This window comes from Nomascus leucogenys, unplaced genomic scaffold, assembly GCF_006542625.1.
Source record: "Nomascus leucogenys isolate Asia unplaced genomic scaffold, Asia_NLE_v1 000656F_137354_qpd_obj, whole genome shotgun sequence".
NCBI lineage: Eukaryota > Metazoa > Chordata > Mammalia > Primates > Hylobatidae > Nomascus > Nomascus leucogenys.
This window is the reverse complement of record NW_022097253.1, coordinates 1-72,089: the sequence shown is the minus strand read 5'-3', so window position 1 is coordinate 72,089 and position 72,089 is coordinate 1. Positions and strand designations below refer to the sequence as shown.

Genomic DNA, 72,089 nt, shown 5'->3' with positions numbered 1-72,089 from the left:
ACACAACGTACGTTATTCAGGTGATGCATAACCTAAAATCTCTGGCTTCACCACTACACTATGCATGTATCAAAATTATACATGTACCCCATACATTTACAGAAATAAAACATAACCTCTAATATATACCCACATATTAAACTTGTTGAGAGTATGATTTTAAAAAATTTAGTGTCATAAAATAATCTGTACTCAATATGTATTATTATTGTTTAACTTTGAAAGGATTCTAATTTAAGAATTTGCTATATTAGTGACACAAGTTTTGCTATGATAAGGACATGAAATGTAATTTCCCTCTCTGTGACAATTGTATGTCACAGCTTATCCAACCATGTATGTGAGATATTGGCCTCAACTACTGGACTCCAAAACATATATAAACCCAAGACTTTGAGAGACACTTTGAGAGCTTAGGCTCTGGCAGCGCTACTCTCTGGCAGCCTCAACTGACAGCTTAGGCTGTAGCAGGGCTACTGACAGCCTTCAATACATTCTCCCAAGCCTCATTCACCAACATCAGCACCACTCCTGTGTCTCATGACCTTGCCTCTGAACATGAACTTATGCTGTGCTGGTCAAATTATCCCTCCTGAAAACTTCTGATAGAAAGATATGCCTCAAACTTCAATTAGACTTTACATCCAGAGGCCTACTTCCATTTTAATTGATCAACTGGATTTGCATAATTGAACTCTAAACAACATTGGAACTCACTCATCATGTGGTTAATGTACTTTGTCACAGTGCATTCCTGTAAGATTGGTTCTCCGTATTCTTTTTCTCTTTGAGTATTGTTAGAAAAAAAAAAAAGGACATAGAAAATCTCTATGTATGGCAATAAACCACATAATTCATGAAATCACAATCAGGCCATCTTCTCATTTTAACCATACCAAATGATACGTATGGATTATTTTTTATAGAAAATGTGGAATTATATATATATAGGGTCGCACCCTGTCACCCAGGCTGGAGTGAAATGGCATAATTAAAGCTACTGCAGCCTTTTCCTGGGCTCAAGTGATTCTCCTGCCTCAACCTCCCAAAATCTTGGGATTACAGACATGAGCCACTGTTCCTGGTTTGAAACTATATTAAAACAGATAATCAGTTTTTTAGAAAAGATTTTACAAACTGATTTTCAACATCAAATTATCAGCAAATTATCAGAAATAGTTAAAAGTGAGAGTTTTCACAATGCTTGGATGACGGGAATTTTTACACAATATGGTTGGAGTTCTCATAGGCTGAAATGGTATGGGAAATGAGTTTATTTAAAGATATATAGCTTTTTAATTTTTAATTTTGCTTTACAAAATACTCAGAAATGCACTGTTTCTTGGCAATTTTGTAGCAGAACGAACACTGTCACTTTCACCAGTGTTCAACACAATACAAAATAACGGTAGTGAGAGACCACCATTCAGAATATAGATGGACCTGAAACTTTCAAACTAAAAAAAAAAAAAAATTCAGTACAGCAAGATGGCAGAATTTTTAATTCTGCTTTACAAAATCCTCATAGATGCAGGTAAATAATAAATTTATTTAGTTATCTTATTTTTGAAAGAAAGCGTTGTGGATTTTGTTTTCACTCTACCTCCATTCCCAATGTCCTGAATCAGAAAACTCCCTATGTATAGTTATGTCTATGCCACATATATTTACAACGTTTTTAGTTGTATTTAGAAATGCATAGTAACATTTTCTAAGAATCATCACCCCAAAAACAATGACAAATTAGATCATGACCTGATGGTACAGGTAATCACAAGGAAATACAGCAATTACCATAAAGTGTTAGAATTCTCTAAGTATAGCATAAAATTGGTAATTTTACAAAAAATAAAAACAGGAACATAAAAATTATAGGCTTATGAAAATAGGAAACTTTTATTTTTAATATTAAATATTTGTTTCAGAGGGTGTTTTATATTCATTACTGAATATCTGTAATAGAGTTACTGATCTATACTTGCGTTAGCTGACTCAACAATAGAAATAGGTCAGCAAAGTTACATAAGGAAGGGCAACGTGTCCTGATAAATATTTTTTAATAACTTAGATTTGGAAGGAATTATATTTAGTAGTATCTATACTTTTTTCTCAATCTCTAAAATACCCCCATTAAAGCATAACTCATTTAAAGGTATCTTCTTAGAAAAATGGAAGAAAAGTAAATATAGTTGTAGCTTTCATTGGAGAATTGAGCCAACTCAAGCAATTTTCTATAGAGAGATGTTTGTGTGCAGTTTATTTCTTACCTTCACCTCTGGGGAGTAGCTGTAGAAAAGTTTACTCTGAAATTATTCTCTAAGGATAAATTTCCTTTTTATCTTCTACTTGGATTGAAATGTTGTCAGGTAAAAGGCCACCTTACTTTACTGGCTTATACTAACACCTTTAAATGGGTGCTTTTGGAGATAAGTGTAAGATAGAATTTTAGGAGCCAAAGGGTAGTTTCTTTTATTTCATTTTGTCTGTGAATAAATATTCTAGTGTTAAAATCATAGAAAAGAAAAGTGAAACACTTAACAACCAGAAAAGCCCACAAACTTCTTTTGGCATACTTTCTGCAAACCTTTTTAAAGTTTTCTCATCATTACAAGGTTTAAAAGCTTGGTGTTTACTTTATCCAAAACTGAATATTTTTGAGAACTTTGTTATACAGCACAAAATGATGCTTAATCTCAGAGAATCATTGTAATCACTTACAAAAGGAAATTTTCCTTTCCAATAGAAAAGAACACCTAGAAAGTTAAAATCATGAGGCCTAATTCTCATAGTCTCTGTTCATACTAAAAATTAAAATTAAGTAATTCATAGTGGGTTTCTTTCCTCTATGAGCTTTTGATAGGATTTGGAGTCAGATTTCAATTCTCTACAAATTGGGCCAAACATATTACGTCTTTTATGGGAAACAGCCTGTTACTCTCACTTCATTAATCTCATGTATAAATTCCCTTATTGTCAAAAGGAAGGAGTTATTTTTGTAAATATTATGCATTGTAAGAAAAATAAGCACTTATTATAAGCAACTCATGACAATAAATTGGAGAACTTTTATAGAATGAACAAAGTCTTCCAAACATGCTACTTACGAAAGTTATTAAAGAATAAAGAAAGCTTTTCGGTGATTATATGTATACATTTCACATAGTTAAACTCACAAATAAAACTTTTATAGAAAGAACAACTCAGACACTAAGTAAATACAAGCCTGCACACTGCACATATTCTTTCAGGAAACAAAAAAATAGAACAGAGGAAAGTCTTCCTAAAAATTTTTTGAGATGAGTTTTACCAGGAATGGAAAATCTGACAAGAACATTGCACGTTTTAGCGTGTAATGTGGTAAAAAAATGAAATTATACATCAATCTCATTCATGGATATTGATTAAAATCTAAACAAAATATTAAGTCAAATTCAACAATAGACTTAAAGGATAGGGCATAATAAACAAGTGAGCTTTTTCCATGTGTGCAGGGTTTCTTAAACAGTTGAAAATTAATCAATACAATGTATTACCTGAACACAGAATCATATGATATTGATAAATGCAAGAAAGGAAGCATTTGAAAGAAGGAATACCTATTCATAAGAAAAATAATTTCAGGAAATTAGCCTTAATCTTTTATAAGAAACTCTTGTAATATGATATAGACTGTCAAGCAGAAATACACGTGGGGACACACACACACACACGCAAAACCCTACAGCACATATCATACTACATAATTACCCCTGAAATCTGGAACAAAATGAGCTTGTATTTTTGAATAGTCACCTGGTTTATACAAATAATGAGAATGAACAAAATGTAACTAAATTCAACAATAATGATAAATCCAGCAAATATATAATTGAACTAAAGAAGCCAAACACAAAAGACTATGCACTGTATAATTGAGTTATATAAAATATCTATACCTCAAAATAGATAACAGATCTCTGCTATCTCCAAGACTATTCAACATTGTAATGAGGAAAAAATGAGGCAAACTGATGGTGTAAGAATATGACTCTCAATACTCAAAAATGACACAATTGTAAACTTAGACAATTCAGAAGTAATGTACAACCTATCAAAATTAATAAACTAAGTTAGCAAGGTCACTGGATACAAAGTCACTATTAAAAAATGAATTATATTTATAAACACTAGCAACAAATAGAATATAAAATTTACAAAAAGATCTTTACCAGTAGCATTAGTAGTCATTGAATACCTCGAAATAAAAGCAAAAATGGGCAAGACTGCTACGCTAATTGCAAGGAATTGAAAATTATTAAATATGATATAAATAAGTGGAGGATTTTTTATGTTCATTTTCTTTTTTTGGAATATTATAAAGATCTTCATTGCCTCCTAAATTATTATACAACTTCAATGCAATCCACATCAAAATCAAAACATGTTTTAAAATTTTTATTTTATTTTAAATTTTACTTTAAAAAGTTGACTCAAAAATTCACTGGGCAACAAAAGACCAAAAATAGTCATGGTAATCTTCAAAAAAACAATGAATGAAGATGGAGGATTTCAACTCCAAGTTATCAACACCTACTCCCAGATTTTAACTATTATGAAAGCATATGTTGGAACAAGTATAAAGAAATATACCAGTGATAAAGAATTGTGAATACAGTCGCCTGGTTTATACAAATAATGAGAATGAACAAAATATAACTGATTCAACAATAATGATAAACCCAGCAAATATATCATTGAACTAAAGAAGCCAAACACAAAAGAATATGCACTGTATAACTGAACTATATAAAGTATCTATTCCTCAAAATTGTTTGTGATTATTATAAAAACCCATTAATGTTCTTAGAATTAAGGATAGTGGCCATCCTTGAAAGGTGGTGTGTGAAAAAGAAGAATATTATAAAAACTTCCAGAGTAAACATTGTTTTCTATTTACTGATCTGATCTTGATTACACATATACTTCATTTTGGTAAAATTCACTGAATTGTACACTTTTTGATGTGCAGACTTTTCTCTATTAAACTTCCAGAAAAGTTTTTAAACAGTCATGGATTTTAACCAGGGCAGGTACTATGATTTTTTGAGATAAGAGCTAGGGGTGACTCAAATAAACTAATTGAAATACTTTTTATGCACTTACGGAAAGTAAATTAATGTGATTCTGAACATAAAATGTTTTCTGAGTATGGTTTATCCATATTATGGCAGCCGATTCAGAAATGACAAGGAATGAACCATTGCTATTAACAATAATTTCAATGAATTTCAGGGGAATTATTTTAAGTGGGGAAAAACGAAACTACTACAAAATATTACACATTGGATTATTCTATGTACATAACATTTCTGAAATGATAACAGTTTTCCAAATGCAAGAGATCCCTGGTTGCCAGGCGTTAAGGAGGAGTAGATGTGGCTGTGATGATAAAAGGGGAATACAAAGGAAGGCCCCTTATAGTGATGGAACGTTTAGAATCTTGACTTTCGGTAGTGGGTACACAAACCTACGCATTTGATAACATTGTGTAACAGTATATTTGTGCACATAAATAAGTACAAGTAAAACTGTGGAAATCTCAATAAGCGAAATATCTTAATGTCACTATCCTTGTATCATATTGCTTTATCATTTTGCAAGATAATGCCACTGGAGGAAACTAGGTATAGTGCTCACCAGATCTCTCTGTGTTATTTCTTATAACTAGATGTGACTCCATAATTATTTCAAAATGAAAATTAAAGAAACTCACATTTTCTTTGTGATGAGTGAACTTTTATGTGACAGGGCATGGCTCCATGATGAGTGAACTCCTGAGCGATAGGGCATGGCTCCATGTGACACAGGGCATGGCTTCAACTCTTGTGTGACAGAGCATGGCTGCCTTTAAAATAGTAAGATTTACGGAATTAATGAAGCAGTTGTGACTTATAGAGAGTGAAACAACAAGTTTTAAGAGTTATATTTGTGTATATTAACATATAATTTTAAAACATTACCCACGTATTTTTGCGTGAAAATAGAACAAACAAAAGTAAAGCAATATTCAAATATGCAGTTGAATATATAAATTTCTTGAACGTAACAATAAATTATCTCGAGGAGCAAAAAGTAAAAACGATGACAATAAAGACACTAGTATTTCCAGAAACTTGCCACTAAAGAAACTAGCATTTTCTATAATCCATTAAAAAATGATTTTTTGTTTGTTTTTTGAAGACATAGCATGAGGCCTGCCGGAAAGTTAAGCTCCTCTTACACAACCTCATCTCAAGGTAGCCAATGGCAGTTTCTGAGAAACCCAAGCCTAACCAGTTTAAAGAGTAAAGAAACCAGACTAAAACCTTTGCAAAGAGAAAACTGATCACTTAATTCATACCTTTCTCCTGCCACATCACATGCTGTAAGGCAGTTAAATGAAGCCTACAAAGATTTGTGGGAATATAACGTGACAGGTATGCCAAGGACCACTGAGTGAATGTCCATACATTTACTGTGAGTCACCTCAAATCAAAGAACTGTTTTGATATGATAGAATAAATATAATATGTCCCCATCTATTTTTCTCAATAAAACCACCAACAAAAATCTACATAAACAATTACTGCAGCCAATGAAATATGAAAATCAATGTTTCGAGGGGCCAGTAATAAATCAAAACTATCAAACATATAACTTAATCTTGAAGATTTACTATAAATTAAAATAAAAGAGCTGCAACTATAATTTTAACGTCTTGAAAGAAGAGGGTTATTATGCAATAGAACTTACAAATAAGCAAGTTTGTGCTTGGAAGATAGTGCTAATTGGGAAACTTTGAACATTGGAAAATTAATACTTTTTTCAGAAAAGCTGATAATAAAATATGCGTTGAAATCTATTTTGAAAAATATTTGCTTTAATTATGAGTGAATTTAGAACTTTTATGTCAATCAAGCGTCTACAGAGGAAAACTGACTTCCATGTAACCAAAGACATTAAACAAACAATTACACACACATTTGAAAATTGCAACTGTAATGGGTAAAATGAATATGAATTATAATAAGAAAACTAATGATACATTTAAACCCCAGTGCTTTACATATTTCAAAGCTCTTGACTGTCCCAATAACTGAATTATGAAATTGAACAGAATACTCTTGATTCCATTCCTTTCAGCCACATCAATTTATTCCCATCTCTAACTCTTATGTCTCATATAAGACCTTATGTCCATTTAGTTTCTCAAGCTAAAATCCAAGTTCCCCTTAATTTCTCCTTTCAGTCATGCCCTCCTGTATCAAATCCATCAGTAAGTACAATGAGCTCTGCCTCCAACAAATACTTCAAATCTGTCACTACCTCATTTTTCCCTGGCCCCCAATTCTACCACAAGTCAACATTATATCTGGCCTGGAATACTGCATTTGTCACATCAATAATTATTATTTATAGAGCATAAGTCAGAGTCATTTTTTTTACAATGTCAATTTGATCTTGCCTTTCTGTGCTTAAATCCTTCAATATCTTCCTGCTGAACTTTCAATAACATCTAAACTCTATATACAGCCTTCCACATCTTACAGAATGGAGTCCCTGCTTAAACCCCTATCCTCACCTTATACAAATATTGAAGTCTGTTCAGCCACACTGCCCTTATTCCTATTTCTCACCACGATAAGTACTTTAACTATTACTCTGCATTTGCTACTTCCTCGCCTGGAAGGCTGTTCCCAAGGTGTTTCAATTGGCAGGCATCTTCTCCTTTTTCAGGTATCTCCACAAATACCAACTCCACAGAAATGTTCTCCCAAGTATTCCTTCTGAGGTACTACTTCATTGCAATCTATCATGTACTTCTATTTTTTTCCACAACATATTCAAAAACTGTTACTATTTTGTTTTATAAATGTATTTGTTCATTTCTTATCTCTTCCCTACTAAGAGCTTGGTTGGATCTGGCATTACTTATCTTTGCTTTAGTGTCACCTAGGCCTAACATACTATCTTTCATATAGAAAGTAATAAATATGTATAAAATGATATTTCATGTTGGAATTATATACAAGGTGGGTTCAGTATTCCACAGAGTATAATTCTAATGTCAGACTGGAAAGTAAAATTCCACAGGGTCAATGTTTACCTCAAGTATAATTTCAATTATTGATAACCACAGTGTAGGCATTTTGTGTTGAGGATAATGCTCTCTGTAGACTATATTCGTGGTTCCTCCAGCTCTTCATTTAGACATGTTTTCTCTATGGCAGTCAATTAAATATTTGATCAATTCTTTATCATCTTTTATGATTTTCTCCTGCTGACATTAAAAATGTTAGGTTTGATTATAAGCCATTTTCCACAGCTGATCTATTCTAATTGCTCTTTCTTGTCCTCCTCTTTCTCTTTTTCTCCCTCTCCCTCTCTTTTCCACTCCTTCTCTGCTTTCTTTTCATGTTTTAATTGAGAGAAGGTGATTATTTTTTCTCAAACACCCAAGAGTATTGAACACATTATAATCATCTTATTTATAATACGCCAAGTTAAAAGAAAAAACATGAAGAATTTCCCAAAAAACAAAACACTCTTCCTCATTTCCTGGCAACATAGCAATATAAAGCATACACTTAAAACAACATTAAATAATTTAAATATTGCACATTAAAAATTCTGACTGCAGTAATGAAGGCACTGTGGTATTGGTTAAATATTAATCTATGGAACACAACAGACACCCCAGAAATTGACACAAATGAAGTGAGCTGATCGTTGATAAAGGAACAAAAAAAATAGAATAGAAATAAGATAGTCATTTCCATCAATGCTGCCGGAACCAGTGGAAATGCACATACAAAAATGTAAATCTAGACACGTAACTTGGACCCTTCACAAAAATATATACAGAAATGTAATACAAAATGAATTATAGACCTCAGTGTAGAACACAAAACTATAAAACTCCTAGGATTTCACATGAGAGAAAAAAATGTATAATCTTATAATGATGACTTTTTAGATGTCACCAAAGGCATGATGCATTAAAGAGCAAATTGCTAAGCAAAACTTAAAACATAACATTTTAAAAAATTCCACCCTGCTAAACACACTTATCAAGAGAATGAAAAGACAAGCCGTAGATTGGAAGAAATTATTTGCAAAAGATATCTTATAAGGAACTGTTATCTGAAATATACAAAAAAACACTTAAAACTCAAAAATAAGAAAACAACCATGCCTATTAAAAAATGAGCCAAAGATCCTAAAAGACACTTTACCAAAGAAAACAAATATGGCAATCATATAAAAATATATTTGACATCATACATAATCAAGTCAATGCAAATTAAAATAACAATGACATATAACTACTCACCTATTAGAATGGCCAAAATCCAGAAGGCTGTAATCACCACATGCTGGCAATTACATAGAACAATAGAAACTCTCATTCATAGCTGGTGAGAATACAAAATAGTACAGACACTTTGGAAAACAGTTTGTCATTTTCTTACAAAACTAAGTTGTTACCATACTATCAATCACACCCCTTGGTATATACTTAGCAAAAGAGGTTAAAAACCCATGTTTACAAGAAACATGTACATGTATATTTATATCAGCTTTACTCACAATTGCCAAAGCTTGAAAAGAACCAAATGACTTTCAACAGCTAAATGGTTGAATAAATCGTGCTACTTCCAAAATTGGATTATTATCCAATGCAAAAAAATAGCTATCAAGCCATGAAAAGACATGAAAGAAACTTAAATTAACATTACTAAGTGAAGCAGCCAGTAGGAAAATGCTACACACTGTAGGGTTTCAACTATATGACATTTAGGAAAAGACAAAAAAAACCTCTCAAGACACTCAAAAGATGTGTGGTTGCCAGGGGTTAGGGAGGAGCGAAAAATTAGTTAAGTAGAGCGCAGAGGGTTTTTAGAGCAGTGAAAATAGTCTGTATGATGCTATAATGATGGATATATACCATCATATAGTTGTCCAAACCAATAGAATGTTCAACACCAAGAACGAAACCTAACAAACTATGGACTTTGGGTGTAGGTTCATCAATCATGATAGATTTATCACTGTTGTAGGGGATGTTAATAATGGGAAGGACATCCCTGTGTGGGGGCAGGGAGTAAATGGGATACTGCTGTATCTTCCTCGCAATTTTGCTATGAACCTGAGTGCTCCAAAAAAATAAAAAATCTTAAAAAAAAAGCTGAGTAACTCTGGAGTCACAGAGGAGCAACTGATTGAAGCGATGGAATGATTGAAGCAATGGATTGAAGTAATGGTCTCACGGATATGGGACAGGTGAAGTTAAGGGGTGAGACGACTAAAATCATTTCTGTTCTGGACAGATTTGATTTGAAATTCCTTTAAGGAAATAACACAAGTTAAATATTTCAAATACAGTTCTATATATAAATACAGGATCTAGGAGAGAAATTTGGCTAGAGATTAAAATGTTGCCTTAACTTTAGGGATGGTATATAAAACATGGACATGGATGCGATCACTCAGGGACTGAGTTAAGAGAAAATTGAACATTGACACTGCACCATAGGCAATTCATAATTCAATATTGTGTTGTCTGGGAAAAGTAGAAACAACTAGTGAAAGAAAATGAGAAACAGGAGAAGAAAAACCAGGAGACTGTGATATTTTGATGCAATGTCTAGTTCAAGGCTGTATTTCTTCTGGAGCTTTCCTTGCTGTGCCTGGTGAAAATGAGTAACTTTCGATTTTTTTCCACTACCCTCTCTCCTTGTGGGTCTGTATATTGTTTGCGTGTGATGAATAACAAGGTAAACATTAGTGTTTCAATGTCAAATAAGCTTTATAACCAATCTACAGTGCTTATTTCTTAAATTTTATATATTTCTCCTTCAGTGTGAAAACTTTTACCAGTTTCTAATGATCTGAATGCATCATTTTATTATTTTGTGTTCAGTTTTCCTCTTGCTAGATATTAGATTAAGTGTACATTGTTGGATAATTTTGATGTAGTTTGGCTCTCCTATTTTCACATAATAAATGGACATAAACATAAGTAAAGTGCTAATTTTACTGTTTTCTTTCCATTGTTTATGCCACAGGCCAATGTCCTTCAAAGTACACCTTTACTTTTCCTTTCATGTAGCACGAAGGAAATGTCAAACTATATATTCTTGCCACTTATGTGTCTAAGTTGGTTACATTTTCTAGAAAAGCCAACTGAAGCGTACAACTAGTTTGAAATTGTTTATACATAATATATGCTATTGGGTCTTTGGGAGCAAGAAACTATATTCATATCCTATGTATTAATACATTGTAAACACTCTTCTTAATATTGATCACTTGGGCATACATTATAATAGATAAAATATTCAAAATCTCCTAACATGAGTATTCACACATTATGCCTCACTCACACAAATGCCAACTAACATTCTTAAATTCTAAATATTTCTCAAAGGACATCCTACAATTCATTTTTGGTAAAATTAACAAAAAATTTATTGCTCAAGGAAAAAATTACCCTGTGATGGTGTCTTTATAGCAGTTTGTATCTTGCTCCAAAGAAAATCTGGATCACATAATAGTTTACTACAAGTATAATAGTTATATTTAAGATCAAATTTTATTTTTCACCAAGAAGTTTTGTTTATATACCTAATTGTATTTTTATGGTAGTTTTTATAACTGCGGATATCTCTTCTATGTATTTGATATCATATTTTTATATGTTGGGTGAGGTGGCTAACACCAGTAATTTCACCATTTTAGGAGGCTGAAGTGAGAGGATTGCTCAAGGCCAAGAGTTCAAGGCTAGCCTTGGCAATACAGCAAGACCCTGTCTCTACCAAATTAGCTGGGCATGGTAGTGAGTGTCTGTAGTGGCAATTACTCAGAAGGCTTATGTGGGAGGATTGCTGTGAGCCCAGGAATTCAAGGCTCCAGTGAACTGACCGTGCCACTGCACTCCAGCCTGGGCAACAAAGTGAGATTCTGTCTCTAAAAAGAATATATACATACATATATATATATTCTATTACATACATATAAGAATATAAGAACATTCTTTTATATCCTACTATTGTGTATATAATAATATATATCTATTCTGATATTTATATATAATAGGATTACTATTACATTAAATTTACAAGGTGGGCAAAAGACATGAATAGGCAATCCTCAAAAAAAGTTACACAAATGGCCAACCAACATGAAAATATGCTCAACATCACTAATTACCAGGGAAATGCAAATTAAAAATACAATGAGATCCAAGAATGACCAGAATTAAAAATAAAAAATAATAAATGTTGGCGTGACTATGGTGAAAAGGGAACACTTTTATACTGCTGGTGGGAATGTAAACTAGTACCACCCATATGGAAAACAGTATGGAGATTCCTTAAATAACTAGAAGTAGAACTAGCATTTCATCCAGCACTCGCACTACTGGGTCTCTACTCAGAGGAAAAGAAGTCATTGTATGAAAAATACACTTGCACATACATGTGTATAGTAGCAAAATTCACAATTGCAAAAATATGAAGCCAGCCTAAATGTCCATTGGCCAATGAGTAAGTAAAGGTGGCATATACACAGCATGGAATACTACTCAGACATAAACATGAATGAAATAATGGCATTTTCAGCAACCTGGATGGAGCTGGAAACAGTTATTCTGAGTGAAGTAACTCAGGAATGGAAAACCAAATTTTGTATGATCTCACTTATAAGTGGGAGCTATGTTATGAGGTTGCAAAGGCATAAGAATGATATAAGGGACTTTGGAGACAAGGGGAATGTGGGGAGAGGGGCAAGGAATGAAGAATACAGATCGCGTACAGTGTGCACCAAAATCTCAGGAATTACTACTAGAGAACTTATCCATGTAACAAAAATCCAACTTTTCCCCAAAAGCTATAACAAATAAATAAAATAAGATTTCATGCTAAAGTGTTTCTAAGATAATCATTTCCTAAATTTTTTGTTCACAGATGCTTCTATCTATTGATCTACATATGCATACACACAGTTTTATGCACTTTTACATATGCCTTTTTGGGGTGGGGGTATCAGAAGAGATTAAACTGAATCACCAACTTGGATACTTACACTATTTTAATACATTTCGCATTCAAACACAATTACTGAATATATATTACATTTAAGCCAGTTTTTTTTCTGATAGGAATACAAATGAGTAAAATATAATCTCTGATCTTAAGGACATCAAAAGTAGGAAAACAAGAAATGTGTGTAAATGTACATCTCATAATTATTAGGGCTATGTCAATGACATTCGTAAGTGTTACGGAAAGAGAGAGACAAAAATTGTAAGTTCTTTTTTTGACATTTGGAAATAGGAAATTTTCAAGAAAAGACAGATAAAAAATCAGTATCATTTCACTAGTCTGAAAGGAACAGAAAAGAAATTGTGAAAGAGCAGGAGTCCAGCAGCTTAGGATAGTTTTGGACATGTAACAAATATTGAACAAAAATTCAATGTATTAAGGGTTTTAGGCTCAAAAAAATGAAAGAGTTTGGGGAAGAATGGTGATGGGTAGTGTTGACATGACATAGGCCTAAGAAAGAAAATCAGGGCAAGAATTTTATTACCATTTCTCTGTAATAAGGAATTTAGACTTGTTCCTATAGGCAATATTCTGGGAAGATATTATTTATTCATTTTTCTTTTTCAACTCTTATTTTAGGTTCCGCAGGTACATGTTTAGGTTTTTTACATAAGTAAATAGTACATTGTTTAGATTTCGTGCACAAATTATGCCTTCACCCAGATGGTAAGCATAGTAACCAATGGGTAGTGAAAATGTGGATTGTGACTGGGAGAAGATACAAGAAGGCTTTGGGGGGTGCTGATAATTCTGTTAAGAGTTAATCTGTGTGGTGGTTCACCTTGGAAAAATACGTAGAGCTAGGCATTCACGATCTGTGCACTTTTTAGTTTGCTGCACGTCAATAAATGTGCCTATAGGGAAAAAAGAAAAACATATCATCAAACAAATAAGCAAACAAAACAAGCAAAAAAGAACAATCATGCCAACAGAAGCCTTCAGAAAGAAATACATATGCCGAGTACGAGGTGATACCTCCTTCTGGTTCTAACTTGCATTTCCCTGATGATTTCTGATGTTCAGCATGTTCTCATATACCTGTTGGCCACGCATGTAACTTTGAGAAATGTCTACTCAGGTCTTTTGCCCATTTTTAAAAAGCACAATTATTTGTTTTCTTGCTATTGAGATGTTTGAGTTGCCTATGTATTTTGAATATTAACCCCTTTTTAAGATACTAAAACAGGCATAAGTAAATGGAAAGATATCCCATGTCCATGCACTAGAAGAATATTGTTAAAATATCTTTATCAGCCAATGGGATCTACAGAATCAATGCAATCCCCGTCTTAAGTTACAGGAAGGATAGCATTAGGAAATTCCAAAAGGCATTAATACAAATAGAAAAAAAGCATCCTAAAATTCATATGGAAATGCAAAATACCTGACAGACAAAAGAATCTGGAATAAAAAGAATAGCTGGAAGCATCAGACTACCTGATGTCAAAATATACCACAAATCTATAGCACGCATGGTACTATCAAAACAGCATTATACTATCAATAAAAGGGGCGGGGGAGAGACACACGAACGAATGACAGACCAGTGAAACACAATAGAGAAATCAGAAATACATTCAGGCCATTTATTGTCAACCCTTTTTTTTTTTTTGTGAGACGGAGTCTCGCTCTGTCCCCCAGGCAGGAGTGCAGTGGCGCGATCTCGGCTCACTGCAAGCACCGCCTCCCGGGTTCCTGCCATTCTCCTGCCTCAGCCTCTCCGAGTAGCTGGGACTACAGCTAGCCACCACGCCCTGCTAATTTTTTTACTTTTAGTAGAGACGGGGTTTCACCGTGATCTCGATCTCCTGACCTCGCGATCCACCCGCCTCTGCCTCCCAAAGGGCTGGGATTACAAGCGTGAGCCACCGTGCCCGGCCAACCCATTTTTAACAAAGGCACCAGGAACACACATTTGGGAAGGACAATCTCTTCAATAAACTGTGCTAGGAAAACCCAACACCCACACGTACAACAATCCATCTAGGCCGTTATCTTACCATATACAAACACCTACTCAAAATAAAGATTTAAATGTAAGACCTGAAACTATGAAACTACTAGAGAACATAGGATAAACGCTTCATGAAACTGAAGAGGACAAGGAATTTTCAAATAGACATCAAAAGCAGAAGGAACAAAAGCAAAGATGTAATTACACTAAACTTAAAAGCTTCTGCAAAGCAGAGAAAGCAATCGGTAGAATGAAGACACAGGCCGGGCGCGGTGGTTCACGCCTGTACACCCAGCACTTTGGAAGGCTGAGGCGCGCCGATCACAGGACCAGGAAATCGAGACCACCCTGGCTAACACGGTGAAACCCCGTCTCTACTAAAAATACTAAAAAATTGGCCAGGCGTGGTGGCCGGCGCCTGTAGTCCCAGCTACTCAGGAGGCCGAGGCAGGAAAATGGCATGAACCCAGGAGGCAGAACTTGCAGTGAGCCGAGATCGCGCCACTGCACTCCAACCTGGGCGACAGACCAAAACTCTAAAAAAATTTAAAATTTTTTTAAAAATGAAGAAACAACCCAGAGAATGGAAGCAAATACTTGCAAACTATGCATCAGGCAAGGAGTTCATACACAAAATATATAAACAACTCAAACTACTCAAAAGCAAAAATACAAATGATCTTATTAAAAAAATCTACCCAAAACCTTTGTCCCCCACGATTATTTCCCTACCTTCTTTTCCCGACCTCCTCTGGCCGGCCCCCTCCCTCTTGCCACCCTTTTTCTTCCACCATCTTCCCCCAAACTTCATTTTTTCCTCACCATCATTTCACAAAGCCTTCTCTACTCTCCTGCTCAACACTCTTTTCCCCATCCATCTACCCAAACCCTTTCCCCACTGTTTCTTCCCACCGTCTTTTCACCATATCCCTGGCTACCCTTCCCCCGCCCCGCTCTCATCACCCTCTTTTGCTCTTTCATCTAATCAAAAACATTTTCCCCCATCTTTTCCCAAAACCTTCTCCCCATCCCTGCTGCTCACCCTCTTTTCCCCTCATCTACCCAGAAACTGCTTTCTTCATCGTCTTTCCCCGTTCCTCCTTGCCACTCTCTTCTCCATCCACCCAAACATTTTCCCCCGTCTTTTCACAAAGCCTTCTCCCCACTCCTGCTGACCTCCCTCTTTCCCCCATCTAACCCCAAAACTTTCCCCATCTTTCAAAGTCTCCCTCCTTGACCACTCGTGCTCTTCTTTCCCCATCCTGCTTGCCACCCTCCTTTTCGCCCTCCCATCTACCCAACTATTTTTCCGTCGTTTTCCCAACCCTCTATCCCTGCTCCCTCTCGCCACCCTCTTTCCTCCTCCTCGTCACCCTCTTTCCTCCCCCTCCATCTATCGAAACACTTTTTACCCACCGTCTTTTCTTTCTCCACCGTCTTTCTTTTCTGCCACTGTCTTTTCACAAAACCTTGTCTTCCTCCTGCTAGCTACCCTTTTTCCTTCTCCCATTTGCTGCCCTCTTTTGCTCCTCCACCCAAAAACTCCCCCCCCCGTATTTTCTCCCCACCGTCTTTTCAAAAACCTTCTCTCCCTACTGCTTGCCCCCATTTTCCCCCATCACCACCCTCTCTCCTCCCCCCTCCATCCACCCTGAAACTTTTTACCCACCGTCTTTCTGCAAAACTTTCCTTCCTTCCCGCTCCACCCTGTTTTTCCGCCTCCAACTACCCAAAAACTGTTTTCCCCGCCATCTTTTCACCACCATCTTTTCGCAACGCGTTCTCTTGCTAAGGTATCCTTTCTTCCCTTTGGCACTAACTACCCTCTTTCCTCCCCTCCATCTATCCCAAAACTGTTATCTTTCTTCTACCTCTCCAGCCGCGCTGTCTCCGTCGCTGCCAACAACCACAGTGAGGTGAGCTGCGCTCCCGTGCCTCTAGCCTCCAACAACCGCAGCGAGGCGAGCTGCGCTCCCGCAGCTCTAGCCTCCAGCAAACGGCCAGCGACTCCGGACTTCTAGTCCTCTACGCCCAGCTAGACAGGAAGATGGCGGAACCTGAAAAACCCTCAGTGAGCTTCAGCATCATTTATATCCTGCGGTTAGGCCCACGGAAGTTCCTGGACTGCATGTTTTGATTAGATGAGAAAAAAACCACCAGGCTTACTCTGATTGGACTTTATTATCACATTCTGATTGGATGAGAGCAAGTCTTAACACAACCAATCACAGCATGAAAGTAAAGTCCAATCAGAGTAGGCCTAGAGGTTTTTCTCTTGTCCAATCAGAACGTGTAGTCCAGGAACCTCATTTGCATAACCTCGGTATATAAAGCGTGCTGAGTGCGCTTCACCTCATTTCAGGCTCTTCTGTGTGGAGTGGAGGAGCTTCTCTGTGCCTGCCTTAGAGAACTCGGGGAGGTTGCTGCCTTTCGCCTGCTGGAGGCCGGAGGATGGATGGAGCCTGGAGCCCTGGAGCCTGGGACACTACCTCGCTGCGTTTGGTGGTGGCGACAGAGCAGTAGGAGGGCGGCCGGCATCGGAGCTTCTCCTGCCGGGCTGGAGGACTAGGAGAAGGAAGAGGCACCGCCACATGCTGGAGGCTGGAGCCTGTGCCACCGCGGTTCGGCTCGCCTCGCTGTGGTCGGTGGTGATGCTGGAGACTGCAGCTCGGCCACAGTAATAGAAATGTGATGGGGTAGGTGAGTGTTCCCGGGCTGCCCTGTACGCTTCTGGGGGCAAGGGTTGGGTGTCCTGTTGGGGCTCACTGCTAGAGGCTACGCTGCCTGTGGTGGTGGTCTGATTGGGGGCACTCTCCGGGGTTACATTGCTGGTGGTGGGGCAGGTATATCTGGGGCTATACTGCCCACAGTGGCAGGAGTGGTGGGGGAGGCAGGTTGTGTACACTAACGTGTACTGCTGGTGGCTGGGAAGGGTTACGGGCGCTATCTTCTGCTTCACTGCCCGCAGCAGGGGGGGCTTGGGTAGAGTTACCTGGGGCTAAGTGCTGGCAGTGGGGGGTGGTTTAGGGGCGTGGTTGGGTGCTGCACTGCCTGTGACTGGGGGGTGCGCCATCAGGAGCTGAACTGCCCGTGGTGGGGTGGGGGGAGGCGGGTTTGGGACTCCATCTAGTGCAGCAACACTTGTGGCTGCGTCAGACTGTGGGCACTATGGGGTGGTACACTGCCTGCAGTGTGGGGGGAGTGCTTTGGGGGGGAGTATTGGGGTTACATTGCCTCGAACTGGTAGTGTGTTGGATGTGCTATCCGGGGGCTACACTGCTAGTGGCAGGGGGCAGATTAGGGGTGCCATGGGGGCCACACTGCCAGCAAAGTTACACAAGAAGAAAAAAACAAACACCACATTTTCTCACTCATAGGTGGGAGTTGAACAATGTGGACACAGGGAGGAGAACATCACACACTGGGGCTTGTCGAGGGGTGGGGGGTCGGGTGGGATAGCATTAGGAGAAATACCTAATGTAAATGACGAGTTGATGGGTGCAACAAACCAACATGGCAGATGTATACCTATGTAACAAACATGCACATTGTGCACATGTACCCCGGAACGTAAAATATAATAATAATAAATAAATAAAAAAGAAAAAGAAAATAATCGTGGCTACATGTTGTTTATGACCGAATCTTTGTTTTTATTATTGGGAGAATTTTTTTAAAAAGAATACAAGAATGAAGAAATATAGAGCATTCTTTGACGTAAGACCACAAGGCTTGCCACCCTGGAGTAAACCAATGGTACATCGTCCTTCCTTTGATGGTGGTCTATGCCATATGCTTTAGAGTAAGACAAAGGGACAAAACCTCCATAAACTACCTAGTTGACGAGTGCAATATAAAATAGTGAGATTTTCCTCCCTGACCTAAAGAGAGGATGGATCCAAATGGCCCTTACGTATTTAATTCAGCCAAGTGGAACTCATTTGACTTTTATGATTAATTTTGAGTTTTATGTCTAGTTTCTTTTTTTGAATTTTGCCAAAATATTTGCTTCCATATGTCTTCTGGCAATCTCTTTTGCAAGGTCACAATGATTCTTCTATGCATTACAGGTGCTGTTATTTTTTATTTAATGAGAGTAATGTCAGCATTATCTAAATGGGGAATTGAGTATGACGGTTTTCATCATTGATATAATTAAAAGTCAGATGTACCAGGAAACTAAAACTCTGATGGTAAAATCATTCATTGTCCAATTGCTCTGGAAGAACAAAGAGCATATACTAGGTTGTTTTTGGTGAAAGTTTAAACATCATTTCGTCTTATATCTTCCCCATTTGTCTCTCAAACTGGGTTGGCTGTTTCTTTGCCCTAAAAGGACTTCACATTTAGTACTTACAATGTATTAACATTGACTCTTCATTTTCTCTCAAACTTGACTAGAAATTTCCTAAAAGGAAAGATTTCCTTCTTTACTGTTTTTCCGAACATCTAGTACAATGAATAACAGGTAGGAGTTTGATAATTGTAAAGCTAGACTACATACTTGGGAAGCAGCCTCAGTCTCTCCAAGATCACTTGTGAGATCCCGTCATTGTTCAGACAGATCTGGTTCTTTTATTGGCAGAGAAGGTTATATGCTCTGAAAATTCTGGTCAATTCTTCCTGAAAAATGCCACCATTCAAGAGTCATTAAGTAGCTTAAGAGATTTTACCGTGGTCATTATCACTAGTACTCAATACAGCCGCCACTGCTGGGAAATCTTTATTGAGATCTGACTCTGTGTTAGGTACTGTGTTTTATAAGTATTATCTTATTTAATTGTCACAACAATTCTTGGTGCTTGTTATTATTGCTTATATTGAACATTGAAGCCCCGGCTTACTGAGGTAATAAGAGTTACAGCCTGGATTTAAATCTGGCAGTTTGATTCAAGAGTTAAAGCAATTACATTTAAAAGAAGTAGTACACAAACTATCGAAACATTCTGTGTGAATGTGGTTATAATTATTTTTATCTAAAAGCCAGGCAGAACTTAGGAAATATGAGAATGAAAAGAGGTGAAGATATAATTACAGGATACATAAAAACAGTTGCTTTTTTATTAAATTGATCACTAAACTATAAATTAATATTCAACTTGTAATTCATTAGTAACTATGTACTCTGACCGCTTTTTAATGGAGTAGGTTTTTTTAATGGGACTTTTTTTAAGTTACTTAGAGAATCTGAATATTACCTTTAATTCATCCTGAGTTGAGTTTTTGTATATGGTGAAAGGAAGAATCCGGCCTCAATCAACTGCATATGGCTCTTAAGTTATCTGGCACTATTTATCAAATAGAAAGTCTTTTCCCCATTGCTTGTTTTTGTCAACTTTGTCAGAGATCAGATGGCCATAGTGGTGCAGCATTGTTTCTGGGTGCTCTATTCTGTTTCATTGCTCTATGTGTCTGTCTTTGTACCACTATCATGGAATTTTGGTTACTATAGCTTTATAACGTTGTTTGAAATCAGATAATGTGAGGACTCCAACTTTGTTCTTTTTTGTTTGGGGTTGAAAGTGCCTCTTTTTTGTATGAATTTTAGAATAGTTTCCTTTTCTAATTCTGTAAAGAATGTCATTGGTAGATTCTAGAAATAGCATTGAATCTGTAGATTGCTTTGAACATTATGGCCACTTTAACAATACCAATTCTTCTTATTCATGAACATGGAAAATTTTTCTATTTTTTTCATTTCTGATTTCCTTGAGCAGTGTTTCTTTCTTCTTGTTATAACGATTTTTCATCTCCCTGGTTAGCTGTATCACTAGGTATTTTATTATTTTTGTGGCAATCATGAATGAGATTGCAATCTTTTTTTTTTTTTTTTTTTTTTTTTTTTTTTTTTTTTTTTTTGTCCCAGCTGGATCTGCCATCTCCTCACTCCCTCCTCTCCTTCCCCCCCCCCCCCCCTCCCCCCCCCCCCCCCTTTTTTTTTTTTTGGACTCACCGTGCCATTCTCTCCTACCCTCCCCCCCTCGGCCCCAATGCTGGATACATGACACCGGCCGAGATTGCAATCTTGATGTGTCTCTCAGCTTGGATGTTGTTGGTATATGGGAATGCTACCAAGTTTTGTACATTGAATTTGTATGATGATACTGCTGAAGTTATTTGTCAAATCAAGGAGCTTTCAGGCAGATGATATGGGGTTTTCTTGGTATATAAATATATGGTCTCCAAAGAGACATACTTTGACTTCCTCTTTCTATTTAGATGCCTGTTTTTTCTTTCTCTTGCATGATTGCTCTGATGAAAATTTTCAGTGCTAAGTTTAATAGGAGTGGTGAGAGAGAGCATCCTTGTTTTGCTCCTGGTTTGAAGGGAATTGATTCCAGCTTTTGCTCATTCAACATGATGTTGGCTGTTGTTTGTTCATAGAGAGCTCTTTTATAAAAAAAGAAAAAAACTTACTGAGGATTGTTTTATGTCCTATTGTGTTGTTGATTTTAGAGTATTTATCATGTGCACATGAGGAACTATATATTCTGTTGTCTTTAGGTCAAGTGTTCTGGTGATATCTATTTTGACTGTTTGGTCAAGTGTTGGGTTCAAGGCCTGAATATCTTTGTTAGTCTTCTGCCTCAACTGTCTGTCAGTGGAGTGTTGAAGTCTCTGAGTATTACTGTGTGCTTATCTAAGTCACTCTGTAGGTCTCTACAAAAACTGCCTATGAATCTGGGTGCTTCTGTGTTGGGTGAATGAATATTTAGGTTAGCTCTTGTTTTTGAATTGAGATGTTTTCCATTACGTAATGCCCCTTCTTGTCTTTTCTGATTGTTATTGGCTTAAAGTCTGTTTTGTCTGAAACTAGAATAGCATCCTCTGCTTTCTCCTGTTTTCCACTTGCTTGGTAAATTTTTCTCCATCCTTTTACTTTAAGCACATATATGGGTGTCACTACATGTGAGATGGGTCTACTGAAGACAACATACTATTTGGTCTTGCACCTATTCACCATGCCACTCTGTGCCTTTTAGTTGGAGCACTTATGTCATTTACATTCTAGCTTAGGATATGTGTGGATCTGTTCCTGTCACCGTGTTGTTCTCTTGTTATTATTCAAACTTGTGTGGTTGCTTTATAATTTCTCAAAGGTTTTGTACTTAAGTGTGTTTTTCTAATGGCTGGCAATGGTCTTTCGTTTCCATGTTTAGTACTGTCTTCAGAACACTTGTAAGATTGGGTGGTAACAAAGCTCCTTAGTATTTGCTTTTCTGAAAAAGGATCTTATTTCCACTTCCCTTATGAAAGAAACTTAGTTTGGCTGGATATAAAATTCTTGGTTGGGTATCATTTTCTTTAAGAATGTCAAATAGGGGTCCTCATACTCTTCTGGTTTTTGGGATTTATGCTCAAAGATCCACTGATAGTCTAATAAGGTTCCCTGCCCCTTCTCTCTTAGCTGCCTTTCACATTTTTTCCTTTCATTCGACCTTCAAGAATTTGATAACTATGTATCTTGGGAGTTGTCTCATCCTTTAGTATTTCACAGGTGTTCCTGAACTTGAAGTCTGGCCTCTCTAGAGAGGTTGGGAAAATTTTTAGGGATGACATTTTAAAGTTTGTTTACCAAGTTGTTTTCTTTCTCTTCCTGTCTTTCAGATTTCCTCTTTACATGATCCCATATTTTTTATAGGTTCTGTTCATTCTTCTTTATTTTTACATTTTTGTCTGAGTTATTTCAGAGAACAGATCTTGAAGCTCTGAATTTCTTTCCTCAACTTGGTCTGTTCTGCTGTTAATACTTGCATTCTGAAACCCTTCACGTGAGTTGTTCAGTTCTCTGATCTTAGTGTGGTTCTTTCTTAAAGTTGTCATTTTGTTTTTCATCTCCTGCATGGCTTTAGTATATTCCTTAAAATGACTGGATTGGGTTTTGACTATTTCCTTGGTTGATGAACTTTGTTTCTATCTGTATTCTGAATTCTATTCCCATCATTTCAGCCTGGTTAAATGCCATTGTTGGGGAATTAATGCAATGGTTTGTAGATAAGAAAACGCTCTGGCTTTTTGAGTTGCCAGAGTTCTTGTGCTGGTTCTTTCTCACCTGTGTAGCTTCTTTCTCATCTGTGATGTTCCTTCAATCTCGGAAGTTGTTGTCCTTTGAATGAGGTGTTTTACTTTATTTTCTTTTGTGTTTGCATTTATCTTTGCTTTTACCGTTCTCTATGTTCTCGTGGGTTTAATTAAGGTGGGTCCCGTCATCGGGCTTAGATTCTAGTCTGCTCCTGGGTCGTGGATTAGCCCCCTCTAATTATTGTTTCTGTGCCTGGGTTTCTTTTTGTTGGGCAGTCTGTTCTACAGTGTTCCCCAAGGCAGGGGCTGGACTAGGTGAGAAGCCTTGTTTTTGCCCAGTCAACCCTGATCTGCTGTCTGTGTGCTTCCCAGGGAAACATGGGGCTGCACCTGCTTACAAAGTTCAGGTAGAAGCAGGATTGCTGGGTTGGAAGCTGTAGTGGGTGAGGCTTGTCTGGCTAAGGGAGTTAGGGGGTGGGTGAAGTTGACCATCTTTTTGTCTGGGTTTTTTCGAGGCAACGAAAAGCTGTCCTCTTCGGCATATTCAGGCAGAAGTAGGACTGCTTGTCTAGAAGCTCTAGTAGGTGTGGCTCATCTGGCTATCAGTGGTGAGGGTGTGTGAAAATGCTTGTCCTGACATCTAGGTGCTTCCTTAGGACATCAGAAGGCTGCACCTGGCAGCTGAGTTCCCATCGAAGAAGGGCCTATGGGCTGGAAGATTTAGGAAGTGTTGCCTGCCTGGCTATCGGCAGTGGGGTTGGATAATGTCGCGTGCCCTGCTGTCTAGGTGTCTAAGAGTAACAGGACGCTGAACTTTCCAGCTAAGTTTACACCAAATTAGAACTGCAGAGCTAGAAGCTCTAGTATGCCTTGCCTGCCTGGCTACCAGCTTAGGTGGTCGATGGGGTCACATGCCCTGCCATCTGGGTGTCTTCCAAGACTACAGGAAGCTGCATCCTCTGGCTGAGTTTACACAGTAGTAGGGCCACTGGGCTAGAAGCTCTAGCAAGTGTTTGCTGCCTGGCTACCAGTGGAGGGAATGGGTGGAGTGGTCAGCTGAGTTCAGGGCAAAGTGAGACCACTGGGTCATAAGTCATGAGTTCCAACTAGCAAGTGAGAGTGGAGCAATGTTATCGCCCCCAGACACTGCAACTGTGGCCTTTACTGGGGCTACGGCATTGTTGCTGGTGTGATCCAGGGCCCAAGGCTTGTATAGATCCCCTGGGATTTGAGAGTTGCACCTGTAAAACATCTAGGGTGCTCTTGGCCTTGGCCTAGTGGCACAGTGGGGGAGGTGTGGGGAAAGGCACAGATCCCTGTGGAAACCATGGATAACACTGGGCTGCCATAACACTCAGTCTTTCTTGTGCTGGAGAGATTCTCCTGGCTCCATGCTGAGCCCTGACAGGCTGGTTCCCAGCTTCGCTCCTCCTCACTCTCTGTGTCCTTCTGCTGCCTGCTGGATCATGATGTGGCTCCTCAGATGCTCAGCCTACAGGGTTGGTGTTCATTAAACTCCAGAACCTCAAAATAGTTACATCTGAGAGATTCGGCCTGTGCAACTATTGTCTAAATGGGGAAACAAATTTGTTGCTTCCTACTTTTCTGTCCGAGAATCCTTTCCTTTTCATTTCATGTAAGCAGCAATTTAAGTATTCTACAGTCATGAATCATTTAACGTTGCAGATACATCCTAAAAATTTCATTGTTAGGCAACTTTATGGTTGTGTGAACATCATAGAGTGAACTTAGAGTATATGCACACCTAGGCAGTATGGCACAGCCTATTGCTCTTAGGATACATATCTGTATACTATTCTGCTTTGCTAGATACCTTAGGGAACTGTGACACGATGACATTTGTATATCTAAACATAACTACACAAAGGATGAGTGCAGTAAAAATATAGTATTATAGCCTTATGGTGTCAGTGTCATATATGTTGTTTTATTATTGACAGAGAAAACATCATTATGTGGTGCATGATTTGGCCAGAAGCTCCATTAAAACGCAGGTCTAATGACTTATGTTAACTGTATAAACTTGAGTAAGTCTGTGTCTTCATCTACAAAATGGGAATTTCATAAGATTGTTTTAAGAATTAAATAAAATAATATGTATCAAGTGTTTAATAAGGAGCCTGACACATGCTTATAAATTCATATCTACTTTCTTTTTAGAGACAGGATAGGATCCCACGGCATGGCTGTAACATGATTTAATTACTTTAACATGATGTAATTATTCCTGCACTGTTGGACATTTGAGTGGTTTCCAATTTTTCCTTATAATAAGCAAGGCATAAATATTTTTTAGCATCAGGTACTTGTGACAAATGTACAGATACGTCTGGCAATCAACTACCTAAATAATACAGATATGACTCTTTTTAGTGAACAGTACAACTCAATCCTGGAATATCATTATAAAATACCATAATTCATCATTGCTAAAATACATTTCAGAATTGTACATCTGCCAATTTCGTATGCCTGAGGAACAAATTATAAATCCACAGGGTAGTCAACTATGAGAGCCATTGGCCAAGCTGTAGGAATTTGTGTTGAAAAGAGGTATTAAGAACAGCTTTTCCAGAAGAAATACCAAAAATTTGTAAAGAAAAAAAGTCTGCCCAATAAAATTTAAAGGCAAGAGTCTCGTATGAGTAAAAGAGTAAGCATTGTGAAACTGAGATGAACATTCCTAGGATCTTCATGGGGCTACAAGTGTTATTAACTTCTCTCTGAAGTTTCAGAAGCCAAAAAAAAAAATCACAATATATTCAATATGTACACTTAATTCTACTCCCTTTTATTTTTAATTTGTGCAATGCCATTTTTGTTAATATATACCTAAGTATATTTTATAGTTTTTAAAACATAATGAAGATACAATTGCAGGATTTTTTTTTATGTGAGTTTAATATATAAGAGTGAGGTTTGAAGTACAGACAGTCCCATCACCCAGATAGTCACCATAGTGCCCAATAGGTACTTTTTCAGCCCATGCTCCCCCCTCCGTCTCTCTGCCCTCTAGTTGTCCCCAGTATCTATTGTTTTCACCTTTTTGTCCCTGTATGTCCTATGTTCAACTTTCACTTACAGGGGACAACATGCAGCATTTGGTTTGCTGTTTCTTTCTTAATTCACTTAAGATAATGGCCTCTAGCTGCATCCATGTTGTTGCAAGGACATGATTTTATTCTTTTTTTATGGCTAAGTAGTATTCCATGGTATATGTTTACCATATTCTCTTTATCCAATCCGCCATTTATGGGCATTTAGTGTGACTCCATGTCTCTCTTCTGTGAATAGTGCTGTAATGAACATATGAGTGAGTGTGTCTTTTTGGCAGGAGGATTTCTTTTCCTTCAGATATACAGTAATGGGATTGCTGGGTCCAATGATAGCTCTGTTTTGAGTTCTTTGGGAAATCTCAAAACGACTTTCCACATGGTTGAACTAATTTGCATTCACACAGTGTATATGCATTCTTTTATTCTCACCAATCTCACCAGGATCTGTTATATTTGATTTTATAAATAATTACCATTCTGACTGGTGTGAGATGGCATTTCATTGGGTTTTCATTTCATTTAGTTTTCATTTCTCTGATGACTGGTGAAATTCAGCATTTTTTATGTTTTTTGGCTGTGTGTGTATCTTCTTTTGAGAGGTGTCTGTTCATGTCTTTTGTCCATTTTTTTAATTTCTTCTAAAAATATGGGATACATGTTCAGAACATGCAGGTTTGCTACACAGGTGTACATGTGCCATGTTGGCTTGCTGCATCTATAAACCCATCCTCTAAGTTCCCTCCCCTCACCCCACTAACCCCCAAAAGGCCCTGGTGTGTGTTATTCCCCTCTCTATGTTCATGTGTTCTCATTGTTCAACTCCCTCTTACGAGTAAGAATACGCAGTATTTGATTTTCTTTCTGTGTTAGTTTGCTAAGCTTCGTCCATGTCCCTGCAAAGAACATGATCTCATTTCTTTTTCTGCTAGCAGAGAACTCCGTATTGTGTAAGTACCACATTTTCTTTATCCAGTCTGTCTATGATGCGCGTTTTGGTTGGTTCCATGTCTTTGCTATTGTAAATAGTGCTGCAATAGACATAGGTGTGCATGCATCTTTATAGCAGAATCATTTACTTTCCTTTGCGTATATACCGAGTAATGGATTTGTTGGGTCAAATGGTATTTCTGGTTTTAGATAACCGAGGAATCACCACACTGTTTTCCACAATAGTTGAACCAATGTACATTCCCTCCAACAGTGTAAAAGCATTCCTATTTCTCCACAGACTCATCAGCATCTGTGTTTTTTTTGTTTGTTTGTTTTTGTTTTTTGAGATGGAGTCCGCTCTGTCGCCAGGCTGCAGTGCAATGGCATGATCTCAGCTCACTGCAATCTCCACCTCCTGGGTTCAAGTGACTCTTCTGTCTCTGCCTCCTGAGTAGCTGGGACTACAGGCATGCGCTACCATGCCTGGCTAATTTTTGTATTTTTAGTAGAGACAGGGTTGTTCCATACTGGTCAGGCTGGTCTCAAACACCTGACCTCAGGTGATCTGCCTGCCTCGGCCTCCCAATGTGCTAGGATTACAGGCGTGAACCACTGCGCCCAGCCAGATTTACACATTTATATAATGTGTATACACAAGATTCTTCAGAATGAGGACTCCACCCCACAGTGAGGTTCAGAAGCTTGTACACCACGTTGAGGCTACAGAAAGGATAGGGAATTGGATCCTGGTACAAAAAAAAAACAAGGTTATAGGGTTGGGGGGAAAGAGGAGTTCTGTTGAGGAGCAATATATGATTTCTAGTGAGGACTGAACTCTGATTTTTATCTTTTTTCTTTTTTGAGACGGCATCTCACTCTGTCGCCCAGGCTGGAGTGCAGTGGCGCGATCTCGGCTCACTGCAACCTCCACCTCCTGGGTTCAAGCGATTCTCCTGCCTCAGCCTCCTGAGTAGCTGGGACTACAGGCACCTGCCACCATGCCCGGCTAATTTTCTTTGTATTTTTAGTAGAGACAGGGCTTTCACCATACTGGCCAGACTGGTCTCGAACTCCTGACCTCATGATCCATCCGCCTTGGCCTCCGAAAGTCCTGAGATTCTACGCATGAGCCACTGAGCCACTGCACCCAGCTTCTTCTTCTTTTTCTTTCTTTCTTTTTTGTTTTTTTTTTTTCAGATGGAGTCTCACTCTGTCATCCAGACTGGAGTGCAGTGGCGCAATCTGAACTCACCGCAGCCTCCGCCTCCCAAGGTCAAGCAATTCTCCTGCCTCAGCCTCCCGAGTAGCTGAGATTACAGGCACGTGCCACTACTGCCTGACTAATTTTTGTATTTTTAGTAGAGACAACGTTTCACCATATTGGCCAGGCTGGTCTTGAACTCCTGACCTCAAGTGATCCGCACACCTCAGCCTCCCAAAGTGCTGGGATTACAGGTGTGAGCCACCACACTGGGCCTCTGACGTTTTTTTATCTTGCCCAAACTCCTAAGAGGCCTGCGGAGGCAAGCCCTACAAACCAGAAATTCTCATCAAATGGAATTTATTTAACCCTGTATATCGTGACTTACTTTCCAACCTGACTCTGGCAAACATTACAAGACAAAGAGAAAAAAACAACATATTTTGCCCCAAAACATCTTAGCCGTATGTTTTTTTTTCTTTTGAGATGGTCTCATTCTGTTTCCAAGGCTGGAGTGCAGTGGTGCAATCTTGGCTCCCTGCAACCTCCGTCTTCTAGGTTCAAGCGATTCTCCTGCCTCTTCAGCCTTCCAAATAGTTGGGATAATATGCATGAGCCATTGTACCCAGCTAATTGTTATTTTTTTTTTTTTTTAGTAGAGATGGGGTTTCACCGTGATGGCCAGGCTGGTCTCGCACTCCTGACTTCCGGTGATTCACCTGCCTCAACCTCCCAAAATGCTGGGTTTACAGGCATGAGCCATCACTCCCAGCCTTCTTTGTCATATTTTGGAATGACCGCCCAAAGCTGTCGTTTGTTGGAGAAAATTTGCATCTGTAAAGAATTTCTGCTGGGGGTGGTGACTCATGCCTGTAATCCCAGCAGACCGAGGCTAGTGGACTACCTGAGGTCAGGAGTTCGAGACCAGCCTGGCCATCATGGCGAAAACCCATCTCTAGTAAAAACAAACAAAAAAATTAGCTGGGCTTGGTGGCACATGCCTATAATCCCAGCTACTCGGGAGGCTGAGGCAGGAGAATCACTTGAACCCAGGAAGCAGAGTTTGCAGTGAGCTGAGATCATGCCATCTTGTCAGAGCGAATCTATGTCTCAAAAAAACAAGAAAAGAATCCGTGTTAACATAGCTGGATCTTTTTCTTCCAGACCCTCCCAATCCTTAAGAGATTAACTAAGATCTGAATAGAAAACATTTGTCAGCCTGGCGCGGTGGCTCACGCCTGTAATCCCAGCACTTTGGGAGGCCAAGGCTGGTGGATCACCTGAAGTCAGGAGGAGTTCAAGACCAGCCTGAACAATATAAAGGAATCCTGTCTCTACTGAAAATACAAAATTAGCCAGGCATGGTGGCAGGTGCCTCTCATCCCAGCTACTCGGGAGGCTGAGGCAGGAGAATCATTTGAACCTGGGAGGCAGAGGTTGCAGTGAGCCGAGATCACGCCATTGCACTCCAGCCTGGGTGACAAAGCAAGATTCTGTCTCAAAAAAAAAAAATATATATATATATACACACACACACACATACACATATATATATACACATACATATATACACACACACATATATACACATATATATGCACACACACACATATATATACACACACACATATATGTATACACACACACATATGTATATTTTACAGAGTCCGACTCTTTTCATCCACACTAGTTGAATTGGAACAGAGATTAACATGTAAATAGTTCTCTTTGGAGAACTTAATATACTCGATTCTTGGAGACATGCTTTTTACTTGTAAAATGGTCTGTTGAGGTGTGGTAAGAACTTGGTAGGCGGGGCGCTGCGGTTCACGTCTCTATTCCCACCACTTTGGGCAGGAGAATGGTGTGAACCTGTGAGGTGGAAGTTGCAGTGAGCCGAGATCATGCCACTGCACTCCAGCCTGGGCAACAGAGCAAGACTCTGTCTCAAAAAAAAAAAAGAAAATCTTGTCTTTTTTTTCCGCAAGTTAATGAGATGACATTATCTGTTGCGGAAAAAAAAAAGAACAATTGTTCTTTTTGGAAGCTGCATCCTATTGTTACAGAGGTAGGAGGAAACCTCTTCCAGAGCTTGTTGACATCAAACGGTTTTTTTGTTTGTTTGTTTTTTGTTTTTTTGAGACGGAGTCTTGCTCTGTCTCCAGGCTGGAGTGCAGTGGCACCATCTCGGCTCACTGGAACCTCCGCTTCCCGGGTTCAAGTGATTCTCCTGCCTCAGTCTCCCGAGTAGCTGGGACTACAGGCGCCCGCCACCACGCCCAGCTAAGTTTTTTTTGTATTTTTTTTTAGTAGAGACGGAGTTTCATTGTGTTAGCCAGGATGATCTCAATCTCCTGACCTCGTGATCTGCCCGCATCAGCCTCCCAAAGTGCTAGGATTACAGGCGTGAGCCACCGCGCCTGCCATCAAAGGGTTTTTCATTAAAAATCCTCGTTATACCACAGAGCCCTGTGTTGGGGTAAAATATCATGATTTCCCTCACTCTCTATCATTCTTCCTTTGAATCTGAGAAGGAAGCTTGGCGGCATCTGTTTTAGGATCAGCCGAAAATTTCCAGAAAGGGAAAGAAAACTCATTCTGTAAACACAAAAAAGAAGAGAAGAAAGCATAAGCAGTATAGACAAAACTCAAAGATATTGCATAATTTTCCATGACTGCAAAACGTCCTGTAAACCAAAAAGGACGTATCTGAGATAGGTCTCAGTCATTTTGCCGAGGTTAAGAACGCCTGCCCATGACACAGCCTCAGGAAATCACGATGACAGGTGCTCTGGATGCACAGGGCACAATTTGCTTTCATACATTTTTTGGGGGGGACTGGGGATCCAGTCTTGCTCTGTCACCCAGGCTGCAGTGCAATGGTGCGATCTCAGCTCACTCTCACTGCAACCTCTGCCTCCCGGGTTCAAGCAATTCTGCTTCAGCCTCCTGAGTATCTGGGATTACAGGTGTGGGTGACCACATGCAGCTCATTTTTGTATTTTTTTTCTTTTTTTTTTTTGAGACAGTCTCGTTCTGTAGCCAAGGCTGGAGTTGCAGTGGCATGATCTCGGCTCACTGCAACCTCTGTCACCCAGGTTCAAGCGATTCTCCTGCCTCAACCTCCTGAGTAGCTGAGATTACAGGCACCTGCCACCACCCCTGGCTAATTTTTGTATTTTTAGCAGAGATGGGGTTTCACCATATTGGTCAGGCTGATCTTGAACTCCTGGCCTCAAGTGATCCACCCGAATCGGCCTCCCAAAGTGCTGGGATGACAGGCGTGAGCCACCGCACCCGGCCTCATTTTTGTATTTTTAGCACAGACGGGGTTTCCCCATGTTGGCCAGGCTGGTCTCGAACTCCTGGTCTTAAGTGATCCACCTGCCTCAGCCTCCCAAAGTTCTGCGATGACAGGCATGAGCCACTGCGTCTGGCCGCTTTTATACATTTTAGGGAGATACGAGACATCAATCAATACGTGTAAGATATGTATTGATGATATCCGGTAAGTCCCTAAGTGACAAAAGGTTTCATTTGAGTCCTTGATCAGTCTTCCACAGAATACACAGTTTAGTCTGGCTCAGTAAATCTGCATTTTTTTTTTTTTTTTTTTTTTTTTTTTTTGAGATAGAGTCTCACTCTGTCTCCCAGGCTGGAGGGCAGTCGCGCGATCTGGGCTCACTGCAACCTCCACCTCCCAGGTTCAATGTATTCTCCGGCCTCAGCCTCTCGAGTAGCTGGGACTACAGGCGCCCGCCACCATGCCTGGCTAATTTTTTTGTATTTTTAGTAGAGACGGGGTTTCACCGTGCTAGCCAGGATGGTCCCGATCTCTTGACCTCGTGATCCGCCTGTTTCGGCCTCCCAAAGTGCTGGGATTACAGGCGTGACTCACTGTGCCCGGCCCTAAATCTGCATTTTTACATGAACAATAGGGCAGAGGAGCTGGGCGCGGTGGCTCACCCCTGTAATTCCAGCTCTTCGGGAGTATGAGTCAGGTGGATCACCTGAGGTCAGGAGTTCGAGACCAGCCTGGCCAACATGGTGGAACCCTGTCTCTACTGAAAATACAAAAATTAGCCAGGTGTGGTGTGGCAGCGGGTGCCTATAATCCCAGCTACCCAGGAGGCTGAGGCAGGAGAATCGCTTGAATCTCACAGGCGGAGGTTGCAGTGAGCCGAGATCGCACCACTGCACTCCAGCCTGGGCAACAAAGTGAAACTCCTTTAAAAAATTTTTTTTTTAAAAAAGGTAGGGGAGAGGAAAAAATCAGACTTTGAATTCTGATTGTCCTTTGTCTCCAAGGATTTCCTTGTGGCCAAATTGTGAGGGAGATATGTAGTCCTTTTTTGTTCTGTTTTGTTTTGTTTTTTGAGATGGAGTCTCTCTTTGTCACCCAGGCTGGAGTGCAGTGGCACGATCTCGGCTCACTGCAACCTCTGCCTCCTGGGTTCCAGCGATTCTCCTGCCTCAGCCTCCTGAGTAGCTGGGATTACAGGCACACACTACCATGCCAGCTAATTTTTGTATTTTTAGCAGAGAAAGGGTTTCTCCACGTTGGCCAGGCTGGTCTCAAACTCCTGGCTTCAAGTGATCCACCAGCCTCGGCCTCCCAAAGTGCTGGGATTATAGGCGTGAGCCACCGCGCCCGGCCCCGGTATGTAATTTTTAAAATCTTTGTAGTACCTTATTTACGAATAAAATGGGAGGTAAGATTGCCTGAGACAGTCTCCACTATGACCTTTCCCTTGCCTTCGTGATTTTGGGGTCCTGAGATTTATTTACCTTTCACAATTTACAGCAGGAAAATCCGTGGAGACAGCAGATCCAAGAAGCAGCGATGCTTGCGTAGAACCCTGTACGTGCTTCCTTTGGCCTGTCGGTAATGTGATTGCGGATTTTTTCTTTTTAAGTGAAGTCTAAAGAACTGAAATGTTTTGCTCTGTAATGATGAACCAGGATAGAAGTGAGAACTCAGGGAAGAAGAATCTGAATGAGGAACTGTCTGACCTATGACAAATTTAACATGTCACATTCCCTCTGAGACAGTGCACATCCTCCTGAAGGGTCTCCAGGCAGAAGAGACGTATGAACCTGTCATGAAAAAGAGCCGGCCGGGCACGGTGGCTCACGCCTGTAATCCCAGCACTGTAGTAGGCTGAGGTGGGGGGATCATGAGGTCAGGAGTTCGAGACCAGCCTGGCCAACATGGTGAAACCCCATCTCTGCTAAAAATACAAAAATTAGCTGGGTGTAGTGGCGGGTGCCTCTAGTCCCAGCTACTCAGGAGGCCGAGGCAGGAGGATCGCTTGAACCCAGGAGGTGGAGGTTGCAGTGAGCCAAGATCGCGCCACTGCACTCCAGCCTGGACGACAGAGCGACGGTCCGTCTCAAAAAACAAAACAAAACAAAACAAAAAAACCCGCCAAACAGTGCAAAATATTTAAAGAGGTTTATTCTGAGCCAAATACGAGTGAGCAAGGCCCAGGGAAAATAGTCCAAAGAGATGCTGAGAACACGTATCCAAGCTGGTTGAGTGGCAGCTTGGTTTTATATGTTTTTGTTTATTTGTTTGTTTACTTATTTTACTTTATTTTATTTTATTTATTTATTTATTTTGAGATGAAGCCTCACTCAGTCTGTTATGCTGGAGTGCAGTGGCACGATCTCAGCTCACTGCAACCTCTGTCCCCCGGATTCAAGCGATTCTCTTGCCTCAGCCTCCTGAGTGGCTGGGACTACAGGTGCCCGCCACCATGCTCGGCTAATTTTTTTGTATTTTTAGTAGAGACGGGGTTTCACCCTGTTGGCCAGGCTGATCTCAAACTCGTGACCTCACGTGATCTGCTTACCTCAGCCTCCCAAAGTGCTGGGATTACAGGCGTGAGCCTCCGTGTCTGGGTATTTTATTTGTTTTATTTTTTGAGACAGAGTCTCACTCTGTCGCCCACTCTGGAGTGCAGTGGAACGATCTCAGCTCACTGCAACCTCTGCCTCCAGAGTTGAAGCAATTCTCCTGCCTCAGCCTCCCAAGTAGCTGGCATTACAGAGGTATGCCACCACGCCTGGCTAAATATTGTTTGTTTGTTTGTTTTTGTTTTTCAGTAGACACAAGGTTTCACCATGTTGGCCCGGCTGGTCTCGAACTCCTGACCTCACATGATCTGCCTGCCTCAGCCTACAAAAGTACTGGGATTACAGCCATGAGCCACCTCACCTGGCCAGTAGCTTGGTTTTATGTTTGTTTATTTATTTATTTATTTATTTTTAATTACTGGAGACAGAGTCTCGCTCTGTTGCCCAGGCTGGTGTGCAGTGGCATGATCTCGGCTCATGGCAACCTCTGCCTCCCAGGTTCCAGTGATTCTCCTGCCTCAGCCTCCCGAGTAGCTGGGAGTACAGGTGCCCGCCACCTCACCCGGCTAATTTTTGTATTTTTAGTAGAGATGGGGTTTCACCATATTGTCCAGGCTGGTCTTGAATTCCTGTCCTCGAGTGATCTGCCCGCCTGAGCCTCTCAAAGTGCTGGGATTACAGGCGTGCACCTCTGTGCCCAGCCAAGAGACAGTTTTGCAGGATCATTTCAAAGTATGTCAAATAAATACATTTTGGGGTGAAATGTATTTTGGAGTGGCATATACTGATTTCCCACAGTCTTATCTGGGGAGGGCATATTTTGGCCTTCTAGAAAGCTTACACAGTAGCAGACAGGTGTGGTGGGTCACGCCTGCAATCCCAGCTACTTGGGAGGCTGAGGCAGGAGGATCACTTGAACCTGGGAGGTGGAGGTTGCAGTCAGCCGAGATCACACCACTGCACTCCAGCCTGGGCGACAGAGCAAGGCTCCGTCTCTAAATAAATAAATAAATAAATAAAAGCTTACACAGTATCTGAGAAGACAGGGAAAGGAGGTGAAGAAATGACAGAAAGCTTAGAAGTCACTTGTTATAACCCCTTCCTGCCCCATCTCATGTTTCCTTCAAAGCACCAACCAAAGGTGCTTGTGTTACAGGAAAGGGGTGAGGATCTAGCCCCCGAGAGAGAGGGTTCTTGGATCCCACAAGAAAGAATTCAGGGCGGCCAGGCGCGGTGGCTCACGCCTGTAATCCCAGCACTTTGGGAGGCCGAGGCGGGTGGATCACGAGATCAGGAGTTCAAGACCAGCCTGGCCAATGTGGTGAAACCCCGTCTCTACTAAAAATACAAAAATTAGCCAGGTGTGGTGATGCACGCCTGTAGTCCCAGCTACTCGGGAGGCAGAGGCATGAGAATGGCATGAACATGGGAGGCGATACTTGCAGTGAGCGGAGACCGGCCACTGGCCTGGGCGATAGAGCGAGTCCATCTCAAAAAAAAGAAAAAAAAAAAATTTCAGGGTGAGTCGGCAGTGCAAAGCCAAAGCAAGTTTATTACAAAAGTAAAATAGTGAAAGAATAGCTACTGCAGAGGCTGGGTGCGGTGGCTCATGCTTATAAGCCTAGCACTTTGGAAGGTAGAGGTGGGCAGATCACCTGAGGTCAGGAGTTCGAGACCAGCCTGGACAACATGGTGAAACCCCATCTCTACTAAAAGTACAAAAATTAGCCAGGCGTGGTGGTGCATGCCTGTAGTCCCAGCTACTCTGATGCTGAGGCAGTAGAACTGCTTCAACTTGGGAGACGAAGGTTGCAGTGAGCCAAGATGGCGCCACTGCACTCCAGCCTGGGCGACAGAATGAGACTCAGTCTCAAAAAAAAAAAAAAAAAAAAAAAAATTCAGGGCGAGCAAGTTTACTATGAAAGTAAAATAGTGGAAGACTAGCTACTCCAGAGGCCAGGCACAGTGGCTCGTGCCTATAATCCCAGCACTTTGGGAGCCCGAGGCAGGTGGATCACCTGAGGTCAGGAGTTCGAGACCAGCCTGGCCAACACGGTGAAACCCCATCTCTACTAAAAGTACAAAAATTAGCCAGGCGTGGTGGTGCATGCCTGTAGTCCCAGCTACTCTGATGCTGAGGCAGTAGAACTGCTTCAACTTGGGAGACGGAGGTTGCAGTGAGCTGAGATAGCGCCACTGTACTCCAGCCTGGGTGACAGAGTGAGACTCCGTCTCCAGAAAATAAATAAATAAGTCAACCAAGAGGGCTGGACACGCAGTGGCTCACACCTGTCATCCCATCACTTTGGGAGGCCGAGGCAGGAGGATCACTTGAGATCAGGAGTTTGAGACCAGCCTGGCCAACATGGTGAAACCCCATCTCTACTAAAAATACAAAAATTAGTCAGGTGTGGCGGTGGGCGCCTGTAGTCCCAGCTACTCGGAGGCTGAGGCAGTAGAATCACTTGAACCTAGGAGACAGAGGTTGCAGTGAGCCGAGATAGCGCCACGGTACTCCAGCCTGGGTGTCAGAGTGAGACTCCGTCTCCAGAAAATAAATAAGTCAGCCAAGAGGGCTGGATACGCAGTGGCTCACATCTGTCATCCCATCACTTTGGGAGGCCGAGGCAGGAGGATCACTTGAGATCAGGAGTTTGAGACCCGCCTGGCCAACATGGTGAAACCCCGTCTCTACTAAAAATACAAAAATTAGCCAGGCGTGGTGGCAGGTGCCTGTAATCCCAGCCACTTGGAAGGCTGAGGCAGGAGGATTGCTTGAACCCGGGATGTGGAGGTTGCAGCGAGCTGAGATTGTGCCATTGAACTCCAGCCTGGGCGACAGAGCAAGACCATCTCCAAAATAATAATGATAATTAATAATAATAAGTAGTGCAAGAGAAGTACACAAATATTCCAAACATTTAGTGACTCAGCAGAGGGGGTCAGTATCATGGAACAGGACTTCTACACCTGTTACCACCACCTGGGGAGTTGTATCTGAATCTCAACGTCAGGCCCACCCAGACAGAACGTGCATCTCTAGGGTGCCACAGGAGAGTCTGTCCAGAGCCCAGAAACACCTGCAAGACCCAGAAGCAGGCTCCAAGAAGTGGGGTGTCACAGTCCAGTGGGGTAAGTGGCCACATCCCTATGTCATGTGGGCTACAGATGAGCGGGGATGCGGGGCAGGAGAAGAAGAAACAGGTGTGGCCTACATGCTTTTACTTCCCCTTAGCAAGCGAGGTTCCTCTTGTGGAGGAACGGTCTGAGAGACAATCTTTTTTTTTTTTTTTTTTTTTTTTTTTTTTGAGTTGCAATCTTGCTCTGTCACCCAGGCTGGAGGGCAGTAGTACGATCTCAGCTCACTGCAACCTCCCGCCTCCCAGGTTCAAGCGATTCTCCTGCCTCAGCCTCCCGGGTAGCTGGGATTACAGGCGCCCGCCACCACGCCTGGCTAATTTTTGCATTTTTAGTAGAGACGGGGTTTCACCATATTAGCCAAGCTGGTCCCGAACTCCTGACCTCAGGCGATCCACCTGCCTCAGCCTCCCAAAGTGCTAGGATTACAGGCATGAGCCACTGTGCCTGGCTGAGAGACGCAATCTTTCAGAGAGGAGGTTTGGAGCAGGAACCTCAGGGTGGACAGATGGTTCCCACCAAGTGCAGACGCTTGAACTAAAGATGCTACAAAGGCCGGGTGCAGTGGCTCACACCAGTAATCCCAGCACTTTGAGAAGCTGAGGCGGGCAGATCACCTGAGGTCAGGAGTTCGAGCCCAGCCTGGCCAACATGGCAAAACAGCGTCTCTACTAAAAATGCAAAATTAGCCTGGCATAACGGTGGGTGCCTGTAATCCCAGCTACTTGGGAGGCTGGAGCAGGAGAATCACTTGAACCCGGGAGGCGGAGGTTGCAGTGAGCTGAGATTGCACCACTGCACTCCAGCCTGGGCGACAGAGTGAGACTCCGTCTCCAAAAAAAAAAAAAAAAAAATGAAATACGTTAGTTTGGGACAACGCAAAGTGGGGGCTTCCAGGCTATAAATGAATTTAAACATTTTCTGGTTGGCAATTGGTTGTTTGTAGCTCTTCCTCCTCCTCCTCCTCCTTCTCTTCTTCTTCTCCTTCCCCTTCTTTCTTCTTCCTCCTCCTCCTTCTCCTGCTCCTTCTCCTTCTTCTTCTTCCTCTTCTCCTTCTTCCTTTTTTGCATAAAGAAGTATCAAGTAAGAGTAGTTTCACTGCCCTAAAAATCCTCTGAGGTCCATGTATTCATCCCTCCCTCTGCCCAACGCCTACCAGCTCCGGATCTTTTTACTATTTCCATGATTTTGTCTTCCACAGTTCCCAAGTGTTAGAATGACTCAGTCTGCAGTCATCTCAAAGTGGCTTCTTTCCCTTAGTCATAAGTATTTAAAATTCATTCATGTCGTTTTGTGTACTCACCCTTTTTTTCTTCCTCTTTTTTTTTTCACTTGCCTTTTATAGCTGTTGCAAAAGTCAAGATTTCAAAAAAAGTATAAAAGAGCAGGGCCGGGCGCAGTGGCTCACGCGTGTAATCCCAGCACTTTGGGAGGCTGAGGCAGGTGGATCACGAGGTCAGGAGATCGAGACCATCCTGGCTAACACGGTGAAACCTAGTCTCTACTAAAAATACAGAAAAAAAATTAGCTGGGTGTGGTGGCAGGTGCCTGTAAACCCAACTACTTGGGAAGCTGAGTCACAAGAATGGTGTGAACCTGGGAGGTGGAGGTTGCAGTGAGCCGAGATCGTGGCACTGCACTCCGGCCTGGGCGACAGAGTGTGACTCTGTCTCAAAAAAAAAAAAAAAGTACAAAACAGCAAAACAAAAAAACCAGTTACGAAAATGAAAACCTGAGCCATCCTTTCTTATTTTATTTCCCCAAATCCACTAATTATTAACAGAAAGTAAAAGCTATCAGAAATGAATAAAAGTGACTGCAATTTCCTTGAAATGTGTTAGAACCTGCCTTTAGTGTCAGCTATGGGTTCCCTCGTGAAGGTCAGCTGACCCATTACCCATGAATCATGGAAGCTTGACTCTAGATTGACAATCTTGAGATGCCAAAGATGTCCACATCCTAATCCCATGTGGGAGACAGAATAATGGCCCCAAAGATGTCCACGTCCGAATCCCATGTGGGAGACAGAATAATGGCCCCAGAGATGTCCATATCGTAATTATCATGTGGTAGAATAATGGCCCTGCAGACCTTCCCCAGCCGGCCATGACCCCTCATTTGACCAGGTCAGCAGCTGACCACCATCCTGGGTTTGTTTCCCCAAATCACCTCCCTGGGGTCCCCTGCCAGGAATGTCCTGGGAGAGCCGCCCTTCTCACTGTGTGACATTTTCTCTCCTGCAGCTCTTCCCTTCCCTCTGACCAGCACGATGCTTCTCCTGGTGACAAGCCTTCTGCTCTGTGAGTTGCCACACCCAGCATTCCTCCTGATCCCAGAGAAATTGGGTAAGTATGGAAACCTGGCTGAACCTTCCCTGCGGCCCCTGTTTAGATGTCCTGCATCTGGGGACCTATCTGGATCCCTGGGTCCATCTGCATTTCATCTCTAATGTTTATGAGGGACCCAGTAAGCACTGGCCAACCCACCAGAAGCTCAGAGCTCCTCTTGTCCTCGCCTCCTTTTCTGCTGTTAATTCCCATCCACCCATTCTACGATGAGAAAATGGAGGCTCAGAGACCTCCATAGTTTAACCCAACCACCATCCTGGCCCAGTCATGGGGCCAGGATGAGGACCCAGGTCTGCATGGGGCCAAAGTGTTTCTTCCTGCCTGCCTGCCTGCCTTCCTGCCTTTTTCCACCCTCCCTTGGTTCCTTCTCTTCCTCCTGCCCTCCCTCCTTCCATCCTTCCTTCTCTCCTTCCTTGCATCCTTCTCTCCCTCCTGATTCATTTTTCTTCCTTTCTTTCTTTCTTTCTTTCTTTCTTTCTTTCTTTTCTTTCCTTCCTTGTTTTTCTTTCTTCCTTCCTCCCCTCCTTCCCTCTTTCTTCCTTCCATTGTTTCTTTCTTTCCTTTCTTCTTTCCTTCCTTCTTTCTCTTCCTTTCTTTCTTTCCTTCCTTCTTTCCTTCCTTCCCTCCTTCCCTCTCTGTTTCTTCCTTCCATTGTTTCTTTCTTTCCTTCCTTCCCTCCCTTCCTTCCTTCCTTCCTTCCTTCCTTCCTTCCTTTCTTTCTTTCTTTCTCTTTCTTTCTCCTTCTTTGTTTCTTCTCCTTGTTTGTTTCTCTTTCTTTCTTTCCCTCCTTCTTTCTTTTTCTCTTTCTTTTTCTTTCTTTTTAGAGTCTCCCTCTTTTTGCCCAGGCTGGAGTGCAATGGCTTAATCTCAGCTCACTGGAAACTCAGCCTCCCTAGCAGCTGGGATTACAGGTGCCTGCCACCAGTCCCAGCTAATTTTTTGTATTTTTAGTAGAGATGGGGTTTTGTCATGTTGTCCAGGCTGGTCTCAAACTCCTGGCCTCAGGTGATCCACCTGCCTCAGCCTCCCAAAGTCCTGGGATTACAGGCGCCCGCCACCATGCCCAGCTAATTTTTGTATTTTTAATAGAGGCGGGGTTTTGTCATGTTGGCCAGGCTGGTCTCAAACTCCTGGCCTCAGGTGATCCCTCACCTCGGCCTCCCACAGTGCTGGGATTACAGCTGTGAGCCACTACACCCAGCCTCTTGTTTTTTGACTTCTTAATAACAGCCATTGTGACTGGTGTGGAATGACAGCTCATTGTGGTTTAGATTTGCATTTCCGAGAGGGACCCTCTTGACTGAGGGTGTGAGGGTCTGCTTCAGGAAAATATTTCCAGGTTTTTGTGACTTGGTTCAGGGAAGACAGGCAAAGACAGCTTTCTGTTTCTGCAGTTTTCTCAAATTCCTTCAGCTTTATTTTAAACTGCCAAAGTTCCATAATTTGGGAAGCGTGTTCAGAGCCACATCACTCTGGATAAAGAGCCTTTGCCTGTTCTCATTCAAGCGGTTTTCTCTCTCTCTCTTTTTTTTTTTTTTTTTAAAGACAGGATCTTACTCTGTCACCCAGGCTGGAATGCAGTGGCATGATCTCGGCTCACCGCAGCCTCAACTTTCTGGGATCAAGTAGCCTCCCACTTCGGCCTCACAAGTAGCTGGGACTACAAAAATACACCACCACACCAAGCTAATTTAAATTTTTTTTTACTTTTATAGAGATGGGATCTTGCTATGTTGCCAAGACTGGTTTTTGATTTTTTTTTTTTTTTTTTTTTGAGATGGAGTTTTGCTCTGTCTCCCAGCCTGGAGTGCAGTGGTGCAATCTCGGCTCACTGCAGCCTCCACCTCCCAGGTTCAACCAATTCTCCTGCCTCAGCCTCCTGAGTAGCTGAGATTACAAGCACCCGCCACCATGTCCACCTAATTTGTTTGTATCTTTAGTAGAGACAGGGGTTTCACCATGTTGGCCAGGCTGGTCTCGAACTCCTGACCTCAGGTTATCTGTCCACCTCAGCCTCCCAAAGTGCTAGGATTCAGGTGTGAGCCACCGCACCCAGCCAGTTTTTGATGATTTCTGCAGTAAACATCTCCATGTGGAGAAGGAGCAAGCTGGGACTACAGACGTGCACCACCACGCCTGCCTCATTTAAATTTTTTTTAATTGTTTTTTTTAAGAGATGCGATCTTGCTATGTTGCCCAGACGGATCTCAACCTGCTGGGCTCAGGTCAGTTTTTTGCCTCAGCCTCCAAAGGTGCTGGGATTAGAGGCGTGAGCCACCACCCCCAGTGTTCAGGTGATGTTTGAGTATTTCTGCAGTGGAAATCTCCTTTTTCAGAAACGGCAAGGGGGCTGAGAAAAGGAGGGAAGACGGACAAGGGAGGAACAGATGCCTGAGGATGTGGGACGTCCTGGGGCCACGTGGGTGACAGAGGAAAGTCAGCCCTGAGCTTCACCTCCCAGAGCTGAGTGGGAGGAGAGAAAACAGGGCCGGCCGGGCGTGGTGGCTCACGCCTGTAATCCCAGCACTTTGGGAGGCCGAGGTGGGTGGAACACCTGAGGTCGGGAGTTCAAGACCAGCCTGACCAACATGGTGAAACCCTGTCTCTACTAAAAATACAAAAATTAGCTGGACATGGTGGTCAGCGCCTGTAATCCCAGCTACTCGGGAGGCTGAGGCAGGAGAATCACTTGAACCTGGGTGGCGGAGCTTGCAGTGAGCCAAGATCGCGCTATTGCACTCCAGCCTGGGTGACAGAGCCAGACTCCGTCTCAAAAAAAAAAAAAAACGAAAAGAAAACAGGAAAAGAGGAAATTCTGAATCCAGTGCCCGTTCCTTGCAGATCCGCGAACAGTGGTACCAGCTTCTAGTCTCAATGTGAGGTTTGACTCCAGGACGATGAATTTAAGTTGGGACTGCCAAGAAAACACAACCTTCAGCAGGTGTTTCTTAATTGACAAGAAGAACAGAGTCGTGGAACCCAGGGTGAGACGAATTTCCCATGGTCAACCCCTGTCCTTTACACAGCCCTTTCTGAGTTAAAAGCAACAGGGCCAGCAGGTTGCAGTGGCTCACGCCTGTAATCCCAGCACTTTGGGAGACCGAGGCGGGTGGATCCCCCGAGGTCAGGAGTTCGAGACCAGCCTGACCAACATGGTGAAACCCCGTCTCTACTACAAATGCAAAATTAGCCGGGCGTGCTGGTGCATGCCTGTAATCCCAGCTACTCGGGAGGCTGAGGCAGGAGAATTACTCGAACTTGGGAGGCGGAGGTTGCGGTGAGCCAAGATGATGCCATTGCACTCCAGCCTGGGCAACAAGAGCAAAACTCTGTCTCAAAAAATAATAATAATAAATCAAATTAAGTAAAAGCAAGAGGGCCATGGACACAACACAAGTGTGGTATTTGGAGAGATGTCAGAGCCACAATCTCAGGGGGACTGGGAAAGTGCTGTTGGCTCATGTCCGCAATGTGTACCGGCACCTGATTCCCTGAGGCAGAGTATATTTTACTGTATTTTAGCCCAAGAGCGTATTTTGCCCTAAGATAACAGAAATCCTGGCAAATGCAGTTGGATGTGCACCTGGGTCTGTGGTGGAAGAAGGGTGGAGAAAACTAAAGTGTCAGTGACTTTGTCACTATGTCACTGTCCTGGTCCCCCAAGGGATTAAGGTCAGGGTTTTTGGAACACAGGAGACAGAGACAGAAGAGCGGGGAGAGGGGAGGGAAGGAGGGAGAAACAGAGAAAGAGAGAACAGAAGAGGAGGCAGAGGAAGAGAGAAATACAGATGATCGATGATAGATAGGTGATGGTTTATTGATTGATAGGTGATAATAGATTGAGAGATTGATAATCAGTTCTACAGATAGATGTTACATGGATGGATGGGTGGTCTTGCTATGTTACCCCAGATGACATACTTTTTTTTTTTTTTGAGATGGAGTTTTGCTCTTGTTCCCCAGGCTGGAATGCACTGGTGTGATCTCGGCTCACTACAACCTCCACCTCCCAGGTTCAAGCGAGTCTCCTGCCTCAGCCTCCCGAGTAACTGGGATTACAGGCGCCTGCCACCATGCACGGCTACTTTTTGTATTTTTAGTAGAGACGGGGTTTCACCATGTTGGTCAGGCTGGTCTTGAACTCCTGACCTCGTGATCTGGCCCCCCCACCCCCATTGGCCTCCCAAAGTGCTGGTATTACAGGTGTGAGCCACCGTGTCTGACCTTTATTTTTTGGAATGGAATCTTGTCTGTTGCCCAGGCTGGAGTGCAGTGGCGTGATCTCAGCTCACTGCAACCTGTGCCTCCGGGTTCAAGAGATTCTCCTGCCTCAGCCTCCCGAGTAGCTGGGATTACAGGTGCCTGCCACCACACCTGGCTAATTTTTGTATTTTTAGTAGAGACAGGGTTTCACCATGTTGGCCGGGCTGGTCTCGAACTCCAGACCTTGGGTGATCCACCAGCCTTGGCCTCCCAAAGTGCTGAGATTACAGGTGTGAGCCACTGCACCTGGCCTGTAGTCTGATACTTTCAGCACTGCTAGAGTATCAGATTGAGTTTTCACCTGCAAGCTGGTATTCGGCATATCCACTCAGAGTCTTCGGAGGAAGCATAGGGAGACGATTTCACAAAGGGAGGCAGCCGTGTTTCGCCAAATCCAGGTAAAAACCAATACCATGGCCGGGCGTGGTGGCTCATGCCTGTAATCCCAGCACTTTGGGAGGGCGAGGCGGGTGGCTCACCTGAGGTCAGGAGTTTGAGACCAGCCTGGCCAACATGGTGAAACCCTGTCTCTACTACAAATACACAAATTAGCTGGGTGTGGTGGCAGGTGTCTGTAATCCGAGCTACTCGGGAGGCTGAGGCAGGAGAATCACTTGAACCTGGGAGGCAGAGGTTGCAGTGAGCCGAGATCACGCTACTGCATTGCAGCCTGAAGAGTGTAGGAGACAGAAGGTTGTTTCCTAATCGGCTCTGTCTGGTTGCAACTCCTCAGCTCAGTAACAACGAATGTTCATGCTCATTTCGTGAAATTTGTCCACATGAAGGAGTCACATTTGAGGTTCACGTGAATACCAGTCAAAGAGAATTTCAGCAAAAACTGCTTTATCCAAACTCAGGTAGGCAAGACAGCTCAGTGATCTGTTTACAGCACTACCCCCCACCATCCCACCAGCATCAAAGTACACCTCGTTGAACTTCGGAGTGAAAATTTATTTTGTTTCTGCCTCTTCCCAGAAAGGGAGGGTACCGCTGCTCACAATTTCTCCTGTTTCATCTACAATGTGGATTTCATGAACTGTACCTGGGCGAGGGGTTCGACGGCCCTCCATGACGTCCAGTATTTTTTGTACATACAAAACTCAAAGTAAGTGTTCACCTCATGTGAAGAATTATGAGGAATGCAGGGATGCGGGAAAAACCATGCTGGTTTTATTTGATTTGATTCGATTTTCCAAGGCATGTTCTTGCTCTGTTGCCCGGGCTGGAGTGCAATGGCACCATCTCGGCTCACTGCAATCTCGACCTCCTGGGTTCAAGCAATTTTCCTGCCTCAGCTTCCCAGGTAGCTGGGATTACAGGTGCCCGCCACCACATCCAGCTAAATTTTGTATTTTTAGTAGAGATGGGGTTTTGTCATGTTGCCCAGGTTGGTCTCGAACTCCTGACCTGAAGTGATCTGCCTGCCTTGGCCTCCCAAAGTGCTGGAATTACAGGCATGAGCCACCACACCAGGCTCCATATATGTATTTAGAGACAGAGTCTTGCTCTGTCACCCAGGCTGGAGTGTAGTGATGTGATCTCAGCTCCCTGCAACCTGTGCCTCCCTCCCGGGTTCAAGCGATTCTCCTGCCTCAGCCTCCCGAGTACCTGGGACTACAGGTGCACTCCATCACACTCATCTAATTTTTGTATTTTTAGTAGAGATGGGGTTTCACCATGCTGGCCAGGCTGGTCTCGAACGCCTGACCTCAAGTGATCCTCCCGCCTTGGCCTCCCAAAGTGCTGGGATTACAGGCGTGAGCCACCGCACTGGGCCTGTTGTTTTTTTGTTTTCTTTTGTGTTGTTTTGTATTGTGTTTTTCTGTTTTGTTTTGTTTTCCTGATTGCTCTCTGAACACTTTCTAATCTTCCAGTAGAAAAAGGGAGATCCAGTGTCCTTATTACATACAAGATTCGGGAACCCATGTGGGATGTCACCTGGATAACCTGTCAGGATTAACGTCTCGCAATTACTTCCTGGTTAATGGAACCAGCCGAGAAATTGGCATCCAATTCTTCGATTCACTTTTGGACACAAAGAAAATAGGTGAGAATAACACATGATTTTCCTATTGTTTATAGGTGAAATGAAATTTGCCTTAAAATCTGTGTAACTGAGGCCAGGTGTGGTGGCTCACACCTGTAATCCCAGCACTTTGGGAGGCCAAGGCAGGCCAATCACCTGAGACTGGGTGTTGGAGACCATCCTGACCAACATGGGGAAATCTCATCTCTGCTAAAAATACAAAAATTAGCCCGGCATGGTGGCAGGTGCCTGTAATCCCAGCTACTCGGGAGGTTGAGGAGAATCACTTGAACCTAGGAGGTGGACGTTGCAATGAGGTGAGATTGTGCTACTGCACTCCAGCTTGAGCAACAGAGCAAGACTCTGTCTCAAAAACAAACAAAAATTTGTGTAATTTTGGTGCTGTAACAAATTAGAACTGAGCTGATTTAACTTTCCTTTTTTTGAGATACAGTCTCACTCTGTTGCCCAGGCTGGAGTGCAGTGGTGCAATCTCAGCTCATTGCAACCTCTGCCTCCCAGGTTCAAGCGATTCTCCTGTCTCAGCCTCCTTAGTAGCTTGGATTACAGGTGCCCGCCACCATGCCCAGCTAATTTTTGTATTTTTAGCAGAGACGGGGTTTCACCATCTTGGCCGGGCTGGCCTCAGTCTCCCAAAGTGCTGGGATTACAGGTGTCAGCCAACACACCTGACCTCCCTCTTTCTCTCCTTCCTTTTTTCCTTCCTTCCTGCCTTTCTTCTTTCTTCCCTTTATTTCCTTCCTTCCTCCCTCCCTCCCTTCCTTCCTTCCTTCCCTCCCTTCCTTCCCTCCCTCCCTCCCTTCCTTCCCTCCCTCCCTTCCTCCCTCCCTCCCTCCCTCCCTTCCCTCCCTCCCTCCCTCCCTTTGTTCCCTCCCTCCCTTCCTTCCCTCCCTCCCTCTCTCCCTTCCTTCCCTCCCTCCCTCCTCTCTCCCTCCCTTCTTCCTTCCTTCCTTCTTCCTCTCCTTCCTTCACCTCCACTCCTTTCCTCCTTCCTTCCTCTTTTTGTTCATTTCTTCCTCATCAACATCTCTTCGTGTCCCAGTGCCCCACTCCTGGCTGGCCTCTTGGAGCCAGCCCCATATGCCCATACACTCTCCTCTTCCCAAGCCCACCGCATCCCACCCATGGACTCCTTCATCCCATTGGACATTCCCAGCCTCTTCAAGCTCAGGACTCCCACAGAAGTGTGACTCCTGCCTCCCGAGCCCATCCCCACCTCCCCCCCTGGACCCCCTGCCTCAGTGGGTATCTCTCCTTACATGGTAGCTCCCCCCCACCCCAGTGTAGCAGGAGACCTGCACCACCTCCACCTGGACCCAGTGTAGACAGAGGTTACCCACCCCTGACCAGGAGCGAGAACTGCACCACCTCCACCTGGACCCAGTGTAGACAAAGAGGTGTCCCTACTCCACATCCACCTGGACCCAGTGTAGACAGCAGGAGACACTGCCCCACCTCTACCTGGACCCAGTGTGAAGGGGGTCCAGCCCCTCCACACCTGTGAGTATTTCTCATCAGGCGGGACGAGAGACTCAAAAGAAATAAGACACAGAGACAAAGTATAGAGAAGCACAACGAGCCCAGGAAACCGGCGCTCAGCACACGGAGGACCGGCACCGGCACCAGTCTCTGAGTTCCCTCAGTATTTATTGATTACTATTTTCACTATCTCGGCAAGAGGAATGCGGCAGTAGGACAGGGTGATAATGGGGTCAGCAGGAAAACGTGAGCGAAGGAATCTGTGTCACAAATAAGTTCAAGGGAAGCTACTATGCCTGGATGCACACGCAGGCCAGGTTTGTGCTTCTCTCCACCCAAACATCTCAGTGTAGTAAAGAGTAACAGAGCAGTATTGCCGCCAGCATATCTGGCCTCCAGCCACAGGGCGGTTTTCTCCTGTCAGAATAGAACGAATGTACGATCGGGTTTTACACGAGACATTCCATTCCCAAGGGCAGGCAGGAGACAGAGGGCTTCCTCTTATCTCAACCGCGAGAGGCCTTCCTCTTTTACTAATCCACCTCAGCACAGAACCTTTATGGGTGTCGGGCTGGGGGACGGTCAGGTCTTTCCCTTCCCACGAGGCCATATCTCAGGCTGTCTCAGTGAGGGAAACCTTGGACAATATCCAGGCTTTCTTGGGCAGAGGTCCCTGCGGCTTTCAGCATTGTGCATTGTGTCCCTGGTTAATGGAGAATGGTGATGACTTTTACCAAGCATACTGTCTGCAAACATATTGTTAACAAGGCACATCCTGCACAGCCCTAAATCCCTTAAACCTTGATTCCATACATGTTTCTGTGAGCACAGGGTTGGGGCTAAAGTTACAGATTAACAGCATCTCAAGGCAAAACAATGGTTCAAAATACAGATCAAAATGGAGTTTCTTACCTTCCTTTTCTACAAAGACACAGTAACAGTCTGATCTCTCTTTCTCTTTTTGTTTGTTTGTTTGTTTGTTTGTTTTTCTGAGACAGAGTCTCACTCTGTCGCTCACCCAGGCTGGAGTGCAGTGGCACGATCTCTGCTCACTGCAAGCTCCGCCTCCCGGGTTCACGCCATTCTCCTCCCTCAGCCTCCTGAGTAGCTGGGACTACAGGCACCTGCCACCACGCCCGGCTAATTTTTGTGGATTTTTAGTAGAGACGGGGTATCACCGTGTTATCCAGGATGGTCTCAATCGCCTGACCTCGTGATCCGCCCACCTCGGCCTCCCAAAGTGCTGGGATTACAGGTGGGCACCACCACGCCCAGCCCCCTGATCTCTCTTTCTTTTCCTTACACAAAGTAGACAAAGAGGTGTCCCTACTCCACGTTTACCTGGACCCAGTGTAGACAGGAGGAGACCCTGCCCCACCTCCACCTGGACCCAGTGTAGGCAAAGAGGTGTCTCTACTCCATATCCACCTAGACCCCGTGTAGATGAGAGGAGACCCTGCCCCATCTCCACCTGGACCCAGTGTAGACAAAGAGGTGTCCTACTCCACGTCCACCTGGACCCAGTCCACATCCACCTGGACCCAGTGTAGACAGGAGGAGACCCTGCCCCACCTCCACCTGGACCCAGTGTAGGCAAAGAGGTGTCTCTACTCCATATCCACCTGGACCCCGTGTAGACGAGAGGAGACCCTGCTCCATCTCCACCTGGACCCAGTGTAGACAAAGAGGTGTTCCTACTCCACATCCACCTGGACCCAGTGTAGACAAAGAGGTGTTCCTACTCCACATCCACCTGGACCCAGTGTAGACAAAGGGTGTCCCTAGTCCACATCCACCTGGACCCAGTGTAGACAGGAGGAGACCCTGCCCCATCTCCACCTGGACGCAGTGTAGTCAAAGAGGTGTCCCTACTCCACCTCCACCTGGACCCAGTGTAGACAGGAGGAGACCCTGCCCCACCTCCACCTGGACCCAGTGTAGACAGGAGGAGACCCTGCCCCACCTCCACCTGGACCCAGTGTAGACAGGAGGAGACCCTGCCCACCTCCACCTGGACCCAGTGTAGACAGGATCTCTCAGGTTCAGGGGTGTGTCCTGCGCCCTCATTACAGAACGATTCAACCCTCCCGGCAATGTCACTGTACGTTGCAACACGACGCACTGCCTTGTACGGTGGAAACAGCCCAGGACCTATCAGAAGCTGTCGTACCTGGACTTTCAGTACCAGCTGGATGTCCACAGAAAGGTCGGTGAGAGCTCCCCAGGGCTGGGCACCAGGAGGGAGGCGTATGCGACACGGCCACAGAGGAGCCTGGGAATCCCGGGGAAGTGGCCTGGGGGAAGGATGGGTGGGTGGTGAGCGGTGACTCTGGGGTGACTCTGGCACTTCGGGTAGCAGAGGAAGAGGTGAAGGGTCTGTGGCCTGTGAAGCCACCTTGAAGGAGGTTGCAGGGAGGATGGACAAGGATGATCCTGCAACCATGGAACCAGGAAGTCAACCGGGAGGTGTGGGGGACGATGCCACAAGCAAGGGAGAGCCTCTGCTCCACCTCCAGCTGGACGCGGTGTAGACAGAAGGAGACCCTGCCCCATGTCTACCTGGGCCCAGTGTAGATAGGAGGAGACCCAACCCCACCTACACCTACACCCAGTGTAGATAGGAGGAGACCCTGCCCCACCTCCACAGAGACCCAGTGTAGACAGGAGGAGCTCTTGTCCCACAACCGCCTGGACCCAGTGTAGACAGGAAGAGACCCTGCCCCACGTCCACCTCGATCCAGCGTAGACAAGAGTAGATCTTGTCCCACAACCACCTGGACCCAATGTAGACAAGGAGACCCTGCCCCATGTCTACGTGGACGACAGGAGAATACCCTGTCCCAAGGCCAGTGGGACCTTTCTAGATGGGTAACAGGAAGATATCTGGCCAGGAAGAATTCTGTGTTGGCAGCTCCTCATCCTACCCGTCTTGTAGATTCAGGGCAGGAGGGAGACCTGCCTGCCACTCCTCGGGGACTCTTTCCCATTCGGTGCCCACACCAGGGGAGACACTGTGTGAACCATCTGAAGTGTTTTAGAAATGGAAACAGTGACCTTGTATTGTGTTTTGTTTTGTTTCTAGAATACACAGCCTGGCACTGAAAACCTACTGGTAAGTGAAACCACAGACCCTACGGACGACCCTCAGTGTAACCCAACAGTCCCCTATTCACCAGACCTAGTGTGACCCTACAGTCCCCTACTCACAACGCCTATTGTAACCCTACAGTCCCCTACCCATGACCTCTGGCAGAACCCTACAGTCCCTTACTCATGACCCCTACAGTCTCCTACTCATGACCCCTGGGGTAACCCTACAGTCCCCTATTCACAAGCCCTAGCATGACCCTGCAGTCCCCTACTCACAACCCCTAGTGTAACCATGCAGTCTCCTACCCATGACCTCTGGCAGAACCCTACAGTCCCCTACTCATGACCCCTACAATCTCCTAACCATGACCCCTGGCAGAACCCTACAATTCCCTCTTCACAACCACTGGCGGAACCCTACAGTCCCCTACCCATGACCCGTAGTGTAACTGTACAGTTCCCTACCCATGACCCCTGGTGGAACCTTACAGTCCCCTACTCATGACCCGTAGTGTAACTGTACAGTCCCGTACCCATGACCCCTGTTGGAACCTTACAGTCCCCTACTCATGACCCCTAGTGTAACTGTACAGTCCCGTACCCATAACCCCTATTGGAACCCTACAGTCCCCTACTCACGACCCCTAGCGTAACCCCACATGACTCCTGGTGTAACCCTACAGTCCCCTACCCACGACCGATGTCTGCCTGGACCCAGTGTAGACAGGAGGAGACCCTGCCCCACCTCCACCTAGACACAGTGTAGACAAGGAGGAGAGCCTGCCCCACGTCTACCTGGATCCAGTGTAGACAGGAGAATACTCTGACCCACATACAGTTTAACCACTCACAACCCTAGCATCACCCTACAGCCGCCACGAACCCAGCGTAACCCTGCAGTCTTGGTTTACGGGACTCTTAGTGCCACTGTGGCCCAGGGGTGGACACAGTGGGTCGTGACCCTGAACCGGAGGATGCAGATCTCACATGGGTGAGGGCCCCCTCATAGTTCTCACTGGGCAGGGTCTGCTTTTGGCCTCAACCTTCATGTCCCAATGGTTGGAATATTTACGCTCAGCCTGTTCTACTGATTTTCCCATTTTACTCCTCTTTCCTCTGAGTGGGTTAAAAATATATTCCAGTGACTGTCTAAGGAAATTATATCTCCCTCTAAAATGCTTTTAGAGTGAGTACTGTTTGCCAGATATTTGCCAAGTCTTGCAGCCACTCTGACCCTCAGTATCCTCCTCTGTCCAATGCGTATGCTAGACTTGGGGATCTTAATATCCCTTGCTAAACTATCCATCTGAAGCTCTGTTAATATCAGTTGTTGCTCCTGAATCATTTATTTATGTATGTATTTATTTCTGAGACGGAGTCTCGCTCTGTCCCCCAGGCTGGAGTGCAGTGGTGTGATCTTCGCTCACTGCGACCCCCACCTCCCAGGTTCAAGTGATTCTCCTGCCTCAGCCTCCCTGGTAGCTGGGACTACAGGAGCCCACCCCTACACCTGGCTAAAAATTTCTGTTTCAAAAAATAAAATTTTAGGAAGGCACGGTGCTCAAGCCTGTCATCCCAGCACCATGGGAGGCTGAGGCGGGCAAATCACTTGAAGTCAGGAGTTCAAGACCAGCCTGGCCAACACAGAGAAACCCTGTCTCTACTAAAAATACAAAAATTACCCATGCCTGATGGCGGGTGCCTGTAATCCCAGCTACGCAGGAGGCTGAGGCAGGAGAATCGCTTGAACCCAGGAGGCGGAGGTTGCGGTGAGCCCAGATCATGCCATTGTACTCCAGCCTGGGCAACAGAGCAAGAGTCTGTCTCAAATAAAATAAAATAGGCTGGGTGCGGTGGCTCACGCCTGTAATCCCAGCACTTTGGGAGGCCGAGGCGGGTGGATCACGAGGTCAGGAGTTTGAGACCATCCTGGCTAACATGGTGAAACCCCGTCTCTACTAAAAATACAAAAATTAGCCGGGGATGGTGCTGGGCACCTGTAGTCCCAGCTACTGGGGAGGCTGAGGCAGGAGAATGGCGTGAACCCGGGAGGCGGAGCTTGCAGTGAGCCGAGATTGTGCCACTCCACTCCAGCCTGGGTGACAGAGCGAGACTCCGTCTCAAAAAAATAGATAGATAGATAGATAGATAGATAGATAGATAGATAGATAGATGATAGATAGAGCGAGACTCCGTCTCAAAAAAATAAGTAGATAGATAGATAGATAGATAGATAAAATAAAATAAAATAAAATAATTTAAAGCCTACATCACCCAAATTTTCCCAACTTGTCTCCCATCCAAATACTAATGAGGCTTGACTCTGCTTAGCTTCCAAGACCCGATCAGACCAAGTGTATTCACAGTGGTAGAAAAAAAAGAAAAAAAAAAAGGAGAAAAAAATTTAAAAGACAAAAGAATGAAAAAGACAACCTTTTCCTCCATGCAGAAGACGCCTATCTCTAACTTTCTTTTTTCCTCCAAAGATTAATGTTTCTGGTGATTTGGAAAATAGATACAACTTTCCAAGCTCTGAGCCCAGAGCGAAACATAGTGTGAAGATCAGAGCTGCAGACGTCCGCATCCTGAATTGGAGTTCCTGGAGTGAAGCCACTGAATTTGGTAAGCGTTGGGCGGAGGTAAGGGATGTTTGTGCCGTCTGCCACCACCTTGGAGCAGGCACAGAGGTCAGGTGCTCTGTCCTGGGCGCTGATACTGAGGTGAGAACGTTGCTGGGAGTTGTGTCAGGCTCTGAGTTTATCGCTGAGGCTCAAAAGAAGGAGGTGGTCTCATACTCGGTCAAGCAACATTGCTTTGCTGATGCTTTATCAGGACGGATGAGCTAGGCTCCCTTAATAACCAGAGAAGGGCCGGGCACAGCAGTTCACGCCTGTAATCTCAGCACTTTGGGAGGCCGAGGCGGGCGGATCATGAGGTCAGGAGTTTGAGACCAGCCTGGCCAACATGATGAATGAAACCCCATCTCTACTAAAAATACAAAAACTCGGCTGGGTGCGGTGGCTCACGCCTGTAATCCCAGCACTTTGGGAGGCCGAGGAAGGTGGATCACAAGGTCAGGAGTTTGAGGCCAGCCTGGTCAACATGGTGAAACTTCATCTCTACTAAAAATACAAAATTAGCCCGGCGTGGTGGCAGGTGCCTGTAATCCCAGCTACTCGGGAGGCTGAGGCAGGAGAATCACTTGAACCCCGGAGGTGGAGGTTGTAGTGAGCTGGGATCACGCCACTGCAGTCTAGCCTGGGTGACAGAGCAAGACTCCATCTCAAAAACAACAACAACAACAACAAAAAAAAAAACTAGCCAGGTGTGGTGGCACATGCCTGTAATCCCAGCTACTCGGGAGGCTGAGGGCAGAAGAATGACTTGAACCTGGGAGGTGGAGGTTGCAGTGAGCTGGTATCACACCACTGCACTCCAGCCTGGGGTGACAGAGCAAGACTCCATCTCAAAAAATAAATAAATAAATAAAAGCAAAAGCAAAAACTAGCCAGGCGTGGTGGCACATGCCTGTAATCCCAGCTACTCAGGAGGCTGAGGGCAGGAGAATCATTTGAACCCAGGACGCGGAGGTTGCAATGAGCTGGGATCACACCACTGCACTCCAGCCCGGGCGACAGAGCGAGACTCTGTCTCAAAAAAAAAAAAAAAAAAAAAAAAAAAAAAGTAGGAGGTGGTCTCATACTCATACGGGGTCATGCAACATTGCTTTGCTGGTGTTTTTTTCAGGATGGATGAGCTAGAATTCCTTAATAGCCTGAGAAGGACTCCACTGATAGCCCTCCTAAAGCCCCACCTCCCTCTACCCCACTGGGAAATAATCAGTCAGTCTTTGTCCAGTCAAACCATCACCATTCTGGCTCCCTGGCCAAGGGGACGCTCTCTCCCTCTTTTTTTTTTTTGAGACGGCATTTCGCTCTTGTTGCCCAGGCTGGAGTGCAATGACACCATCTCAGCTCACCGCAATCTCCGCCTCCCAGGTTCAAGTGATTCTCCAGCCTCAGTCTCCCGAGTAGCTGGGATTGCAGGCACCTGCCACCACACCCGGCTAATTTTGTATTTTTAGTAGAGACAGGGTTTCTCTATGTTGTCAGGCTGGTCTCGAACTCCTGGCCTCAGGTGATCCGCCCGCCTCGCCTTCCCAAGGTGCTGGGATGACAGGCATGAGCCGCTGTGCCCAGCCGAGGAAGCTCTCTTCAAAGCCAGGTCTCGGCCGCCCAGGAGACAGGTCCATGCTTTTCTCTGAAGATGATTTTGAGGGCTCCAAATTGAAAAGGGGAAGGGGCAGGATATTGAGAAGTATGCAGCTTTCACCTAAACAAAGGGGACGGAGGGAAAAATGGGGGCTGGAGTACAGTAGTGCACCTCCACCTCCCAGATCACACAGACAAAATGGGATACAGAGATGATAGAGGTGCATTCGTGTCTGGTGGGCCGGGGTGACTGCACCTGTAAGAAATGTTTTTTGTTTGTTTATTTTTTGTTTTTTTTTGAGACGGAGTCTCGCTCTGTCACCCAGGCTGGAGTGCAATGGCAGGATCTCGGCTCACTGCAACCTCCGCCTCCTGGGTTCAAGCGATTCTCTGCCTCAGCCTCCTGAGTAGCTGGGATTACAGGCATGCATCATGTTTGGCCATTTATATATATATATATATGTTTATTTATTTATTTATTTTGAGACAGTTTCTCTCTGTTGCCCAGGCTGGAGTGAAATGGCACGATCTCGGCTCACTGCAACCTCCGCCTCCCGGGTTCAAGCGATTCTCCTGTCTGAGCCTCCGGAGTAGCTGGGATTACAGACATGCGTCACACGTGGCCAGTTTTTGTATGTATGTATTTATTTATTTATTTATTTTGAGATGGAGTTTCACTCTGTCACCCAGGCTGGAGTGCAGCAGCACGATCTCGGCTCACTGCAACCTCCGCCTCCCGGGTTCAAGCGATTCTCTTGCCTCAGCCTCCTGAGTAGCTGGGATTACAGGCATGCATCACACTTGGCTATTTATTTATTTATTTGTTTATTTATTTATTTGACAGTTTCTGTCTGTTGCCCAGGCTGGAGTGCAATGGCACGATCTCGGCTCATCGCAACCTCTGCCTCCCGGGTTCAAACGATTCTCCTGCCTTAGACTCCCAAGTAGATAGGATTACAGGCGCACGCCACTATGCCTGGCTAATTTTGTATTTTTTTTTAGTAGAGATGGGGTTTCACCATGTTAGTGAGGCTTGTCTCGAACTCCTGACCTCAGATGATGCACCTGCCTCGGCCTCCCAAAGTGCTGGGGTGACAGGTGTGAGCCACCGTGCCTGGCCCAATTTTTGTGTTTTTAGTAGAAACGGAGTTTCACCATGTTGCCCGGGCTGGTCTCGAACTCCTGACCTCAAGTGATCTGTCTTCCTCAGCCTCCCAAAGTGCTGGGATTATAGGCCTGAGCCACCGCGCCCAGCCCATGGTGGCGAAGTTTTAACAGCTCACCACAAATTTCCTTGTGGGCAAAACATGGGGCAGGCGGGTCTCCTTTCATCTCAGAGCCATCTTAGGAACCAAAAAGAGGGAGGCAGGTTTGCTGGTCCCCGTTCCCAGCTTGACTGTTCCCTTTGGCTAAATGCGTTTGGACACCCAAAGAGGTTTAATTTCCTTTCGCACGTCCATCAGCGATTCACCGCAGACGCAAACCTGTATGTCTCTCTAGGCTCTGACGGCAGAAACCTCAGCTCTGTGTACATTTACATGCTCCTGATCATGGGAACCCTTGTCTGTGGCCTCATCCTTGGCTTCCTCTTTAAAAGGTAATCTGTGAAACACCTGGGCCTCCCCCAGGCAAACAGGCCAGGCCAGGCCAGGAAAAAAGCGCTTTCTCCAAAGTCTCTGTCTCTGTCTCTGAGAAAGAGAAATAGCCTTGGCCGGCCGCAGCGGCTCACTCCTGTCATCCCAGCACTTTGGGAGGCCGAGGCGGGCGGATCTCCTGAGGTTTGGAGTTCGAGACCAGCCTGACCAACATGGAAAAGACCCTGTCTCTATTAAAAATACAAAATTAGCCGTTCATGGTGGCGGGTGCCTGTCATCCCAGCTACTCGGGAGGCTGAGGCAAGAGAATTGCTTGAACCCAGGAGGCGGAGCTTGCAGTGAGCTAAGATTGCACCACTGCACTCCAGCCTGGGTGACAGAGCAAGACTCCGTCTCAAAACAAACAAACAAAACCACCTCCAACCCAGAAACCACAGTCTTCAAGGCTGGTGGGATCAAAGCAGGCGTTTCCGCTCTGGAGCTCAGCCCTTCAACACCAGTGACCTCAGACTCCCTGAAGCTGCCCAGAGCTGACTGCCTGTTCCATTCCCATCCCTGTGCCTGAGGGGCTGAGGGAAGATTCTAGAAAGATTCCCTGTGAACATCACTGTGTATTCCTGTAGGATCTCCTGTTTTCCCAGTTTTTTTTTTTTTTTTTTTTTTGAGAGGGAGTCTCACTCTGTCACCCAGGCTGGAATGCAGTGGTGCAATCTCGGCTCACTGCAACCTCCGCCTCCCGGGTTCAAGCAATTCTCCTGCCTCAGCCTCCCCAGTAGCTGGGATTACAGGCATGCACCATGATGCTTAGCTAATTTTGTACTTTCAGTAGAGATGGGATTTCACCATGTTGGCCAGGCTGGTCTCGAACTCCAGACATCAAGTGATCCACCCGCCTCAGCCTCCCAAAGTGCTGGGATTACAGGCGTGAGCCACCGCGCCCGGCCTAGTTCCTTAAGATTTTCATCACTTGGTGATTCTTAGTGAAGTTGTTTTGCGTAGTTGAGGGCAGACACCCTGCACACAGCATCCCTTGGCACAGGACGCTGATGGAAGGAACTCTGGTGACCTGGGGTTCGTTCTCTTCACACTTTTTCCCTGTGTCTCAGGTTCCTTAGGATACAGCAACTGTTCCCACCAGTTCCACAGATCAAAGACAAACTGAATGATAACCATGAGGTGGAAGATGAGGTAGGTAGGGGTGGGCGGAGCGGTGACCTGGGATGGAAAGCGGGTAGTGGGGAGCGTGGGACACGGCCTCTGAGTGTCGACTGTCTTGCTTCTCCACCAGCTGCGACTGCAGCGTTGCCACGGGTGTGGCTGGAATCTGTATCCCGCTCCTGGGCCTTCTCCCGGATTGGGGTTAGGGTCGTATCTGTGAGGTCCATCAAGAGAAACTGAGGCAGGGTAGTGGTCAAAAAAAGGAGAAGATGGTAGAGAGGGCCGGGCACGGTGGCTCACGCCTGTCATCCCAGCACTTTGGGAGGTTGAGGCAGGCGGATCACCTGAGGTCAGAGGTTCGAGACCAGCCTGGCCAACATGGTGAAACCCCATCTCTGCTAAAAATACAAAAAATTAGCGGGGCATGGTGGTGCACGCCGTAATCCCAGTTACTCGGGAGGCTGGGGCCGGAGAATGGCTTGAACCCAGGGGGGGAGGTTGCAGTGAGCCAAGATTGCACCACCGCACTCCAGCCTGGGTGACAGAGTGAGACTCCATCTCAAAAGAAAAAAGAAGGTAAAAGAGAGGCAGAAATAAAGAGACAAGACACAGAGGCGGAGAAAGATGGAAGGAGAGAGATGGTGGAGAGAGCAAGGAACATAGAATGAGAAGGAGACACAAAAGAGAGGGAAACAGGCAGACAGACTGACAGAAACAAAGGCAGACACACCGAGAAACAGAGAGGGAGGGAGAAAAGGGAGAGGGAAAGAGAGACACAGAGAGGAAGACAGAGACATATGAAGATAAAAAGACAACAAGAGAGATAGAGATGGAGAAACAGAGACAGACAGATGGAGAAACAGACAAACAACAAACGTAAAGACCCAGGCGGAGGCTGAGCGCAGTGGCTCACACCTGTCATCCCAGCACTTTGGGAGACCGAGGCGGGTGGATCACTTGAGGTTGGGAGTTCGAGACCAGCCTGACCAACCTGAAGAAACCTTGTCTCTACTAAAATTACAAAAATTAGCCAGGTGTGGTGGTGCACACCTGTGTAATCCCACCTACTCTGGAGGCTGAGGCAGGAGAATCACTTGAACCCAGGAGGCGGAGGTTGTAGTGAGCCGAGATTGCGCCATTGAACTCTAACCTGGGCAACGGGCAAAACTCTATATCAAAAACAAAAGAAAACAAAACAAAAAAACAACCGCAGCAGGGAGAGGAGAGAGAGAAGAACAGAGGCACAGAGAGGGGAGACAGACAAAGACAGAGAGACACAGAGACAGAAAAAGAGAGAGAGATGGAGGAGAGATAGAGACAAGGACAAAGAAAAAGACAGAGAGACAGAGGGAGAAACAGAGAGACATAGGTGGACACGGAGAGGGGAGACAGAGACAGAAAGAGAGACCAAGGGATGGGAGTGGAAGAGAGACACAGAGGGAGGAAAGAGAGAGGGAGGCAGAGAAAAGAGACACAGAAACACTGAGAGAGACAGGGAAGACAGAGGAGTGGGACTTGGACTCAGCGAGAGCCCAGAGAGGGTGAACAAGGACGAGGAACCATGTGACCTGCACCCCAAGACCCCACTGGCGCTCCTCTCCCACCCACCTCTCTCCGGCTCAGGGACTGCGTCTTATGTTGCAGTAGGCTGGCAGGCTGGGAAGTCAGGTCAGGGCTGATGCTGCATCCCAGAGGCAGAACCGTCCTGCATTCTCAGAGTAGGAGATGAAATTTTTAAAAAGGAAATAAAACTCTTGTCCAGGGAACCTCAGCTTTTATCCTTTAGACCTTCGACTGATTAGATGAGGCCCACCCTTCTCCTTTAGACCTTCAACCGATTAGATGAAGCCCACCCTTCCCACTTTAGACCTTTGACTGATTAGATGAGGCCCACCCTCCCCTTTATACCTTTGACTGATTGTATGAGGCCCACCCTTCCCCCTTTATACTTTCGACTGATTAGTTGAGGCCCACCTTTCCCCTTTAGAGTTTTTTTTTTGAGATGGAGTTTCGCTCTTGTTGCCCAGGCTGGAGTACAGTGGTACAATTTCGGCTCACTGCAACCTCCACCTCCCAGGTTCAAGCGATTCTCCTGTCTCAGCCTCCCGAGTAGCTAGGATTACAGGCTCACGCCACCACGCCCAGCTAATTTTTTGTATTTTTAGTAGAGATGGGGTTTCACCATGGCCAGGTTGGTCTTGAACTTCTGACCTCAGGTGCTCCACCCACCTTGGCCTCCCAGAGTGCTGGGATTACAGGCGTGAGCCACTGCACCCAGCCACTTTTAGGCTTTTGACTGATTTGATGAGGCCCACCCTCCCCCTTTAGACCTTCAACTGATTAGATGAGACCCAGCCTTCCCCTTTAGACCTTCAACTGATTAGATGAAGCCCAGCCTTCCCCTTTATAGCTTCAACTTATTAGATAAGGCCCACCCTACTCTTTAGACTTTCAACTGATTAGATGAGGCCCACTCTCCCCATTTAGACCTTTGACTGATTAGATAAAGCCCACCATTACTCTTCATACCTTCGACTGATTAGATGAGGCCCACCCTCCCCTTTAGACCTTCAACTGCTTAGATGAAGCCCAGCCTTCCCCTTTAGACCTTCAACTTATTAATTAGATGAGGTCCACCCTTCCCCCTTTAGACTTTTGACTGATTAGATGAGGCCCACTCTCCCCATTTATACCTTCGACTGATTAGATGAAGCCCACCATTCCCCTTTATACCTTCGATTGATTAGATGAAGCCCACCCTTCCCTTTTAGACCTTCCCTTCCCCTTTAGACCTTTAACTGATTAGATGAAGCCCACCCTTCCTCTTTAGACCTTCCCTTCCCCTTTAGACCTTCAGCTTATTAATTAGATAAGGGCCGCCCTTACCCTTTAGACTTTCAACTGATTAGATGAGCCCACCCTCTCCCTTTAGACCTTCAACTGATTAGATGAGGCCCACCCCCTTTAGACCTTTGACTGATTAGATAAAGCCCACCCACATTGACCAGTCCAATCTCTTTTCCTAGAAATCAATTGATTGTGAACTTGACATCTACAAAGCACCTTCGTAGCAGCCCCTGAGTCAGGGTTTGATGCAATAATTGGGGACTGTAGCCCAGTCATGGGGACACATCATTGGTGCCGGATATCTGAGACAGAGAGCAAGAGATGAAAGGGAAACAGAAGACCGAACCCAAAAGAGGTAGACACACAGGAAGATGGAGATAGAAACCCAAAGATGGGGGTGGCAGACGGTGAGAGGGGAGGGAAGAGAGACAGACCGAGAGAGAGGCTCAACAGCAAGACTCCAGAGAGGGTGACTAAGGGTGAGGGAACTGCGTGACCCGCATCCCAAAACCCCGTGGGTGCCCCTCTCCCACCCACCTCTCTCCAGCTCAGGGGCTGTGTCTTTCTCCCATGGGGAACTCCAGTTCCAGTCCAGGGCTGCCCCCAGCGTCCTCTTCCCTGCCACATAGTTAACATCCCCCCAGTTGCCACTGGCACACCCCCATCCTAGACCCAGCCATCTGTCATTCCCTTACCTTCCACCCCTATGCCAGCCTCCTCCCTGGCCCCCACTTTCCAGTGAGCCCCAGGGGTCCCCCACATCGAGGTGCCAGGATGACAGCTTCAGGCTTCACCCTTCCCTTCTCTGAGCTCCATCAGCCCCAGGGGCTTAGCACCTGCTGTACCCTGCCCAGGTTTCACGCTCACAAGTTCTTCCAAAGGCCACCTTGTTCATCATCAACTATGAGGCCGCATAGGTGGATCTGTCTCAGATCTTTACCCCAGGAAAAGCCCCGGGCCAGGCGCAGTGGCTCATGCCTGTCATCCCAGCACTTTGGGAGGCCGAGGCAAGTGGATCACCTTGAGGTCAGGAGTTCGAGACCAGCCTGGCCAACATGGTGAAACCCCATCTCTACTGAAAATACAAAATTTAGCCAGTGGCGGCTAAAGGGGGAAGGATGGGCCTCATCTAATCAGTCGAAGGTATATAGGGGGAAGAGTGGGCCTCATCTAATCAGTCAAAGGTCTAAAGGGGGAAGGGTGGGCCTCATCTACTCATTTGAAGGTATATAGGGAAGAGTGGGCCTCATCTAATCAGTCGAAAGGGGGGAAGGGTGGGCCTCATCTAATCAGTCAAACGTCTAAAGGCAGAAGGGTGGGCCTCATCTAATCAGTGGAAGCTATATAGGGGAAGGGTGGGCCTCATCTAACCAGTCAAAAGTCTAAAGGGGGAAGGGTGGAACTCATGTAATCAGTCGAAGGTATATAGGGGAAGGGTGGGCCTCATCTAATCAGTCGAAGGTCTAAAGGAAGGGTGGGCCTCATCTAATCAGTTGAAGGTATATAGAGAAGAATGGGCCTCATCTAATCAGTCAAAAGTCTAAAGGGGGAAGGGTGGGCCTCATCTAATCAGTCGAAGGTATAGAGGGGGAAGGGTGGGCCTCATCTAACCAGTCAAAAGTCTAAAGGGGGAAGGGTGGGCCTCATCTAATCAGTCAAATTTGTGGTGGTGGGCACCTGTAATCCCAGCTACTCGGGAGGCTGAGGCAGGAGAATCCTTCAACCCGGGAGGCCAGATTGCAGTGAGCTGAGATCACACCACTGCACTCCAGCCTGGGCAACAGGGTGAGACTGTCTTGAGGGACGAAAAGAAAAGAAACACAGCCCGCTGAGTCCCAGGCTGAGCTCGTGAAGATCTGGCAGCCTGAATCCTCCTTTTTCTCAGATCACCTGGGAGGAATTCACCCCAGAGGAAGGGAAAGACTACCGCAAAGAGGTCTTGACGGTGAAGGAAATTACCTGAGACCCAGAGGGTGTAGGAATGGCATGGACATCTTCGCCTCCGCGACACTGGGGAATTGTTTTCTTGTTGATGATGCCGTGAGCTTTTATATCATTTTCTATGTTTTTATTTAAAAACATGATATTTGGGGCCAGGCACGGTGGCTCACGCCTGTAATCCCAGCACTTTTGGGAGGCCAAGGCGGGCAGATCATCTGAGGTCAGGAGTTCATGACCAGCCTGCCCAACATGGTGAAACCCCATCTGGACTCAAAATGCAGAAATTTACCCAGACGCGGTGGCGGACACCCATCATCCCAGCTACTCATGAGGCTGAGGCAGGAGAATTGCTTGAACCCGTGAGGCGGAGGTTGCAGCGAGCCGAGATTGCGCCATTGCACACCAACCTAGGTGACAGAGCAAGATTGCATCTCAAAACAAATAATATTAATAAATAATAAATAATAAAAACCTGATATTTGGCTGGGCGCCGTGGCTCATGCCTGTAATCCTAACATTTTGGAGGATTGCTTGAGACAGGAGTTTAAGACCAGCCTGGGCAACATAGCAAGATCCCATCTCTACAAAAAATGCAAAAATTAGTTGGGCATAGTGGCTTGTGTCTGTAGTCCCAGCTATCTGGGAGGCTGAGGTGGGAGGATCACTTGAGTTCAAGCTGACAGTAAGCTATGATTGCACCCCTGCACTCCAGCCTGGGTAACAAACTAAGACCCCATCTCTCTGTCTCAAAAAAAGTGATATTTCGCAAAGATGCTTAGACTCCAAGAAGCTTTTGCATCTTCTTCCAACCCAACCACTGAGGCACTGTCTAGCCTCCTCCTTAAATAACTGACCTGGTGAGCTGAGATTGTATCATTGCAATCCAGCCTGGGCCACAAGAGCAAAACTCCATCTCATCTAAAAAAAGAAAAAAAAAAAATCATGGCCGGGCACGGTGGCTCATGCCTGTAATCCCAGCACTTTGGGAGGCCGAGGCAGGCAGATCACAAGGTCAGGAGATTGAGAGCATCCTGACTAACGTGGTGAAACCCCGTCTCTACTAAAAACACAAAAAATTAGCCGGGCATGGTAGCAGGCGCCTGTAGTCCCAGCTACTTGGGAGGCTGAGGCAGGAGAATGGCATGAACCCAGGAGGCGGAGGTTGCAGTGAGCCTAGATCACACCACCACACTCCAGCCTGGATGACAGCGAGACTCCATCTGAAAAAAAAAAAAAAATTTAATTTATTATTGTACAGTGCCAGGCCTCCCTGGGTTAAAAATCCAGTTTTTAGTAGGTCTGGCTCCTTCTGGAGGACAAAGTGTTGATATAGTTTGGTTGTTTGTCCCTTGCAAATCTCGGTTTCAAATTTGGTTCTCCGGGTTGGAGGTGGGACCTGGCAGGAGGTGTTTGAATCAAGGGGGGCGGACTCCTTATAAATTGCTTGGTGCCTTTCTTGTAGTAATGAGTGAGTGCTTTCTCTATTTGTTCCTGAAAGAGCTGGTTATGAAAAAGAGGCTGGTGGCCGGGCGTGGTGGCTCACGCCTGTAATCCTAGCACTTTGGGAGGCCGAGGTTGGCAGATTGCCTGAGCTCATGAGTTCAAGACCAGCTTGGGCAACATGGTGAAACCCTGTTTCTACTAAAATACAAAAAATTAGCCGGGTGTGGCGGCAGGTGCACCTGTAGTCCCAGCTTTTCAGGAAGCTGATGCAGCAGAATTGCTTGAACCCGGGAGGCAGAGGTTGCAGTGAGCCAATATCATGCCATTGCACTCCAGGCTGGACAACAGAATTAGACTCTGTCTCCAAAAAAAAAAAAAAAGGTAAAAAGAAAAAAAGCTGGTACCTCCTTCCCTGCCTCTTGCTGCCTCTCCCACCATGTAACACCAGCTCCCCTTCCTCTCCAACCAGGAGTGGAAGTTGCTGAGGTTCTCACCAGCAGCCGATGCTGAAGGCATGAGTCCTGTACATTCTGCAAAATCATCAGCCAAATAAACCTTTTTTTTTTTTTTTTTTAAGATGCAGTCTCACTTTGTCTCCAGGCTGGAGTGCAGTGGCACAATCTCGGCTCACTGCAACCTCCGCCTCCCCGGTTCAAGCAATTCCCCTGCCTCGGCCTCCAAGTGGCTGGGAATACAGGCACCAGCCACCACGCCCGGCTAATTTTGTGTTTGTTTTGTGTTTTTAGTAGAGACAGAGTTTCACCATGTTAGGCTGGTCTTGAACTCCTGACCTCGTGATCCGCCCCCCCCCCCCCCCCCCCGCCCGCCTCGGCCTCTCAAGTGCTGGGATGACAGGCGTGAGCCACCGCGTCCAACCAAATAAACCTCTTTTTAGAATACATTACCCAGCCTGGGGAATTCCTTTGTAGCAACAGAAACAGACTAAGACAAGGCAGAAATTCATTTCCCTCCATTTCCCACATCTAGAAAAGGCTGACTTTCTTCATTGGTGGTTGCTGTCACTCAGGCCTGCTCTTGCCTCCTCATATCACACTGGACTGTGACTCTCCTGCCTCCCTCTTATAAGGACAATTATTATTATTATTAATTGTTGTTATTATTATTTGAGATGGAGTCTCGCTCTGTCACTCAGGCTGGAGTACAGTGGCAAGATCTCAGCTCACTACAACCTCTGCCTCCCAGGTTCAGGCAATTCTCATGCCTCAGCCTCTCAAGTAGCTGGGATGACAGACACCCGCCACCACACCTGGCTAATTTTTGTATTTTTAGTAGAGATGGGGTTTCACCATGTTGACCTGACCACAGGTGATCCACCTGCCTCAACCTCTCAAAGTGCTGGGATTATAGGCGTGAACCACCGCACCTGGCCCTTATAAGGACAATTATAATTACATGTCAGGCCCACGTGGACAGTCTGAATCATCTCTCCATGACAATATCCCTGGAATAAAAGTCCTCCTTCCATAGAGAGCATTCTGTAATGTGTCGACAGGATGCTCATCCAGGTAAGAACATGCTGGGGGCTGTTATTCTGTGTAACACATGAGATTAGGACGTGGACATCTTTGGGACCATTATTCTACCACATGGGATTAGGATGTGGACATCTTTGGGGCCATCATTTTGTCTACTACATGGCATTAGGACATGGACATCTTTGGGGTAATTATTCTGTCTCCCACATAGAGATGAGGACGTGGACCTCTTTGGGGCCATTATTCTGTCTGCCACATGGGATTAGGACGTGGCCATATTTACGGGACATTATTTTGCCTCCCACTATCAGTAGTGATTCAGTGATTCAGTCGCTTAAACTCAACTGAGATGGTGGCTGACAGGTGGTCTAGATCCTATAGGGGACTTCAGGGCTTGGAGCGAGAGAGAGCTGAGCTTGGGATGGATCTGACGACGAAATGGCAGCTCGATGAGATGGCAGCTCTTTTCCTTCCTCATGAGCGTTCCACGTCCCTCCTGCAAACCCCGGCCAGCCCCTTGCTTCCGAATTTCAGGGGAGATTTGACGATGGAGCAGAAGCAGCCTTCCAGAACCTTCTACCCCTGACGTTTTGATTCACAAGTCAAAGCTTGGGGAAGAGATGGGACCAGGCTCTTGCGGGGAGAAGTGTCTAACAGCAAGGAAGAAAAATTGTGGAATCCCCTGGCCCGCAAGAAATGAGAAGAGGAGACCCTCACAGCCCCAGGAAGCAGGACCACCTCCTCAAGGGAGCACCATATCCCTGGGTAGGAACTTGTGGGTTTCAGAGACCTCAGGCCCCATTTAGCTCAGAAGCAGAGGCCTCCGGTGTCACCCAAAGAGACAGCAGAGGCCGGGTGCAGTGGCCATACCTATAATCCCAGCGCTTTGCAGGCCAAGGCAGGTGGATCACTTGAGGTCAGGAGTTCAAACCAGCTGGCCAACATGGTAAAACCCCGTCTCTACTAAAAATACAAAAAAAAAAAAAAAAAAAAAAGCTGGGCATGGTGGCACACGCCTGTAATCCCAGCTACTCAGGAGGCTGAGGCAGGAGAATCACTTGAACCTGGGAGGCGGAGGTTGTAGTGAGCCAAGATCATGCCATTGCACTCCAATCTGGGTGACAGAGAGGAGCTGTGGCCAGGCACAGTGGCTAATGCCTGTAATCCCAGCACTTTGCAAGGCCAAGGCAGGCAGATCACTTGAGGTCAGAAGTTCAAAACCAGCTGGCTAACATGGCAAAACCTCGTCTCTACTAAAAATACAAAAAAAAAGCCAAGTGTTGTGGCAGGCACCTCTAATCCCAGCTACTTGGGAGGCTGACACAGGAGAATCACTTGAACCAGGAGGTGGAGGTTGCAGTGAGCCAAGATGGCACCTTTGCACTACAGCCTGGGTGACAGAGCAAGACTCTGTCTCAAAAAAAAAAAAAAAAAAAAAGCCGTGACTGGGTGCGGTGGCTCACTCCTGTCATCCTAACACTTTGGGAGGCCGAGGTGGGTGGATCACCTGAGGTCAGGAGTTCGAGACCAGCCTGGCTAACATGGTGAAACTCCGTCTCTACTAACATATAAAATCTTAGCTGGGTGTGGTGGCGCCTCTAATTGCGGGTGCCTACTCAGGAGGCTGAGGCAGGAGAATTGCTTTAACCTGGGAGGCAGAGGTTGCAGTGAGCCGAGATCATGCAATTGCACTCCGGCCTGGGTGACACCGGCGAGACTGTGTCTCAAAATAAATAATAAAATAAAAATAAACAGCCAGCAGAGACAGGGCCTAGGATGACTGAGGCCCCTGAAGGCTGTGAGAATCAGCCCCTCCCCTGTGTTCTCTGGCACCTAAGGACCCTCTCCAAGGGATGGGTGGGCAGAGGCTGTCAATATTGACTGAGAGGGAGCTTCTGCCCAACCCCACCGCACCTGCCCAACCGCACTGCGCCTGCCCAACCCAGTGCACCTGCCCAAACACACTGCACCTGCCCAACCCACTCCACCAAAGGAAGAGCAATGAGACATTTCAACCCTTTGCATGCCTAAACTGGAGAAGACTGTTCATAAGATGCATTCAGGTGGGATTCACACTGTTGGGGGTGTCGTGGCTCACCTGTGTGAGATCAGGGTTGTGCAGGTGGAGAAAAGAGAGGGAGGGGAGAAAGATTCTATATGAGGCAGGTGCAGTGAAAATGGGTCTCAAAAGAAATTTAAAAATAGAGTATATAGAAGACAGATGATAGATGACACATGAAAATATATATGATAGATGAATAGATGTATAAGTAATGATAGCTAGATAGATGATGACTGATAGATGCTTGATAGATGATAGATGGAATTTTATTTATTTTATTTTGTTTTAAGAGACAGAGTCTCATTCTGTCACCCAGGCTGGAGTGCAGTGGTGTGATCTCACCTCACTGCAACTCGCCCCCCAGGGTCAAATGATTCTCCTGCCTCAACCTCTTGAGTAGCTGAGATTACAGGTGTAATGTCACCACACCCAGCCATTTTTTATATTTTTGGTAGAGATGGGGTTTCACCCTGTTGGCCAGGCTGGTCTTTGAACTCCCTATCTCAAGTGATCTGCCCGCCTCAGCCTCCCAAAATGCTGGGATTACAGGCATGAGCCACCTTGCCCAGCATAATAGATGAATTTTAGGTAGATGATAGACTAGATAGATAGATAATAGATAAAATAGATGATAGATGAATGGATAAGTAGATGATAGGTGATGAATGGATGGATAGATGACAGATAATAGACTATAGATCGATAATAGATGATAGATTGATGATAGACGGAATGATAGATAATAGATGATAGATGATAAATAGATGGTGATAAAAAATAGATGATAGATGGATAGATAGACTAGATGGATATATAGATAGATACATAGGTACATAGACCAATAGATGGATAGATAGACAAATATATAGATAGATACATAAATAGACCAATAGATGATAAATAGAATAGATGGATAGACACATAGATACATAGATAGATGATGTTAGATAAAATGGATGGACACAGATACATAGATAGATGATAGATGAAGATGATAGATAGATAGATGATAGGTAGATAGACAGACAGATAGCTGGGGTCTATCTGCTATTTCTCAGGCTCCTCCTGGAAGTTGGAACTGATCTCACTTGTTCCAAGACCCTCACCTTAAATCACATTGTTAGATCGTGAACTATCCAAGCCCCCAGGCCAGCAAAGATACTACCAGGGGCCATTCCAGGACCTGAGGATCACCACCGTCCAGCCAAGAACCAAGGCAAGACTCCCCTTTGGGTAAGGCTAGGTCTTCAGTGCACAGCGTCTAACAAGGACAGGAGAAGGTATCTCCTGGAGATGGCTGGCCTGAGAAGAGCCATGGAGACTCACGTTCAGCCCCTGCTCATCCACCCGGGAGGGAACACTGGCGTCATGGGGCTGCCCAACGCCTGGGCTCTCCTGAATGGATCAGCAGCACCACACCTCCTACACCCATGCTTGCATCTCTCATCCTGTAATCATGCCATGGGGAGCAAGTTCCCTATTCTGTCTCCTGTGTGAACACAAAACCAGCAGCCGACGCCCAGACACAGAGGCGTTGAGGGCATGGGGCCAACACGCTTGCCCCCCTAACGGTTTGCTGAATAATCACTAACAATGAACCAGATAGATTACTAAAGAAACAAGACATGCATATTTCTTTTTTTTTTTTTTGAGACGGACTCTGACTCTGTCATCCAGGCTGGAGTGCAGTGGCGGATTCAGCTCACTGCGGGTTCTGCCTCCCGCGTTTACGCCATTCTCCTGCCTCAGCCTCCCGAGTAGCTGGGACTACAGGTGCCCACTGCCACACCCGGCTAATTTTTTTGCATTTTTAGTAGAGACGGGGTTTCACCGTGTTAGCCAGGATGGTTCGAACTCCTGACCTTACGATCCGCCTGCCTCCGGCCTCCCAAAGTGCTGGGATGACAGGCGTGAGCCACCGCGCCCAGCATTTTTTTTTTTTTTTTTTGAGGTGGAGTCTTGCTCTTGTCACCCAGGCTGGAGTGCAGTGGTACGATCTCAGGTCACCACAACCTGCGCCTCCTGGGTTCAAAGCGATTCTCCTGCCTCACCTCCCGAGTAGCTGGGATGACAGGCATGCACCACCATGCCCAGCTAATTTTGTATTTTTAGTACAGACGGAGTTTCTCCAGGTCAGTCAGGCTGGTCTCGAACTCCCGACCTCAGGTGATCCGCCCGCCTCGGCCTCCCGAAGTCCTGGGGTTGCAGGCGTGAGCCACTGTGCGTGGCCAAAGCATGCAAATTTCTGTAACGTGTATGCACAGGAGCCTTCAGAACAAAAGACCCACGCTCCCAGGGACGTACAAGCTTGTACACCATCCTGTTGGTTACAGAAAGAATGGGGCTGCCATCCTGGGAAAAACAGGCTTTTGGAGTGGAAGAAGAGGAAGAAGAGAAATTTCTATTGGGCTTGGATCTTCTCTCCTGGAAAAGAGAATTCTATTGAGGGAAAGTAAGTGATTGCTAGGAAGATCTTTTGCCAGGATGGAGTGCAGTGGCGCCTCTTGGCTCATGGCAGCCTCAACATCCAGGCTTAAACAATCCTCCCACCTCGGCCTCCTTAGTAGCTTGATAACAGGCATGCACCACCATGGCTGGCTAATTTTTTCTTTTCTTTTTTTTTCTTTTTTTTTTTTTTTTGTGAGACATTGTCTCACTTTGTCACCCAGGGCTGGAGTGCAGTTGGCACGATCTCGGCTCACTGCAACCTGTGCTTCCCGGGTTCAAGCGATTCTCCTGTCTCAGCCTCCCCAGTAGCTGGGACTACAGGCACCTGCCACCACGCCCGGCTAATTTTTTTTTTTTCCTTTTTTTGAGACAGAGTTTCACCCTTGTTGCCCTGGTTGGAGTGCCAATGGCGTGATCTTGGCTCACTGGCAAACTCCACCTCCCAGGTTCAAGCGATTCTCCTGCCTCAGCCTTCCCAAGTAGCTTGGGATTACAGGTGCCCGCCACCATGCTGGGCTAATGTTGTATTTGTAGTAGAGACGGGGTTTCTCCATGTTGGTCAGGGCTGGTCTCGAACTCCCCAACCTCAGGTGATCCGCCCACCTCGGGCCTCCCCAAAGCGCTGGGATTACAGGTGTGAGCCACCGTGCCCCAGCCTTAATTTTTCGTATTTTTAGTAGAGATGGGGTTTCACCATGTTGGCCAGGGATGGTCTCAATCTCTTGGCTTGTGATCTGCTCGCCTTGGCCTCCCAAAGTGCTGGGATTACAGGTGTGAGCCACCACACCAGGCCGAAGCTGAACTTTTCTCTCCACTTGGTCAGTGGGACACAGCAGTAGTTAGCCAAAGTGTGGTTGCATCTTCTTCACTTCCCCCCAGGCTGTTGGACTTTGCTCCACTCCCCCAGAGCCACTGATAGCCCCTCCTGAGAGAAAGGATGGAAAAGACTTTGGAGAGGTTTGCAGATGTCTGGGAAGAAAATTGCAGAGCTTTCTTCGCCCCCTGGTGACAGAGATCCTTTACTTCCTTGTTTTATTTTATTTATTTTTTGAGACTGAGTCTTGGACGGTCACCAGGCTGGAGTACAGTGGCATGATCTCGGCTCACTGCAACCTCCGCCTCCCGGGTTCAAGTGATTCTCCTGCCTCAGCCTTCCAAGCAGCTGGAATTACAGATGCCCACCACCATGCTCAGCTTATTTTTATTTTATTTTATTTTTTTGAGACGGCGTTTCGCTCTGTCACCCAGGCTGATCTTGGCTCACTGTAACCTCTGCCTCCTGGGTTCAAGCAATTCTCCTGCCAAAGTGCTGGGATTACAGGCATGAGCCACTGTGCCCAGCCTTTTTATTTTATTTTATTTTATTTTATTTTTATTTTATTTTATTTTATTTATTTGAGATGAAGTCTCTCTCTGTCACCCAGGCTGGAGTGCAGTGGCGTGATCTCGGCTCACTGCCACCTCGCCTCTGGGTTCAAGCGATTCTCCTGCCTCAGCCTCCCTAGTAGCTGGGATTACAGGTGCCTGCCACTGTGCCCAGCTAATTTTTGTATTTTTAGTAAAGACAGGGTTTCACCATGTTGGCTAGGCTGGTCTTGAACTCCTGGCCTCAGGTGATCCACCCTCCTCAACCTCCCAAACTGCTTGGATTATAGACGTGAGGCACCATGCCCGGCCTCCTTTTTACATTTTTGAGACAGGATCTTGCTCCTTTTTCCAGGCTGGATTGCAAAGGCACGATCGTGGCTCACTGTAGCCTCAAACTCCCCGGCTTAGCGATCCTCCTCTCTCAGTCTCCTGAAATAGCTGGGACCACAGCTGAACGTCACCATACCCGGGTAATTTTTCATTTAAAAATTTTTTTTTTTTTTTGAGACAGAGTCTCGCTCTGTCACCAAGGCTGGAATGCAGTGGCAACATCTTGGCTCACTGCAACCTCTGCCTCCCATGTTCAAGCACTTCCCCGAGTAACTGGCATTAGAAGCATGCATCACCACGCCTGGCTAATTTTTGTATTTTTACTAGAGACGGGGTGTCCCTATGTTGCCCAGGCTGGTCTCGAACTTCTGGCCTCAAGCGATCCACCCTCCTCGGCCTCCCAAAGTGATGGGTTTACAGGCATGATCCACCACGCCTAGCCCAAGTTTTTTGTAGAGATGGAATCTCACTATGTTGCCCAGATTGGTGTTGACTCCAGGCTCCAGTGTCCTCCGGCCTCAGCCTCCCAAAGTTCTGGAATTACAGCCATTCTTTACGCCTTTACTCTTTTTTTTTTTTTTAGACAGAGTCTCACTCTGTCACCCAGGCTGGAGTGCAGTGGCACAATCTTGGCTCATTGCAACCTCCGCCTCCCAGG

General features: G+C 45.1%; 1 protein-coding gene across 6 annotated transcripts; it reads left to right on the top strand.

Annotated features, from left to right (window-relative positions):
- Window positions 1-39,525: 39,525 nt before the first annotated feature.
- On the top strand, window positions 39,526-62,419 carry LOC100605652 (granulocyte-macrophage colony-stimulating factor receptor subunit alpha). 6 transcript variants are annotated; one of them, XM_030808966.1, is made up of 12 exons: window positions 39,526-39,650; window positions 42,495-42,637; window positions 44,650-44,777; window positions 44,896-45,021; window positions 45,791-45,963; window positions 49,515-49,648; window positions 50,525-50,554; window positions 53,019-53,171; window positions 55,416-55,515; window positions 56,244-56,340; window positions 57,445-57,526; window positions 62,229-62,306. In XM_030808966.1, the coding sequence occupies exons 1-12, from the start codon at window positions 39,575-39,577 to the stop codon at window positions 62,304-62,306; spliced, it is 1,320 nt and encodes a 439-aa protein (XP_030664826.1). In that variant the 5' UTR covers window positions 39,526-39,574. The 6 variants fall into 6 exon arrangements, with proteins under 6 accessions (XP_030664826.1, XP_030664828.1, XP_030664827.1 ...); XM_030808968.1 differs by lacking the exon at window positions 55,416-55,515 and having other exon boundaries at window positions 53,019-53,154; XM_030808967.1 differs by lacking the exons at window positions 55,416-55,515; window positions 62,229-62,306 and adding an exon at window positions 57,627-57,736 and having other exon boundaries at window positions 53,019-53,154.
- Window positions 62,420-72,089: the final 9,670 nt, after the last annotated feature.

Bases quoted from the DNA above. Each gene is read 5' to 3' on its own strand.
- LOC100605652 (XM_030808966.1), top strand. From the start codon at position 39,575: ATGCTTCTCCTGGTGACAAGCCTTCTGCTCTGTGAGTTGCCACACCCA. The intron at 45,022-45,790 runs GTAAGTGTTCAC...CTAATCTTCCAG, and splicing joins TTGTACATACAAAACTCAAA to TAGAAAAAGGGAGATCCAGT. The intron at 57,527-62,228 runs GTAGGTAGGGGT...CCTTTTTCTCAG, and splicing joins ACCATGAGGTGGAAGATGAG to ATCACCTGGGAGGAATTCAC.